The 69,254-nt window shown below is 55.5% G+C and overlaps 1 protein-coding gene and 1 long non-coding RNA gene across 5 annotated transcripts; one reads left to right on the forward strand and one right to left on the reverse strand.

Annotated features, from left to right (window-relative positions):
- The first annotated feature begins 5,488 nt into the window (after positions 1-5,488).
- FOXP4 (forkhead box P4) lies at positions 5,489-57,346 on the forward strand. 3 transcript variants are annotated; one of them, XM_032339905.1, is made up of 17 exons: positions 5,489-5,600; positions 24,619-24,865; positions 36,654-36,749; positions 42,912-43,034; positions 43,620-43,706; positions 45,219-45,366; positions 45,460-45,670; positions 45,949-46,053; positions 46,810-46,897; positions 47,977-48,060; positions 48,188-48,359; positions 48,445-48,521; positions 49,601-49,702; positions 53,171-53,292; positions 54,247-54,313; positions 54,788-54,957; positions 55,395-57,346. In XM_032339905.1, exons 2-17 carry the CDS (start codon positions 24,635-24,637, stop codon positions 55,540-55,542), a joined length of 2,031 nt encoding a protein of 676 aa, XP_032195796.1. In that variant the 5' UTR covers positions 5,489-5,600; positions 24,619-24,634; the 3' UTR covers positions 55,543-57,346. The 3 variants fall into 3 exon arrangements, with proteins under 3 accessions (XP_032195796.1, XP_032195798.1, XP_032195795.1); XM_032339907.1 differs by having other exon boundaries at positions 43,626-43,706; positions 45,457-45,670; XM_032339904.1 differs by having other exon boundaries at positions 5,490-5,600; positions 45,457-45,670.
- LOC116588606 lies at positions 38,405-44,957 on the reverse strand. Of its 2 annotated transcripts, none has more exons than XR_004285021.1 (4): positions 44,612-44,957; positions 42,953-43,124; positions 40,392-40,501; positions 38,405-38,438 (listed from the first exon to the last, which is right to left on the reverse strand). It is a non-coding gene; the product is annotated as an uncharacterized LOC116588606 (long non-coding RNA). The 2 variants fall into 2 exon arrangements; XR_004285022.1 differs by lacking the exon at positions 44,612-44,957 and adding an exon at positions 43,258-43,320.
- Positions 57,347-69,254: the final 11,908 nt, after the last annotated feature.

Genomic DNA, 69,254 nt, shown 5'->3' on the forward strand with positions numbered 1-69,254 from the left:
CTAGGGGAGGCAGAAGGGCACTGCCTTCCCCCCATCTTTAGGTGTGTCCTGCTATCTCCCGTCATGGAAATCCCTCCACAGAGAACTCTCACTGGACCCAAAGACGCTGTGTTCTAATTGATGGGAAATTGTTCATTGCTTCTCAAGTTATTGTTCATTTCCTGATCCTTAATGACTGATTTTCCCACCAACCAGCCTAGAGTCCCATGTCCACCACCCCATGGACCAAACCAGAGTCTCTGAGTCCCTAGAAATGACTGCAGGGGACCCTACAAATATCTCCCAGGACCCAGGCACTCAGCCAACTTGGCACCAAACAGGGCAACTGAGCCCCACCCCCAGTCCTGAGTGCCTTCTGCCCCATAGCCCCCTGGGACAGCTCCCCACAGTGCATGGTCCTCTACTTGGGGCAATATGGTAACCTGATAAGCTTCCCCCAGTGCTAAGAGCCTCCCTTAAAAGGGGGGCATCTAGAGAGCATCTTGAGGGTTCCTGGCACAGTTCATTAAGATATCAACCCTTAATGAAATATTTCTTTGTTTAGATCATCATTTATCTTGGGGAACAGGGGCCTTTGTGGCCAAGGAAAAGGCTGCCCCTTTACAATCCCTCCACCACCTCCACCCAACACAGCGCCCCCCCAGCCCAACCAGGGGTCTGTCAGAGTCTGAAAGACTGGGAAGTAGGGTGGGGACAAGCATTTGGGAAAAGGGGAGGGGAGAAGATTCCAGAGTGGAAGAATTACAGGGGGAAAGGGGGACAACTTGATTGAGCAGGAGGCAAAGGAGGAGAGAGAAACAGAGACCTGGGGTGGGAGGGGTGGGAAGGTGCACACAGAAGGAAGCCCACTACAGTGTGACCACAATAGCCAAAGTTCAGAAACAACCCAACTGTCCATCACAGGGAGGCTGGGCAAAGAAACCAGGGCACTCTGATACAGTACAATGCCCTCCACCAGCCTTTTCAATGATTGACCTAGAGATACATGTAGCAAGTCTAAGATAATCTCCCCAGCATGAAATAAACACCAAGAACAAAAAGTAAAAGCAAGGAGCAGAAAGATCCCTTCTATTTAAAATTTCAAGACACCCAAGTGACAACTTACTTGGAGGGCTACCTACCAGCTGCCAGAAACTGGCTGCCTCTGGCATGGGGATGTTGGAGAAAGTCGAAGGAATAGGGAGAGGTCCTCAACCATATCAGCAACAATGTTGATGCTCATACAGCAACTCAATTCATTTCACAAAGGGAACACACTCTTGCAACCAACTCCCAAATTCAAAACTCAGAACATTCCCAGACACCCCCAGGAGCCTCCACTTACTCTCTTTCAGTCATGGCCCCTAAGGTCCAATGCTAGAACCAGTTTTTTGTTTTGTTTTGTTTTGTTATTTTTGTTTTTTAATATTTAATTTTTTATTTGACAGAGAGAGATCAAAAGTAGGCAGGCGGGGGTGGGGTGGGGTGGGGTGGGGTGGGGGGGAAGCAGGGTCCCCGCTGAAGAGAGAGCCCCATGCAGGGTTCTATCCCAGGAACCTGAGATCATGACCTGAGCCCAGCAGAGGCTTAACTCACTGAGCCACCCAGGTTCCAGGTACCCCTGGAACCAGTTTTTGAATTTCAGAGAAATGGAATCTTTCTGGGTGCTTTCTCATGTTATGAGTTTATGCTCAACATTGCGTGTGTGAAATTTCTCCATGTTGCTGTGCATGGCAACAGTTGGTCCATTCTCACTGACAAGTACTAGCTCTTGTACACGAAGACCATGATTTGTTCCCTTCTTGCACTGCTCATGGCTATTCTGCATGGTGCTGTGGAGAACATTCCAGCGTATGTCTTCTGGTGAACACACATATGTCTGAGTTTTAGGACTGGAGCTGCTGTGTTATACTGGAAAGTTCTATTCCTTAATAAGGCCAAAACAAAGTTCTGAGAACAAAAAAGTAAGAGTCAAACAATCAGATGAATGGAAATATAAACCATCTGAACCTAGATGTATGGGATTGAGGAGATTAATGTTTTTGGACATGCCCCCATACCTCCCAGGCCTGGAAGGAGGCATAAGCTCACCCAGTAGCTCACTTCACCCCACCACAGGGCAGCAGCTGACCCTAGCGAGGAGCCTATGGAGCAGGAAGACCTGGGAGCGCTTCCTTGATACACCACCTCCAAGCTGTGTGATCTGGAGCGGGTTGCCTGACCTCTCTGAGCATCAGGTTCCCCATTACAAAATGAGAAGAGCGACCATGTCTAGGGCGATAAAGCTCAAAGACCCATGAGAGTCAAGTGCCTGGAGCAGAGCAAGCTGAGTAAGTATCGGCTGCATTTGTGTTTAGGGTCTGCATTTCTGTGAGGTCAGTTTTCCTCATTTTTAGGTAAGGAAACCAGGGTTTACAAAAGGGAATGGGAGCATGTCTGGAAAACTAGATGATTTGTCAGTGCTTTTTCCTGCCAGCCACCTAAGGAACCATTCTCCCAGTGTTGTGGAGGAGGAAAGTCAGGGTCAGACAGCATGTAACTTGCCCAGGTCACACTGCTGGTAAAGGTCAGAGGCTAAAGCTCAACCCAGGGCTGCCTCATGCCAGCCCCTGTGCAGTTGACAATGGCCTTCCCAGCAGGGCTAGGCCGTGGGCTCTCATTCTCACCATAGTTAATGCCCCAGCCCCTTTGAAGGGGACCCTCCTGCCAATTCCGGATCACCTCCACCTCGGGAGCCAAGGGCCACTCTTAAACCTTCTCACAAAGCCCTTGTACCAGAAGGAAGAGCTTCGGAGGGGCTGAGTTGATTTTGGGGTGTTTGTTCGGTACATTTCTTTGGTGAGGCCTTGTTTTCCTCACCAAAATGCTATTTTTAGGTGAGAATCAGGGTCTTTTGCCTCTCTTATACTCCCCCTCTGTGACTCACAGGGTGCTGGAAACTGAGCTGGCTTGAAGATGACCTGTAACCTGAAATGAAAGCCAAAGCATTTCCCAGGGAGCCCCCTTTGGGCAAGAGAGCCCCTGTGGGAGGTACAGAGGGCTGCTGCAGGAACGTGACAGGGAAAGGACTGGGGGTGGGTGTGTGCTGAGAGTCAGCCAGAAAATAGATGGAGGAGCCTGTTCCACCTCCCCTCTGCAAAAATCCCTTCTTTTGTACTGAAAGTCCACCCTGAGCCTCTGCAGGAAGGATGGGAAGGAGGCCTGAGGGGCATGGCCACGGCTCAGTTGGACTGACACAAGGACCGGCCAGCTCCAGGCCAGGCCCAGACCTGTCCACCCCGTCCGACTCCCATCAGAGCTGACTCTCCATGGAAGCTAAACTGGATCACGTGGCCAAGGGCCTCCTTTCTCCCAGACCGCACTCCTCCTCAGGTAAGCTACTAGCAGAGCTGCTTTAGAAACTTCCGTGATGTTCTTCCACCTCCTCACTGAAGTGGCTCTGGTCAGAATCCTGCTTCACCACTTACTAGCTCTGTAAGCCTGGGCAAGTGACTCAATCTTCCTGTGCCTCAGCTTTCTTTTCTGTGAAATGGACATAATGGTACTCTCCACCTCATCAGGTTCTTGTGAAGATGAAGTACGGCGTCTGCCTGGCCTGAACCTTAGCTTTGTTATTCCTTACTGCTACTCCTATTACTACCCTGGGAGGGACACTGTGGAGAGTCACATAAATGCCACTTAGAATCCGCCCTACAATTTCCCACCTAGGTACCTGAAGGGTTCCAGAAGGATCTAATTCTGCCTGTCATACCCACCTAGTAGGGCAAAAACAGAAGATCCAGACCGGGATGGGGTATCACTAACTGTACAACTCCTTTTGACTATTTGTGCCCGCAGAAAAGGGATGGAATAATTGATGAAAACTGACCCAAAAGGGAGCCTCCTCTCTTAGGTTCCTGTCCTTCCAAGCCCTATTGGAAAGACCTCTTCCAAAAGATCCTTCTCTCTCCAAGCAACATGCCTGACTCAAGCTAAGCACCCCCAGCTCACACTCCACGGGGGCACCACCGCGTCTGCCCCGCCTTCTCCTGCCTCAGGTGCTCTGGCCAGAAAAGCTTTCAGGATCCACTGCCTTCCTGCCCTCCTCCCACAGCAGGGCCCTCAGGGTATTCCTTTAAGATCTAGGGCGGGGGGGGGGGGTGTCTTTCACTTCTCCCCACCTGTAACACACGGAGACAGATGTTTTGGAAGTGGAGGTTTTATTCAGGTTTCCAGGGGTGTCTGAGTAGGGGCGTCTGCTACCAACATACCCCTCCGCCTTGGAACTCGGGCCTTTCCCCATCCGGACTCCCCCATCCGGACTCCCCCACCCCAGCCTCCGCCCCAACCCAACCCAAGCCACTGCCACTATCCCTCCCAGCCCCCAGGCAAAGACATTGAGTTTTGTTTGCTATCCGATTTGTCCGGATAATTGCCTCGACTTTGCACTTCGCTTTGCCCGCGTGTATCCGGCTTTGGGCCCCTTCTTCACCGGTTCGCAGAGCACTTTCTGGGAAATTCCCCTTCCGGTAAGGGAGTCAGCGCGCGCCCGGGGTGAGGGTTCACAATGCCCAGAAGAAGCCTCCCCACCTCCCCCACCCCCGATTCAGAAAGCTCACCCCCAGCCCCCACGCAGTGGGGATCAGAGGGAAGCAAGGAAGTACTCGGGCCCGACACCGGCTCCGGGATCAGGGCCCCCGGCCACTCCCCGCGCCGAGCGCAGCCCGCCGGGAACCAATGAACCGTGTGGGAGCAGGGCTCGGCCGTACCTCCAGACTCCGGGGAAAAGCAGGGGTTTGCAGAGCGCGCCACAGGATTCGCGAGGGCAGGGAGAATCCCTGGGGTCTTTCCACCTCCCCTTTCTCACGTCCGCAGCCCCGTGTCTTCTTCCCAAGCCCCCACTTTTCTTCCCCTAAAGTTCGGTCCACGTGGTCTTCTCTCGCTCTTCGCGGCGGCCTGGCCCGGTGAAAGCGGCTGCACCTGCTTTAGGCGAATTATGGTAGCGCTAGAAGTTGGTCTCCCCTCCCTCCACCGCTCGCTCGCTCGCTCGCTCGCTCCCTCCTCCCCGGCTCTCTCCGCGCGCTCCCTCCTTCCCCTTCCAGCCCGCGTCCCCCGCCCCCTCCCGCCCCGCCCGCGCGCCGCCCGCTCGCAGCCACTCGCATTCCGGGCTCAGTCGCAGCCCCTCGGAGTCCGGAGCCGGCCGCCCCTGCGGACCGGACAGCGCGACCGGCTGCCGGGACGGAGCCCCCAGCCCGCGAGGAGGGCGCGGCGCAGGCGGCGGCGGCGCGGCGGGGAGGAGCCCGGGCCGGAACCAGGGCTGGGCCGGGGGCGGGGACGCCGGGGTCCCGGAGCCCCGGAGCCGGAGCGAGCGAACAAGCGTCGCGGGAGCACCGGGAAGAAGGAGCACCGCCGCCGGAGCGAGCCGAGCTGCCCACAAAGTGCGATGCCCCGGCGGGGCTAGGGCGCGCGGCGGCCGGCGCGGCGCGGCGCGGAGGGAAGACGCCCGGGAGCTGCGCGGCGCCGGGAGGCGCGGAGGGGCAGCCCCAGCGGGCGGCGGCGGGCCCGGGCTGCGACCCGAGCGAGCCCCATGCCCCGCGCGGGCTGACGGGCCGGAGCCCGCACGGAGCGGCCGGGCCGGACAGGTAGGTGGCTGGCCGAGCCCGGGGACGCGAGTGGGGGCTGGGCCGGCGACCAGACCAACTCCCAAGCTCGCGCACTCTCTCGGCCGCTCGCTGGCTCACTTTGTGTTTGCAAACTGCCCGCCGGAGCCGCGCCGGGCGCCGGGAGGAGCCGGGCCCAGGCCGGCGCACTTTGTTCCAGCCGGGGCCGGCTGCGGCGCCCTGACCCCGCGCCGCCACCACACCCCGCCCCCGGCCTGGGCCCCCGTGGCCCACAGCCGCCTTGGGAACAGGTGGGGGCTACGGCGGGGCGGCGGGAGGTGGGGGCAGCCGGAGGTCGGCGGGGAGGGGGGGTTGGAAAGGCTACTAAGGCCCGCCCTTCCCCCAGAATCTGGGCCCCGCCCCCTCCCGGCCTGGCGGCAGGGAGTGGGGTGTAAGGGGGCGCGACCCCCCCACCCGGCCCCCGCCCGAGTCAAACAAAGAGTACTTCTCGGCCCGGACTTTCCTGAGCTGGGGAGGGAAGTGGTGGCTCGCGCTCCCCCAACCCAACCCCAGTCTGTCCAGGATTCCCCGAGACGCGCCGGAGGCAGATGGGGGGGGCAGCGGTCGCACCCGCCGCGTCGCCTCTGGTGAGAAGGGGACTTGTTTTGCTGGGCTCGCGCCCTGGAGGTTCCGGGGCCAGTCAGCCCGGTCCCCCCATGGCTCGGCCAGCTCGCAGATAGAGCGGAAAACTTCTTGGGGACTTAAGAGCGTCTGGAAGCGGCGCCTGTGCTGGAGGGCGGGGTACGGACCCGGCGGATACCTTTATTCTCCGCATTTGGGGAGAGCCACCCCCACCCCCAACCGCCTCACCATGTTGGGGGGAAAAGGGTGGGCAGCAGCAGGGTTCCGAGGCCCCCAGGGAAGAGGGTTCCCGAGTAACCAAGCAGGACGCCCCTCAGACTGCCGACCCCAGTGTCTCCTCTCGACGGCCCCCCACGGACACCTCTCTGACCGGCAGTCACCCCGGCGGCGCTCCTACCCCGCGCTCCGCGTCAACTCCAGACTAACTTGGGGCTGAGCCCGGGCAAAGCCTGTGGCGCTAGAATGTGGGGCATCCTGAGTGACCCGGAGTCCCGGCCTCCCCGGCAAAGGAACGTGTGATTTCGCGGGACGCGGATTCTGAGACAGAGGCCCTAACGGCTGCGGATGCCTTCCTACAACTGGGGCGACCTCGTGAACACGGCCGCGTCCCTCCCGGACCCTCTAGGTTGTAGGGAAGATGATACGGGAACAAGGAGACCCTGAGCCTATAGAGCGCCCGGCTCAAACCTTGGCAGTCCAGCTTCTCTTGTCAACCCCCGCCTGGCGGATTTCCTCGGTCCCTCCGCGCCTGGGGTTTAAGGCGTCTGGAGATCACCTTGTTTCTCGCACCCCAACACCGGATCTCCCTGCAGACTGGCCTCGGAGTCTGGAGCAGGGGTTCAGATGGGGGGATGAAAGAGCAAACCCGAGTCTGAAGCTGTCATCCCTGCAGTTCCTGAGAAAGCCCAGGAGCATTTTGGCCAATGCGGGTTTTTACAGCATCTTCATCCCCCTTTTCAAGCACCGCCTGGATTGTCCCAGGGCGAACTGTGTTGGGTCTGGGATTGAGGGCCCCGGGAGTAAAGCTTGAAGGATAGCAGGGGTTGTGTCAGAGACTGGCCAGGGTGTGCCCCCATCTCCCACGCAGAAAGAAGGTGCAACAGGACCGCTAAAAGGCCTGTAGAAGTGGGAGGGTCTGACCAGTCCCACCCGAGAGGGCAGTGGGTAACCCAGACTCGACACTGAGAATGTGAACCCAGAAACTCACTTTCAGCAGAGAACCAGGACTAAACGATTCTAGCGCCAGGCATTTTAAGCCCCTGACTTCTGGTGAGCCAGCGGGTGGTCACAGGGGCCGGAAAGGCAGGGATGGCCGCACCTCAGCTGCCCAAATGAGAGACACACTTGCTTCAGACAGCCCTTGCCTCAGACAGTCCCCACACAAATAGGCAGAAAATTGCTTCGGGGAATGGGAGGTCTGCAGGCTTGTTTTGTTTTGTTTTAAACTTGAGAAACTTTGTCTTGCCTGGGTTCTGGGGTTCTTTGTCACCTGGCAGGCTGGAGGAAGGGCCCAGGACTGCTTTAGGCACCTGGATGGCTGGCTTGCTCTGGCTGCTTTAGATCTGAGCCTCTCAAAAGCGGGGATGTGCCTCGGGAAGGGGGAGCGGGGAGCACTCCCTGTCTGGTGTTGCTCCCACTTTTGTCAGCCAGGCAAGGTAGCATGGGGAGGAGAGGGTGCTTTGGGGGCGCAGTCCCCCAAACATACCCAGGACCCCAGTAGGATGGGACTCTGCTCCCAGACCCTCAGCCTCCTACCTTACCCTGATCCCAACCTTAGCCCTGAGTTAGGGGAGACTATGGGAACCGTCCCTCTTGGCACTAAGCCATTGGGTGTCTGGGTGGGGTTTTCTATCCTTCTCCCAGTCCTGGGCAGGTTTCCCAGGAGTTATGGAGTTGGGGAACCCCTGAGCCCTGGGGAGAGAAAGGCCTGACACCAACGCTGGGGAATGCCAGGGGTAGGGCAGGTTGGGCCCTTTTCCAACCTAGACACTGATACCCCCACCCCCTTTCCCCTGCCTTTGGCCAGAAACTTCCTTTCTGGCTGCCAGCAGGTAGGTCCCTTCTTGCCAGGAATGTGCATATCCTGCTGGGCCCCTACTCCAAACACACTTCTTCCTTGGCCGGGGTGGGAGAGAAGGCAGCGGGACTTGGTGGTAGTGGTGGTGGTGGTGGTGGTGGGGCTTCCTTTGATCCAATAATTCCCCCAAGTGTTTGCCAAGCCCCCCCCACCCCCGCTTGTCTGTGTGGGCAGGTCCCCTGCTGGGCACTAGAGAGCCCTAGCAAGAGGCTCTGATCCTCTGTTGCCCAGGTAGGAGAGACAGACAAGATGTCACATCAGGGAGAAGAGAGTGGGAGCAGGGTGTCTGTTTCAGAGGGAGAAGTGTGAGCTGTGGTGGAAAGGACAGGTCATCTCTAGAAGGCCCTGGTGCTCTGCCACACCTGGCCTAGCCGTACCCTCTCTCCCAACATCCTAACCCTTCTCTGTGCCCCTGCCTCGGTAGTTTGCCTGTCTTTCCAGCTGAAATGCAACCCCCCCACGTCTATCCCCAGCGCAATGACTTTACTTTCCTGGTAGCACAAAGCACAAAGAAAAATAATTTCTTCTACCCACGGAGTTCCACACAGCGTCTCTTCATGATCTTTCTACTCTCCCAGCTTCCCCAGAACCCAGACCCGGCAGGTGCTACTTTTGACAGGATTTCACTGGCCAAAGTGGTTTCCTTGGACTTGGTTCCAGAACTCTGGAGCCCGGGGCAAGGAACTCGAGCCAGCCCAAGGCAGAACATGGGTTAGGGTGGAAAAGGCTTTGGACCCCACCAGCCATGATGGGACTCTGGGTGAACTTAATTAAGCTCTTGGAACCTCAGTTTTTCTCTGTGTAAAATGGGTCAATAATAACCACCTTAAAGAGTCCATTTGGGAGTTGAATGTAAGGTACCTAGCGCTGACCAAGGAGTGGTTTTTATGATGAGACTCTGAGCATTGCCAGGACGCACGCTGGACTGAATGTTGGAAATGCTTGCGCTTGAACTTCCATTTCACAAGCTGGGGGAAATGAAGCCCAGAGAGAAGAAGCAACTTGTCTGAGGTTACACAGCCAGTCAGTGGGAGAGCTGGGGCTAAAATGTGGGGCTCCTAACTCGAACTGGGCTTGAGCCTCTGCTGTGGGGCAGGGAGAAAGGAGGGGACAGAAGGGCTTCTCAGCTCCTGCCCTCGCTCCTTTACAGACTCAGGCCTGGGCTGCCCCCTCTGCACTCCCGGTGAGAAGGCTGTGTTTTCTCCTCCTGCCTTCCCTTTGCGGGGGGGGGGGGTCTAGGTTCAGAACCTGGCATTTCCCACCTCCACGTGACCTTGGAACGATGCAGTCATATGTTACCCCCCCAAACACACACACACACACACACACACACACACACACACACACACCACCCTTTTAAGATGCTCATGGAGACAAAAGAAAATGCAAGGGATAATTCCCCAGAGTGTAGAGAAGGAAAATGGCTGGCACCACCTCCAGAAAGGGAGACTTCTGGGGTTTGGAACCCCAGGCTACACAGTCTTATGGAAGAGAGAAGTTCAGCTGCCAGTCTTAGAGCAATTCGGGACCTACCTGTGGATGGATCATCTCAAAGAAGCAAAAAAATACTTGACTTCAGCCTATAAGTTCCTGGCTTTTTCAGCATTGCCTTCCTGGATTCTACAGGAATGGATCCCTTCACCCAGTCCCGCCATGGGTGATCGTGGAATGATAGCAGGAACCATTTACTTCCAAGCCCTATGGCTGCCCATACAGTGGTCTGGTGAGATGGCACCCAGTGGGCCCCTCATGGAGCCTGGACTCAGGGCACACCTGCCTGAGCTAGAAATGGAGAGCTCCCAGCAGGGAAAGTGCATGCATCAAAATGTCCTGTGCCCCAAGGGGACCATCCAGGCCTGAGCATGGCATCAAAATGTCCTGTGCCTCAAGGGGGAGGTCTGGGCATGGCAGATGTTCTTCCTTTCCTTGATCCCCATCCCAGGCCTCCTCCTTTCGGGTCTTTGCCAGGCTGTCCCTCACTCCAGTGCAGCCCCGCACCCTCTCCCCACCCTGGCCAGAGCCATGCAACCTGTGTCCAGAATCCTGGTAGCTCTGCTGACCTCATAGGTCCCAGTCCTCTACCTACTTGGAGCCTCCAGAGCTGGGGCCTGAGGCGCACTGGGCTCATTGGTAGTGCTGGATAGAGGTAGCTGGGGTTTTCTCCCACTCCCAGCTGATTCTAATGAAACCTGACCTGGGCTACCTTGCAAAATGGGGGCAGGGTGGATAGGGACGAGATGGTGGGTTTTCCTCACACATAAGAGTGGAATGTGTGGAGTAGCGACCCTTTGGCATTTGTTCAAGGTAGTCAGGGTCAGCAGGTGGAAGTTACCTAGAATTCTCACCAGCAGCAGAGGAGGGACAAAGGACAGCAACTTAAGGGCAGGGTGACTAGGAATGGAGACCAGGAGGGCTGCTGTCCAAGCCAAAAACATTGTGGAGCGCTTAGTGTGTGCTGTGGCAAACATGAGGGTTGGGGGAAGAGCTTTAATAAGAGGTGACTGGATTGCAACTTGGACAATCAGAAATGGAGCAAACACCCTAGGCTGATCTTTCAGATAGCCCTGGAGGCAGGGCTCTGGTGTGACGCTGGGGAGCCGTGTTAACCGGATGCCTCTGCTGGCCTGGGAGGGCCCTCAGGAGGTCTGTGCTGTGTGAAGGGAAACTGGGGGGCGGTGGGCGAGTGGGCTCCCGTTCTGGGCTCCTCAACCCGATGAGCTCCCTCGAATTGAGCTGCGCAGCTCTGGAGCCCACACTTCCGGGAGACCTAGGCTGAAAGAAATTGGTCCCAAAAAAGGGTAGTGGTGTACTTCCTGCTTTCCTTCAGGGGTTCCCGTGCCAGATGTGCATCTGCACCCTGCGAGGAAGGGTGTGCCGGCTGGGGAGAATTTTGGGTAGAGATTGAACGGCGGGATTTGTGGGAGACCCAGGGAGTGGCTGCAGCTGTAAGCGTTTAGGGAGCAAAGCGCTCAGCGTGGAGAAGCTCCCTATCTTTTCAAGGCTTCCCATATCACTGGATCAGAGCAGGAGGTGCTTGCGAAGGTCGGATCTTAAGGATGCAGAGTTCGGTCGACTTAGGGGAAGCCTCCAGAATCTACCCCCGGGGAGAGCCAGGGCTACTGGCCTTCCCTCCCAGCTCAGCGCACTTGCCCAGGGTTGCTTGCCTCGCCAGCATTGCCCGGAGCCTCTTCGAGCACATCCGTGCAAGTTGCAGGAAGCTCCTTAATCTCTGAGCTCCGGGATGCTGCACCAAGGCCAGAGCACCGGAGACACAACCTGGAACTCGGGACCCACTCCGCCCAGTGCCCCGGTGTCTAGGGAATGTTGAAAGAGGGGGCTGCTGGTCCTTTAGCCCCGGGAGGGCCGCCTCCTCCCCGAGGGCTGCACTCCTCTCACTTGGGGCTGACCTCGCAGGTCTGGGTGGTAAACAAGGTCTGGATTCACTGACCAGGGTCATCCGTACGCCCGCTGCTACCAACTTCCTAATCCCGTGTAAGACTTTAGCCATGGCCCACTTCTTTCTGGGCCAAGGTTTTCCTAACTGCACAACTGGGAACACAGGCAGTCTCTTCTCCCAGGCTTCCCTGGGCCGAAGCTCCGCGTTGGGCATCAGGCGAAAAGAGAACCGGAAGGTCTCCGCGCACTCTCTCTTTGTTCACCGCGGCGGGAGCCTCCTGCCTCCGCCGCTCCTTCCCGAAAGGGGCGCTGTGGAGTGCGGGGCAGGCGGCCCGCGGCCCAGGCAAGGTTCCTCCCTTCCCAATTAGGCAGCGGAGCCTGATTAAAAGGGGGTGCTGCCCGCCCCCTCCTGCCCCATCTACATCGACGAGATTTCCCTTCATCAGAATCTCACATCCTCCAGAAATTAATTTGATGCCTCTTGTTATCAATTAATTGAATCTCGTTGGGAGAGAGAGCTCAGCGAGGCGGGCGGCGGCTTGGCCCTGGTGTGCCGCTGGTCTGCCCTCCCCCTCACATCAGGACAGCCTCACCCCCTCCCCATTTCTCTTGTTTCTGCCTTGCTCATAATTCCACTTATTTTCTAAAATATAGCCACCGCTGTGAATCCTTTTGCCCAGTTTGGCTTGGATGGGTCCCCATGGATGGGGCACTGCCTGGGATTTACCCTTCCTGAGCTGAGGAGGGGGCCATGTGGGGGTTCCTCTCCCCTGGGCCCTCTTCCATCCCTCTGTAAATCAACAGAACCACAGCGTTGGGGAATTTGGCCCTGACCCTGACCCTGTGTACTCCAGGGGCTGCTGGTGAGAAACTTGGAGAGGAGGACTGGGGGAGGCAGAGCTAGGGACGGATGGCAAGGATCCTCCCCCACTAGACACACACACCCTAGTTGGAGGAGGCGATACTGGAGGGCCAGGCTAGGGGCCTGTCAGCCAGCAGGATTTTGTCCTTGTGAAAGTTTCATTTTTTTTAGAGGAGGTGATTCGGAGCTGTTGCCCCTGCCAGGGCTGATCTGCTCAGTGAAGGGGCAGTGGGCACAGATGTGTGGTACCTCCTAGCCGCCCAAGAGCAAAGTTGGGCATCTGCAGGAACAAGAAGGTAAATGAGAGATGAAGGAGGAAGGTTCTAGAAGACATCCCAATCTGGGAGGGGGATGTGGCCGATACAGGGTACAACTAAGTGGTTACCAGACCCTGACTTGGGAGCTGTGCTTTGCTGTTCCACATACCTTCCCTTGTCCTGCTCCTCAGGACAGCCCTGGGAGATTGTCCAGGTGATGATCTGTATTACTCTCAATTAATGGTGAGGGATCCAGGCCTGGAGAGGTCATGTAACTTGCCCTGGGTCACACAGCTAACTGAAACATGCTTCTCTGGAATGCTGGCCATAAGGGCTGAGGTCGCAAATTGACCAACTTCACCCTTTAGGCGTTTTGTTGATGCACACAAAGCTTATTACAAGGGTACGTACGTTTCACACAGATATCCCCACTTCGGCTTCTTTTGAAACACCCAGACCCCGTCACTCTCAGCCTGCATTTCTGCATGTGGTAAGGACACACTGGGATTGAGTGTCCCATGCTCCTCACCTGGCCTTCTAGGTGACGGGCCTAGCCCCCAAGGGCATTTTGGGTAGTAATTCTGTCTTGGAGATTTCACCTGTCCTCTGTACTCTCCAAGAAGGAACTGGGGAAAAGGGGGTGGCCTGAGAGACTCTTAAAGGCCTTTACTAGAGCTCAGAGAAGACCTTTAAGGACACTGTGACCCCACGTGAATTCCCACACAACTCTTCAAAACTGGTGTGGGGGGGATAATTGTCCCGTTTCTGACCACAGAGGGGATTATAGGGTTTTGTGTCCCTTGGAGCCTGTCCTAAACTGAAACCAGCCCATCCCTGCCCAGGTGAGCCTCTCTGTGAAAGTGGTCAGCCTCTTACCTGTCTCCCAAACTTACTTACTTTTTGTGGGGGAAGGGAGAGACTTTCTCCCAAGAATAAAACCTCAGTTGGCAACAAGAGAGGAACTGGGCAGAAATCACCTTTCTGAAACTCATTTTGGAACAGGGCAAGAGGGGAAAGGATGCTGATGCTTATATATTCAGATGTGGGTGTGTTCTGGATGCCCCTTGAGTTGGTCCCCAAGATCCCTGTAAATGCCACATGTGAACATCATCGGGGAGACAGAGAGAGGGCCCAGGGCTGGTCAGGCAGGTGGGGTGGGAGGCAGTCAGGGACCCCAGGAAGGGCCAGACCCCATGGTGTGTCCCAGGTTGGCTGAAGCCCCTCCTTTGCACACGGGAGCCCTCTGGTGCCAAGGGCACTACCAGAACCAGGCTCCAGATGGCCACTCAAGCCCTGGATCAGTCGCCCCCACCCCTTAACCAGCGCCCCCCCCCACATAACACGTCACTATTTAATTAGCCGTCTCTGATTAACCAAACTTGGCATTCGGCTTCTCTTGCCCTCATCTTTCCCAGCTCCGAATCAATGGCTTTGATATGCTAATTAGGGAGTAATTTAATTTCAAAAGGCCGCAATTAACAAGGGTGTTGTGGACATGCTGTAGTTAAGCGGAGTAATCTAATTTGCATTAGTAACAAGCAGGGACTAATTAGAAGCTTAATTAGACACTTAGATGGCTCTTATGTTTACTTTCTTAATGAGATGGAGTGGGATCTTTGGTTCTCTTTCCTTTTTCTTTCTTTCTTTCTTTTTTTTTTTTTTAATTGTTAATTCTTCTTGGTGTGGTTCTAGGAAGGAGTGTTGAGCGAGGCCACCTTGCTAGGGCCTGGTGGGAGCATTTTAGGGCCTGAGTGGGTGTAAAGGACACTGTGGGGGGCGGGCAGTGGTGAGGAAAGGTTCAGATTCCAGGGAGAGTCCAGAATGACTGCCCTCCGGGCCTTAATGACCTCTGAGGTGGGATTCAGGAGAAGAGCACTGATTTGGGAGTCAGGAGAGCTATAGGGTTTCTGTTGGGCTCAGCCTCCCAGCAGCCAGGTGACCTTGTCAAATCAGTAGGCATCCTCAAAGTGTCCTTCCCTCTTTATCTGTCAAATGAACACCAGGTTGTGTGCAGAAGAGTGGAGGGGACAGTGTATGGGAAAGGGCTTCAAGGAGAATGGTTGTTATTAAAATAAAATATAGTCACAAACTGTGTGCCCAGGTTTCTCTTCCTTGTGACTCAGCTTAGAAGTCACCTCCCACCAGAAGAGCCTTCCCAGAGTGTCCACATTCCCTCTAGGCACCCACAGCCAGCCCGCCAGTGTCAACGTAACATAGCATTTGTAAAGTTGTGCACCATAAAGAGTAGAGGCTCTCAACCCTGGCTGCAATTGAAGTGTAAGATTTTATTTTTTTATTTACTTGAGAGAGAGAGAGAGGGAAGGAGCACTAGTGGGAAGAAGAGCAGAAGCAGAGGGAGAAGATGACTGCCCACTGAACAGGAGCTCCCATGCAGGGCTCAATCCCAGGACCCTGAGATCATGACCTAAGCTGAAGGCAGACGCTTAACCTGCTGAGGCATCCAGGCACCGGCTGCAATTGACATTTAGAATACTTGGACAAGATTTTTAAATTATCTGTGCCTGGGTCCTACTCCCCAGAGTCCAATTTATTTGACGCAGGGTGCAGCCTAAGTATTGGGTATTTTTCTTAACACTGTGTTTGTCTGGGTGTCTGTCTTTCTCTTCCACCAACATGTAAGCCTCCCAACAGCAGGGGCTGTGTTTTGTTCCCTCTTTATGCCCAGAGCCCTGTGTTCAGTATTAGTTGCAGGCAGAGGCCCACGAGCCTGCTGTGTACCCTCTGGAGGGTGTGTAAACTCACCCAGGTTTGACAGCGTCTGCAGTGTTGCTTTTTGAAAGCCTTATGCAGGATCTGAGAATCTTCTGGAAACAGACCTGAGGAGAATGGAGGGAAAATGCTAAAAAGGTGAGGGGCTCATGAGTCCTCAAGGATGTGGGCACATTGCCGAATGGAGGATAAAATTGGTACAAATTTTATGGACATCAATTAGGGAATAAATGTATTAACAGCCTTAAAATTACACAGTTCTAAAAAAGAAAAAAAACACGGTTCTACCTAAACATGTATCTTTTTTTTTTTAAGATTTTATTTATTTATTTGACAGAGAGATCACAAGTAGGCAGAGAGACAGAGAAAGATGAGGAGAAGCAGGCTCCCTGCTGAGCAGAGAGCCCGATGCGGGCCTCGATCCCAGCCCCTGGGATCATGACCTGAGCCAAAGGCAGAGGCTTAAACCACTGAGCCACCCAGGCACCCTCTAAACATGTATCTTAAGCATATAGTTAGAAAGGTCGAGTATTGCTTTCCTATAAGGGTGTTTATTGCAGCATTGTAGTTAAAAAAAAAAAAAGGTATAGTCTGGATGTCCAACTCTAGGGGATTGGTTAAATAAATTCTGGAACGTGCAGCCCATTTGAGCAACTATGTGACCACTAAAAACTGTTGCTTAAAATATTTGATGTCATGTGGAAATGGTTATGATAGTAAGTGGTGAGTGGAAAAATAGGAAAGTTCAAACCATGTACAGATTATGACCCCAATTTCACTTTTTAAATGTTTATATGCCAAAGAGAGTGAAAATGAACTGACTGGAAGGGGGTGGATCCCAAAGGCTAGCTTTCTGGGTGGCACAATTATGGGTATTACTTTTTTTTCTTTATACTTTTTTTTTTTCTCTTCAAAATTTTCTGCCAAGGTGTCTGTTACTTTTAAGATTAAAAAATGGAGTTACTTGAAACTTGGGAGAGAACTTGAAGCAGCACAGAATGGTGGTTCACCTTCCAAGTCAGGGACTTGTTGTCGCCTTTTGTTTATTTATTTATTTTTAAATGATGTTATTTACTTATTTGAGAGACCGGAGAGCGCATGTGTTCCTGGGGACAGAGGGGCAGAGGGAGAAGCAGGCTCCCTGCTGAGCAAGGAGCCCCACACAGCTCCAACCCCAGACCCTGAGGTCATGACCTGAGCCGAAGGCAGACACTTAACTGACTGAGTCACCCAGGCATCCTTATTGCCACCTTTTAGAGAGGCGGGTCCTCACCCTGCCACTTGCCCTAAGTTCCTCAGGCCCTGAAATTTTGTGTGGCAAGGCCTTGAATGGTCCCTAACATCGGGGCGTGTGGCTGCTAATGTGTCATTTCGGGAGAATCTTGGGAGTACAGAGGGAAGCCTAGGTGCCTGCCTCTGACCCACACAAAGGAGAGTCCCAAAGTACAGGGACAACATGGGCTTAGAGAGGGATTAAGCTTTTTCTGGAACTCAAGAGAGCCCCATCTTCCTGGGGCAAGACACTGTAGGCGTAATCAGAAAGCCAGATACGATGTGACTCACATCACCCTGCTCTGGTTTAGGGACTCACTTGGGAGCTAGAAACATCCTAACCTATGGGTCCTGCCTCACTTTCTGCAAATGCTGAACCAAGGGCTGTGATGAGAGGATAATAGGATCACAAACCCTAGCCCACTCAGAGTTGAGGTATAGCAGGACTTTCTGGGCTCCCATAATCATAGTAACCGCCCTTCTCTGAATGGCTTTTTCATGCAGTGTATTCTGTTTGCTATCACAGCAGCCCTGTTTGCAATCACAGCAACCCTGAAAGGAAGGTTTATTGGTATTAGTCCCATAAGACAAATAAGGTCACCAAGGCTCAGCCTGGTGACCTCACTGCTCAGTGCTCTCCATACAGAGATAAGAGACCAGAAATTGGTCCACAGGTAGGATGGCAAATGAGTGTGGCTGGCTAAGGAGGGCCAAGGCCCAAAACGGCTGCTGCCCAAACCCTCATCTCTGCTGGTAGCCTGAGTCAGTGTTCCTTTGGGGCCTGAGGTGAACCAGGGAGGGGGGATCCCCACACCTTTGGAGGACAGGTTGGGAAGCATTCTTCTGTTACTTGTGATGTCGGTGCTTATTGCTCTGGAAAGCCCTCTGCTTTATGTCCCTGACACAGGTAAGATCTGATAGCAGGACAGCTAGAAAGATAGGGAAAGAAAATAGAAAGAAATAGAAAGAAAAAGAAAATGCATCTTCGTGCTCTGTTCTCTCTGGTACCCACATCTTTTTATGGAATCTAGCAATGTGTCCATTTCAGAGACTTTTAGCTCTGGAAAAGTCTGAAAGCAGCAACCTCTCATAAAATATGGGCCTTTGCCCGAGCTGTTTGCCCTGAATTCAGTGTACATTTTACCTGGCCAGCATCTAATCACCTTTCATCTCTGAATATAAATGCCATTTCCTTGAAGAGAAGGCCTTCCCTGCACTCCCACTCCCACCCCCCATTAAGTTAGAGTCCCCTGCTTATTCCCTGTACTCACATTTGATGGAACCTACTTTCTTTATGTGAGCTTATCTACTTATTTGGGTCCTTATTTATCATTTGCCTCCCCTCACGGGAACTGTGAGCTCCAGCACATTAGGGCCTGGGCCCTGTTCTGCTGGGGTCTGCCCACACACATAGCCTGACACACTGTACATGCTTAAGTTTCCGGGGGACCAGTGAATGGACGAGGGTCACTGCTGGTGCTATACGCTCTTGGCTGTCCACTGGAGGAGAGAGAAGCATGACTTTGTTCACGGCCAAAACTCTACTAGTGGCTAAATTTTCAAAAAGACAATGCCAGATTTACCCAGTGAAAAGGGGTTGAGGTGAACAGGACCCCCCCCCATTATTATAAATTACCCTCAAAGTATCTAGGGCACTGCTGCACTGGTTTGTTCAAGATTTGGATACCAGCAGAGGGTAGGGACCAAATTCCGGTGTCTTGCAGTCCTGCAAGATAGATCCTCAGGGTTTGTCTTTTTTTTTTTTTTCTTTTAAGATTTTATTTATTTATTTGACAGAGATCACAAGCAGACGGAGAGGCAGGCAGAGAGACAGGGGGAAGCAGGCTCCCTGCTGAGCAGAGAGCCTGATGCGGGGGCTCAATCCCAGGACCCCGAGATCATGGCCTAGGCCAAAGGCAGAGGCTTAACCCACTGAGCCACCCGGGCTCCCCCCCCCTTTTTTTAAAAGTAAGACTTGAATTCACCACCCTGAGATCAAGAGTTGCATGCTTTACCAACCAGTGAGACTTGAATTCACCACCCTGAGATCAAGAGTTGCATGCTTTACCAACCAGGCTAGCTAGGCGCCACCTCCCACCTCCCTGTTGTCTGTCTTAATCAGGCACTAAATCCATGTTGAATGAATAAATGGCCTTGGACATGGATCATCTCATTTTGGCCACGAGGCAGCTCATAAACTAAAGTCAGTGGTCATCACTGAGGAGACCTGTGGTCTTGGATGAGCAGCACTAACATCACTTGGGAACTTTTTAGAAAAGAGATTCTCAGACCTACTGAATCAGAAACTCCAGGCCTCAGGCCCAGCAGTCTGTGTTCCAACTAGCCCTCCAAGGGCATTCTGATGCATTCAAGTTTGAGATCCTCTGGCTTAAGGTTTCGGCTCATTTTGTTCTCCCTTTGACAGAAGCTTCATCTGTCTTTTTTTGCAGTTGGCTTCCTGAGCTTTCTTGGAAGTCGACAGGGCTATACTATTATACTATATATTATAATATATATGTGTATATATATTATAAATAGTATATATGTGTATATGTATATATACACATATATATTATAAATAGATAATCTAGTTTCCCCCATCATGCGGAGGAGAAAAAGGGGTAATGAACTTGGGCCCAAGTGCCCCGGCAAGTTGGTGACAGACCGGGGCCTAGATGCCACGTTTCCCAACTTTAAGGCTCAGTTTCTCGGCTCTCTCCCCGACCAAGATTGTGGGTTTGCGGAGGGCTGGAAACTGTGACTACTTGTTTCAACTTGAACCACCACCCTTGCTGCGGGTGTGGGTTACCTGTGGTCACGCCCCCACGGGCCTTGCTCTGGTTAGAGCTGGGGTGCAGCAGCTGTCCAGCTGCGGTGCGTGCACGTGTGCGCTAGGGGCTGCCCCGCCCCCGCCACCCCCTCCCCGCGGGTAAACTCCGGGCATCCATCAGTCTGTTAATTGCGCTAATTAGAGATCGCGGAGGTGTTAATTGGAAAACCCTGGTATTGTGCCTGTTTGGGGAAGAAAACGTCAATAAAAATTAATTGATGAGTTGGCAGGCCGGGCGGTGCGGGTTCACGGCGAGGCGCAGGGTGTCGTGGCAAATGTTACGGCTCAGATTAAGCGATTGTTAATTAAAAAGCTACGGTAATTAATACTCCCTACACCATATGTGCCCGCGGAAAAGGCACAAAGGTTTTTCGGCGTGTGGGGGTCCCCGCCCCTCTTCCTCTCACCCAAAACACCCTAGTCCTTGGGTTCTCCTTTTAGCCTCAAGATGGGTAGAACTCGTCACTTCTGCCCTGAGAGGGGACCAGACTGACCAGGAAAGTTACTAGGAGGGGTCCCCTGTGGCATGCCCACCAGGGTTCTTCGAAGGGCCAGGAGCCTCAGGGGAAGTGGGAGCCCCCGGTGGCCCCACAGCCTCCCCCAGAGCGGAAGAGGAGGCTGCGGCTTTGACCCAGCTTCCTTCCTTTCTTTCGAAGGTGTCTGTGGGACCTTTGGGTCCTGGAGCAAGGCTCTGAGGTGTCCTGACTCCCCAAGGGGTTCCCTGAGAGATGGGAGACTGGGGACCTGCCTAAAGATGGGACTAGAGCCCGAGAGAAATCCTTGACCACCTAAAACAATTCGGCCTCAGACACTTTCACTTGTCCCCAAGATGTGGTAGAAGAGGGGTCAGGAAAGGCTGGGGTGGGTGCGGGATGAGGGCCTCAGTTTTAGCGAATCCTAGAAAGACCTAATTCCCCCCTCCTGACATGCTGTATAAAGGAAGAAAAGCCAGCCAGGTGACTTGGGCAAGGGATAGTGACTTGCCCAAAGTCACACAGCTGGCCCTTGAAACCTGATAGTCTCTTTCCTGGAGCTCTCTTCTTCTCCAGGTGTCAGCTGCTCTTTTCTGGGGAAATGGGTGACTGGGGTAGGAGTGTGTGGTGAGAGGGGGAGGGGCAGGAGTGAAGGGAGGAGGAAGCTCTTGGAGGGTGCCCCTCCACCCCCGTCCCAGAGGAAGCAGCTAAGGTCCACATGAGGTGGATCCTTGGGGAAGGGACCACTGCCGTGACTCTGATGGGCCATCAGGGTCTCCAACCAGCCACTAGAACACTGTGGCTTCATGTGCACATGCTGGACTAGGGAGTTTTACTCCTGGAAATTTCCAAGACCGATAAGACTTCTAGGACCACCCCTTCATGTAGAGTTGGGGAAACTGAGGCCCAAAGCTCGAGGAAGATAGAGGATTCACAGCTGGTTGTGGCTGAGCCCAGGCCCTTGCCTTCTCCTAGCCAGGGTCCAGGTTCTCAGGGCACTGCTATCAAGGCCTGCCTCCAGCACCACTAACTCCCCCCCACCCCGGGCCTGCCTGCCCCAACCCCCAGAGTCTGCACACCCACAAGGCAGAGGACACCCCATTGCTATCGCAACACCCAGTGGAGAGATGGGCAGGAGGCGTGAGGCCGCTGGTGTGCTCATCCTCAGAGGGCAGATGTCCCAGGGCAGGGAAGGTGAGGGTGTGGAGATGCCTGGGAACACATGCAGGTTTGGGTGCGTGTTGGTGAGCGGGTGGGAGCAATGAAGGAGGTGAAAGCCCCAGGAGAGGGCAGAGCGTGCCACATGGGAATTAATGCCATTCATACACCCTGCGGAAATGACTTTTCAAATGCATATAATCTCAAGCATGCAAATGAGAGGCTTGCTTCACCCTGTTTAATATGAATGATCGGCCCTTGAATAGCTATTATTACACGCCACATTGCAGCAATTATGTTGTACACTGGGTGTCGCTCTGTACCCCCCCCATAAAAAGACAGAAAAGAAAGGGACACCTCTGTTTGCAGCCTCATTCCTTTCTTCTCCCTTTTTCCAAACTTGCTGTCTGATCTACAACTTTATGGTGTGTGTGTGAGTGTTGGAAGGGGAGGCACTCTCCCTTACCCCAGGGAAGGAACTGCTGGATTCTCTTTCCTTTCTCCTGTGCACACACAGGCACCCCTGAGGCTCTGGTCTTTGTCCCCTGGGGCCCAGGAGTTCTCAGATCTCAGAAAAGCTAGACTTGGAATCAAGGCAGGCAGCTGCTCTCCACCCCCAGCAGGGCCAGGGTTGGGGGAGAGGGAGCAGAGTGGGCCCCTGCTGTCTCCCCATCCCCCTTATGTGTAGCTGAGCCCCAGGCCTGAGTGGGGGAAGGTGCTCTGTAAGCTGCTGCAAGGGATCAGGGTGGGTGGCTTGGAGGAGGGGGCTGGGGCCCTGTGCTCTGACGGGTGGAGGATGGCGCCCACCCCATTCATCATTTGGCAGCCACTGGCCCTCGGGCTGACATGGCCATTAAGGCCTGCGCCCAAGTGCTCAATCTCTTCCGAACCATCACCCCCAACCTCACCCTAGCCCTGGCCCACCTCCTCTTGGATCTCAGGAGTGGGAGCAGCAGCTGGGGGGTGGGCGGTAGGGGGACAAGCCCTTGAAAACACACAGACACACACAAACATGGGAAACCCTAGGAGCATACAGTCACCCAGGAGGCCACACAGATCAATCCATTACGACCAAGATACCTAGAGTCACAGACGAAGAGGGGCACAGGAGCAGCGATGTGGCACATGTGACCGTTGGGCTCCCCATGGACCCTTAACACCTCTCCCCCTCATGTACCCCCAGACCCTCACACTCCTCCCAATAGAAGCAGCAAGTGGCCCAGCCAAGAGGGAGGGGGGAAGAGTTCTTCCCGGGTGAAGGGAGAGAATTTCCCTGGCAGGAGGGAGATGCTCTTGGGAGCGGCCACCTTGGGGAAGGAACTAGGGAAGTGATCCAGCCTCTCTGGTCTGCTCATCCACTGCCTATTGGGAGACCCTGCGATCCTGGGTCTGCCTAGGCCAAAAGGGGATCAGAAAGGGCAGAAAGAACGAACACTGGCTACCTTCCATAGGTCCCTTGATCTCTGCGTGATTTGGGCCAAGTCTTGGGCCTCCCAAAGCCTTAGAGTCCTCACCCTTACAAATAAGGCAGGTGGAGAAGGCATGGATCGGAGCTTACCTGCTGCAAGGTGGTTTTTACACGTGCTGTTTTACTTACTCCTCACAGGACTCCAAGAGGCTAAGATTAACTGCTTCTACTGACAAACTGAAGTTTGGGGAGGGTTTTTATTTTTGTTTTTTAAAGTTAATATATTTAAGTAATCTCTGCACCCAACACAGGGCTCATACTCATGACCCAGAGATCAAAAGTCACATGCTCTTCTGACTGAGCCAGCCAGATGCCCTGAGGTTTAGGGAGTTTAAGACTCTGTCAAAGATCAGTGGTGCGGGGCGCCTGGGTGGCTCGGTGGGTTAAGCTGCTGCCTTCGGCTCGGGTCATGATCTCAGGGTCCTGGGATCGAGTCCCGCATCGGGCTCTCTGCTCAGCGGGGAGCCTGCTTCCCTTCCTCTCTCTCTGCCTGCCTCTCTGCCTGCTTGTGATCTCTCTCTGTCAAATAAATAAATTAAAAAATCTTAAAAAAAAAAAAAAAAGATCAGTGGTGGGTATCAGCCAGGTCCCTTTTGACTGCGATGCATGTTCCTCTCAAGGGGCTGTGGCTTCGGGGATAGCTGGGAAATGGGGGCACTCCAGACTTGGAGAGCAGCTGGGTATACTAAAGGCCCCTATTTGCATCACAGTATGTGTGTGTGTGTGTGTGTGTGTGTGTGTGGCCTGCAAGCGTGTGCACGCGCGCGCACACACATACACACTCATCCCCCCTGTCCCCCCAGCAGATGTTGGACCCTCCTTGAGTGATAGAAGGAATCTCTGGCCTTCTCCTGGCTACCTTTGACCGTTGCAAACAGACCCTCTCTTTCCGGGAATGCTTCCACCCCTGGAGAAGCAGCTGGGGAGGGAGGGGAGAGCACAAGATTCAGGCCTTGACCCTTTGCCCTGAACTGTCTGGACCCTCAGTTTTTCCATCTGTAAAATCAGGATGATAATAACTATCTCTCACCATCTTTGTGAGAAGGAATCATGGTGCTAATAGAAATAGTAAATGTTATGGAGTGTCTGCTTTTGGCCATGGCTTTTTGGCAGGTCAGAGAAGTGGAACCACTGACTGCCTTCACCACCCAGCTCCAGCCCAGTTGAGTGGCACCCAGTAGGTGCTGGGCAAAGGACAATCACATTTGTGGTACAAGTGTGGATTAGAGCCTTTCTGGGTCCTAGGGGAGGAGACCCTATAAGGAGGCCCTGTCCTGGGGAAGTCTCTGTCTGTGGGGAACACACACAGAGGTCATTACTGGTGGGGGTGGGGCTCAGCAATATGGTTGGTCCCAGTGAATAGCTCCTCCGAGTTTTGATATCCTAGCGGGATGATATCCTAGCCGCAGGCTAGCTTCCCCAACGTCCTAGCCTGGAGGGAGAGGCCAACACCAGGCTGGGGGGCGGGTGGATGGGATTCTCTACCTTACCCTCCCCAGGAGCAAGGGTGAAGACATCACCTCCTCCCCTTCCCGGCCAAAGTCTCCTGGAAGTCCGGAAAATGTGGGGGAGGAAGGCAGTGGGGCGGTCTCAGCTTCACTGAGCTGCCCCTCAGTGGAGCTGCCCCTTCCCCAGCCTAGGGAGAGGATGGTCGGGAGGGGGCCCGCACCCCGAAAGGGGTTGTAGGAGCCCCTCGAGGAAATTAAGGAGGAAGAGATGCCCTAGGATTGGGGGGCAGGGGGCTGTTAAGCTGTGGAGGTGTGTTGTTTGGGGGTCGAGGGGCTTCGGTGGCTGCCCCCCCCCCCCCCCCCCCCCCCCCCCCCCCCCCCCCCCACGGTAGCCCGCGTCCTGGTTTGAGCCTCAGTCCCTCCCCCGTGTCTCTCCTCCCCCTCCAGGTCCCGCTAGAGCGACATGATGGTGGAATCCGCCTCGGAGACAATCAGGTCGGCTCCCTCTGGCCAGAACGGCGTGGGCGGTATCTCCGGGCAGGCCGATGGCGGCGGCGGCGGCGGCGGCGGCGGCGGCGGTGGGGCCGGGGCGGCGGGCGCTGGCGGAGGCGGCCCGGGCAGGGACTCCGCGGCGGGCCCAGACAGCAACGGCGAGATGAGCCCGGCAGAGCTGCTGCACTTCCAGCAGCAACAGGTAGGAGCGGGCGCCCCTCCCTGGCAACCGGGAGGAGCAGAGGGGCTCGGCCGGGCCACTTCCCACTCTCTTTCTGGCGACATAGGTCCCAGGCTTCTGCCAAGCAGCCTCACTTGTAACCCTCTTGAAAAGATCCAGCCTCCAGGGACTCCCTCTGCGCCCTCCCACACCAATGGCCATCCAAAGGCAGGGGGAGAGCAGGGCTTCCAGGAGAGAGAAGTGGGACCCAGGAGGCCCAGAGGTCAGGAAGCTTGGACCTGTTTCAGAAAGAGACAAAGACAGAGAGACTCCTGGAGAAGAGCGTGAGAATGTGCGTTTGTGCTCTCCTCCTGCACATTGGCTAAGTGAACAGAGTTGCAGAGGGAGACCCCTCTCTAGGGTACATGTTCCTTGGAGAAAGGGGTTGTGTATACAGGGGTATCTTCACTTTCTTTGTACTGTAAAATCTCCCCCACTGCCTTCGCTGCCTGGGCCCCTAATCCAGGCTGTGAAGAAATTAAGCTTCCAGGCACCAGAGTCCAAAGCAGCTAGGAAAAGGCCAAAGGTAGGAGGCAATGGCAGGCCTCCATTTTTAGGGGTCAGTCTGGGAATCCCTATCTGCCTCCCCCTTCCGTTTCTCCCCCCTCCACCATTCCACCCTAAACGGCAGAGTTCAGGAGTTCAAGACCAGCCGCTAAAGTTTGAGAGGCCCTGGGGTGGGGAGCCTGGTTGGTGATGACAGAGCAGGGGCCCCAGGTCCTGGCCCCACAGCCCCACCCCTGGAAAAAGGGAGAATCATGCTTGACAAGTTCAGGAGAACCGGCCCAGCCAGCCTTGGCCTTGGGATTCTCCTCCTCTTATTTGATTGCTCCTCCGAGCTCACTGCTGGCACTGCCCCTTGGGGGCTCTGCTGGGAAAAGTCATGTCCCCACCCACATCCCCACCCCTGCCTCAAGTGCACACAGATGTATATTCCCACCTTGCCCTGGTGTTCTCTCCCAGGCTCAACGTGGGGCTCCTCCCCCAACTCCATAAGCCCCTCAGGGGTCCTTTCCCACCACTCTCTGTGGAATGGAGGTCAGACTGGGAGCTGCACCATCCGAAGCCGGCACCCTGCCTGGAGCTGGTCAGCCACCATTAACACAGAAACTGAACCAACCTGGGTTAAGTCCCAGCCAGTCCCTTAACCAGCTGTGCAACTTTGGCCAAGTCCTGGACCCCACCTTGAGCCCTGGCCTCCTGGATGCCTAAAGCATAGGATTTTTAGGATCAGGTGCGATTTGAGCTCTGCACACACCGAGTGGCCCATGTAGATGCTCACAGAATTGAGGACTTCAGAAATCACTTCCTCTTACAGACCATGGAGACCCGTCACCTTCCCCTGGGGAGATAGCCCTTGGGAGTTTGCTGGCATCTCCCAGGCTTGCTAACAAGCAGGATCTCTGGGGAAGAGACCAGAGTTTGTGACATCTACTGGGGACAGAAGGTCAAAGGGCCAAATCTGACCCTTATGAAAATAATAACAAGACACACCCCACCAGAAATCTCTAAGGCCACCCATTTTTTATAACCACCTCTTCCCTACCCCCACCTCTGTGCACACAGGGCTAGGAAAGGTTTTGAATGTGGTGGGGGATGGGACGGATTCGGGAACTACGGACGCTGGAAAGTGTCTTTTAAACAATTATTTTTCAACTGCAGGGTGAACACAGATTATCTGTAAACTGGGGTCATGTGTGGGCTGGGGAGAGACAGAACTTTCTGTACTGGTCAGGTTTCTTCGCTCTGCATCACACACAAGCCATGTTGTGCCATCTATATTTCACGTTCAGGTTATTCCTGTTTGTTTTGGGGAGTATCCCAAAGTCCTGGAAAATCCTATATCTGTTTCACAAATAAACTGGGGTGGAGATTTGGAGGCAGGCGGAGGGCTGTTTTAGCCTTTTGGGCTCACTATGGGCCTGGGGCCTGGGGCCAAAGGAAATAGACTTAAAAAAGTTCTGTTGGCTCCGAACTCTGAAAGAACCCCACAAAACTAAAATGATAAGTTTTTTCAATTAACAGGAAAGGGCCCGTCCTTCTAGCCCCAGTCTATGAGCCAGGCTTTGGGGGAAGTTTCAGGGGTAATGCTTTCTGGTACCCCCCAACAACAAATGTTCCTGACTATTGGTGGGGTAGATTAACTGTAGAAAAGAAAGCCTGGCCCAGTGGGTTCCTCCTTCCTCTGCTGGGCCTCACCAGGAAGTCCTTTGAGGACAAACAAACCAATAACCTTCCCTCCCTTTGGTGCTTTGGGTCTTTCTCATACATGGGCCACTTAATCACCATGCCGGCCCTAGGATGTGGGTGTTATGATTCCCATTCTGCAGATCAGGGGACACTGACTGGGCTTGGTGACACGGGGACAGCTGCAGCTAGAGCTCAGCACAGCCTCCTTTTGGCTGATCCCCCATCACACAGTCCCCTATCGGAAATGGAAGGAGTGAGGCCTGGAACATAGTAGGTGCTAAATAAACGTCCGTTGCTGAGTGCCTGACATCATTCCATCCCCAGCCCTGAAAGCTCTTAGACAAATGAAAACAACACAGCCTCCAGGCCCTAAGTAGCCACTCCAGAGGAGGGAGGTCGAGGGCAGGTGTGGAGGCTGTGCACTGTTCCCATTCCTCCTCCTCAGGCCTCCTTGGGCCTCCAAGCCCCTCTCCCTCTTTCCATCTGCTGGTCTCTGTGCCTCCACTCTGGATAAATAAGCCCTGGAAATGCAGGCTTGGCCTTTGGGAGTAATGAGTTGACAGAGGGGAGGGAGATAAACAGGGCGAGTCAGAAGTCAGGCCAGTGACAGGACTGGAGGCTGCGACAAACAGTGCTGAAGAGGGCAGCCTCATCACTTTGGAACAAGAGCAGGCACCGTTTCCATGCAACAGCAGGCCGGGAGCTTGTTCAAACAGAGGCTGGGGATGGGGGTGGGGGGGTTACATGGCTGGGCTGCCAGGCCCTGTCTGACTAGAGAGAGGGTCCCCACCTGGCTGCCCCCTTCTCCCAGCAGCCAAGGCCCCCGCCTCCCCCTCTCAAGCCCCTGTCTGCTCAGTGGCAGAGCCCCACCACCTCCACGCTGTCCTTAGGGCTTGGACCAGCTCTCCAGTCTCACCCCCTTACGGGGAACCGACTGTGAGAAGGCTCTCGGTGCAGGAGGCCTGGGAGTGTGCATTCATTCCGCAAACATGCCTGGAGCCTTATTTACACCAGGCTCCCTGCTGGCCAGCTGGAGCTGATGACCCCAGCTGCTATTCAAGAATACCCTGGACCCAGTAGACATGCCAGCTGTGCACCCATCCCCTTGCTTCACCCAGCAAAGTCTCCTTCCTCATTGCTCCTTCTGCCCCTGTTTTCCCTCTGAGGGTTTTTTTCTTTGAAGGTTGTTCTTGCATCTTACCCTAATCTGATTTCACCTGGATGAAATGTCCCCAGGACGGGGGTGGGGTGGGGGTTCCCCAGGGACAGCACAGAAACCCTTTGGGCTCTGATGGGGAGCAATGAGGGTTGGGACAAGTGTGGGAGGTGGTGGGCCTCAAGAGGCTTTGGGGCCATGGCCTGGCCGCCCTGGCCCAGGGGGGGCTGGGAGGGCTGGGCCGGCGGGGAGGGGGCTGCCAGAGCTGCTGGCGGCCGCGCTGAAAGGCGTCCTGGGCCTCTGGAGCCTGCACTTCCATTGTCCTCTGGTTTCGGGGGTGACAGGTCAGTGAGGGTCACAGGAGGGTTGCCTAGCGTCTGGGAACTCCCACTGCAGTTGCTGTGACAACCGGGGCCAAATCCCACCCTGTTCACATCCTGTGAGGACATTCAAAGGGGTTGGGGGGCTCTGCACATTAATGGGCTTTTAACTCACCCCCTCCTAAGAGATGGGGGGGATGTCAGGGCACGGAGGAAGAGAAGAATGGAAGACATTTTTGTTCCCCTCCTGCGTCTGGCCCTCCTCTGCCCAAGCTACCTAGGGGGACGGGATGGGAAGGGGAGGCTTATGGGGTGAATTAGCACACATACCCCCACATCACACACACTGTCAACAGTGGTCTTAGTCCTCAGGTCAGGGGCCCATTTCTCCTTGGGACTCATGCCCCCAGACCCTACTTACTCCTCCTCTCCAGTCTCACACCTTGTATACTCTGCTCTTTTCTCTTAATTAGGATGACACCCTCCCCAGGAGGGGCTGGGGACCTGGAGGGAGAATGGGGGCCCCAACTCCCTGGAGGGGAGACTTAGGAACCTGACTTAGCCCCTGACTCCCAACAGCTGCAGCGTAGAGCGGACTTGCCTCCACCAGGACGTAGAGGGCTGGGAAGAAAGGCCGCCACCCAGGTCATTGGGGTCGTAGGGGGAGAGGTCCTTAACTCCCCACATCTTGTTCCAGTCCTGGGTTGCTAAGCCGAAGGCCACCCTTGTTTTATGTGTCTGCCTCAGGGCAGAGGCGGGTGAGAAAGGCAGAGGAGAGGCTCCGGGCCAGGAAAAGGAACCCCCAGGGTCCTGCTTTGCTGGGACTAGGAGGGAGCCAGCCCACCTTACCCCCAGCCTCCCCTTCTGGTATGGAATTCTGACACTCTCTCTGTCTCTCTCCCACCCCTATTTTATGCCAGGGTTCTTGTGGGTACTGATCAACCGGGAGCTTGGGGACAGGGAAGAATTTGGGGGAGGGGTGCCTGAATGTTTCCTCTTCTGAGTGTGAAAGGTTAAAGTGGGGGAGGGCCACTCCTCCTCAGCGGGTCAGTGGAACGCCTTGATTCTGAGCAGCCCCAGGGGGATTCCTTGGGAAGGGACTTGCCTGCCCCCACATGCACTACTCTGTGTCCCACACTTGAGTCTCCTGTGGAAGCACTAGCGTCAGGGTCGTGGCTGGGCTCACGGTGGCTCTGGACCTGGAAAGAGACGTGCTTCTGGAGAGCCCATAGCTTCTGGAGAGCTGGCTGGCGGGCAGCTGAGGCAGGTCTGGGAGGTGCCCAAGCAAGCAGGGGGTGAGCAGGGGGACAGGCCGCACTACTAACACCCTGCTCTGTTTCCCTGCTTCCAGATCCAGGGAGGGAACCAGGGAGCCAGAGAGGAGTTCCTTTCCTGGCTTCGGAGCCTCTGGGTCACTTGTTCATTCTCATCTCCTGGGGCAGGGAAGCCCTTGGTGGCCTTGGTGGGGAAGGGGGCCTGAAACACGGCTGTGTACCCGGGCTCTGAGTCTCCCACCCACGTGGGCCTGCCTGTATCAGCGCGTTGCTGGTTTTCATTTTAATGGTTCTAATTTGAGAATGCGCCGATGTCATTTTTATGAGGTTGGTGTAAAAAAAATTTACAGCCTTTCCAAAAAGCTTTTTTTTTTTTTTTTCCAAGGGAAAAAGGTGTAGAATCACTTCGGGGGTTTTATGGTCTCCTCTCCCCCAATCCTCCTAGCCCCCCTTTTCTGTGTCGTGTCGTTTTTCCTGCCTCTGCTAGAGGACAAAGCCTAGCTAGTCAAGAACCTGGATCTCCCCAAGTCAGTACCTTTACTGGTTGGGTCCACTGACCTCTGACCTTTCTCCCTGGGCCCCTTCCCTCTGCTCTCTGGCTTCAGAGGAGTTGCATTTCCAGCTGTGGACAGAGAAGTGTTTCCCGTTTAATTCCAATCAACAAGTATTTATTAGGCACCTACTGTTTACTAGCAGTGGGTTAGGTATCTGCCCTTAGGTATCTGGGTTAGGAGTTGCATTTCCAGCTGTGGACAGAGAAGTGTTTCCTGTTTAATTCCAATCAACAAGTATTTATTAGGCACCTACTGTTTACTAGCAGTGGGTTAGGTATCTGCCCTCAGAGATTATATCACTGCATTTCTTCCTCAAGCATAGAGTGCAATCAAAAACCCTTGTCCCTGTATGATCTAGCTACTGCTCACCTCTGGGTCTTCCTCCCAGGCAGACTCCTTAGCTTGGCCAACTCAGGCCTTGGTAGTTCATGATGCTTCAAGCTTAGTCCTGCCTCAGGGCTCTTGCACCAGTGCTTTTGTCCCCCAGGAATACTGTCCCCTGAATGAGTTCTCTCCTAAAACTTAATGTCTCTTCAGAGAGGCCTTCCCTGGCCATGCAGCTTAAGTAGGCAGCCAGCCATCCTGCATGGAACGCTCCTGGAACACTAACCACCATCTCTTCTTAGCCTCCTTCTCTTTGTTTTCACCATCTGGTTCATCACCTTAGAACGGGATCCCTGTAAAAGCCAAGACCCGGAATCCCCTGGAGGCTGGGATGGTGGATGCGCCCTGTGGGGCTTCACACATCCTCGCTAGAGTACTGACAAATGAATAGGGAGTCGCTAGAGTACTGACAAATGAATAGGGAGTCGTAGTATGGCTGAGGGTAAGGGAGGCTGGGGACAGGTCATGGGCTTTCCTGGGGCTCTTTTCAGGTTTGGGATAGGCTAACCACCACCTCCCCAAGTGCCCTCCTGTGCCCCTTCCCCTAAATCTAGACAGCCCCGGTGGAAATTAATTATCAAGACAATTTCTATCTCGGTTTTGCCAGAATTAGCTAGATGCAGACAAAAGAAGTTTGGATTTTATTTTGGCTGCCCCTCCCCACAATCCAAGTTAAACCAGAATTTGCCAGAAGGTCCTCCATCTTGACCGGCACCTCGTGGCTCTGCTTCCCTGTGCAAAGCCTATGTGAGGCCCAGGGGATTCAGTTTCTGCCTCTGCTACTATGTGACTTTGGGCACGTCACTGTCCCTCTCTGTGTCATTTCCACATCTCCAAAGTGAACTACAGCTGTGGTTCATAAACCATTTAGCTTAAGATCCAGCCTAAAAGATACATTTTCTTGGAGCCCTAGCACAGTTTCCTGAAACAATGCTTCTGCTTACCTAATACTTCTGATGCTTCCTTATATGTGTGTGTATTTTCCCATTTTTTTGACCTACTAAATTGCTGTTATGACCCACCACTAGATCATGACCAGCAATTCAGAAAACATGAGACTAGATGCCCTCCAACACTTGGAGCTCACTGGGTTCTGTGGGGTTCTGCTGCTCTACTCTCCAAGGTCAGCCCTTTCAAGCTGGCCCCTGAGCACCACATCCCTGCCCTCCCAATCCTCAGGCCACAGAAAGCACCAGTAAGCAGCCCTGCACCTGGCCTCCATTGAGAGGATGCCAGTCTCTACCCCCGAATTCTCAGAGACAGAAATGAGGGTGTGGTCTCACCCCACGGACAAGAGACCCTCCTGCCCAAGATTTGTTTTTCTCCTCATAGCAGCCCTTGTTGCCCTCCAAGCTCTGGCTTCATTCCCCTCCATCCTGACCACCCTCCCTGGATGCCATCCGTTATAAGCCATTTGTTCCTAATTGTGGAGATCCTGCTAATGACTTCTGATGCTGGGGCGGGGGGGGGGGGGGGTGGCCGGGAGGTGGGGGGTTGGTGAAGGGGAGAGTTCGCCTTCATTAGCAAGACAGTTCTGGAGGGGGGAGAGGTGGGGCGCAGAGGCTGAGGGAGGTTTTGGTGAGTGGGTCCTGCCAGGTAGCACTAACAAATGACAAGAAGGTGGCAGGTGAGCAGTAAAGACAAAAGTTGGTGTCCATTCTGGACCCACTGGGTGCCTGGCACTATGCTAAGTACTCTGCCTTGTGTACTCTTCATAGCAGCCCTGGGTACTAAGGGCAGGGTTATGCCTATTTTGCAGAGGAAGAAACTGAAGGTCAGAGAGGTAAAGTGACTTACCTAGGTCACACAATGTATGGTGGAGCCAGGATTTGGATCCAGATCCTGACCAGGGTCTGTAAACTGAATGGCCTAGTACTGCTTCCTTTGAAGGAAAACTGGACCTTATCCCCTAAACCACAGAGCTGAGGATGAGGCTTTGAGTCCAAGGGGTGGAGAGAGGGGATTGAAGAGGCCAGATGACTCCCAGTGTTCCATTCTGCCCTGAGCACACACCCCGCCCCAGGGTTTGCATGATGGCTTCTCCTTGGTGTGGGATTCTAAACGCCTTTCCCACCCCAGGCTGTATTTGGGTATCTCTGGCCCTCAGGGAAGGGACATGGGGCCAGCCTTCTGAAGATTCCTGTGTTGGTTCTTGTCTACCTGCCTGCACCAGCCTTATTTCCCCTTCACCCCTAGACAGCTGGAAGCACCCAGGCTCAGGGGAGAGCAGACTCATAGGCTTTAAGGGACCATGCACAAGCTCCTGAAGGCCTTGCAGGGGTCAGAGGCACTGGGCAGCCAGAGGTGTGCGGACTCCATTTCCTGCCCATGGAAACTTGGGTCTCAGTTTCCTTCCTTGTCTGGAAGATGGAGACCGTGACACAAGTCCTGCCTCGCTCAAGGTGATGAGGCTTCAATCAGATGTAGTCCTCTACAAACGCCAGCTCTTGAACTCTGTCCCCTCGGCCTGCTGCCCCTGTTCAGCCTGGACCAAAGTGAATTGCACAGATGTGTCCACCGTCTGCTGCTGGCCGGGAGGGGGTTCACAGGTGCATTTGACAACATCTGTGTTTTCAAGGGGGCTGTAACCTGGTCGGAGAAAGTGGAGCTGGCTGTACTGGGGTGGGGGGCCCTCATCCTCCACATCTCTCAGCAGCGCGCAGCGTGGCCCCAGGACCAGCAGCCAGCGTAGATGAGGCCTGGCGTGTTGGAAGTGCTGGATGGATGGGACTTCGGTGGGGCTTCAGGAAGTCTCCAACCTACCTGCTCCCTTGGGTGACCGCCCTGGAGGAGGGCATCCTGGGCCAGAGGGACCCCCTCACTCCCAGAGTGCTGTCCCCAGCTGTGGACAGTGGTGTGGCATGGGGCATGGAGCAGCACTGGAGTACGTCGAGTGGACAGGGTCCTGTCCAGGCCATCTGGAGAAGGGATCTTGGACCCCAGGTCCAGGGTCTGCCCATTACCCTTGCCCTGGGCACCCATGGTGTGATTTTTCAGTGGTACCCAAACCATTCTAAATTGGGTCAGGCCTGAGCACTAAGCAAATGACACGAAATGACCTTGGGTTATCCACCATCACCTCTCTGTCACCTCTAAGCGCAGGGCCTGTGCATGGTGGGCAGTCATGCATATGAGTAAGTAAATGAATGAAGGAATGAATGAATGAATGAAGTGGGACTGGGACTGGGACTCCTCCAGCCTCTCCCGCTGCCCAGGAATGGTTTCAGGGTCCCTGGACTTGCTGGGCGATTTCACTCCTCTGCACAGTGGGGGTCACTGTGCCAGGAACACACTTCAGCTTCCTGTTCCAGCTGAGAACCTCGCCCCTCAGGAGTCCGGTCAGGGCAGCGAGTGCCGCCACCTTCTCTGGGCTCTAGGGCCCAGTGCTCACCTCCACCCCGGCTCTGATGGATGACTGTCCTTGCAGCTCTGCAGCTGTAAGTCCTAGGGCAGGCCAGGTTCTGTATGTCCGTGTCTTGGCACCCAGCATAGCCCCTCGAGTACAGCAGGGGCTCAGTAACCTGAAGGAGGATGTGAGTGGAGGCAATCCCAGGAGGGTCCAGCCTTGGCTGGGCAGCTTGTCTCTTGGCCTGCAGGGGAGGAAAGGCCCGGAGTGGGAGGAGGGCAGGAGGGTTAGTGAAGGGTCCATCGCAGATGAAGACTGTAAGGCCTGTCCTTGTTTCCTGCAAATCTTGTAATTTCGTGCTCCAGGGGACCACAAAGTAAGAGAGTCTATGGGGAGTGAACCCAGCTCCCCGGCCACCCCCCCCAACTTCCTCTGGAAACCCCTCCCCTGTTTCCCCTCTGGGTCACCTAGGCCAGCCAGCTTCTCCAAGGCTTTCTCTTCCCCCAGCTCGCCCCCTGACCTCTGGCCCCCTACCTCTCTACCCCACCTCCACCTTTTTGACAGAGAGCATGTGTCTGACTCATTAGACCTGGAGGGGATCACTCAGGCACCAAGAGGCGGGGCTCCTTCCCAATGACCACGTGGCCACCTCCCTTCCTTCCTGCACCGCTGCCCCCCACCCCCACCCCCTTTCCATAGCTTCTCAGAGCCTTTTGACTCCAAGAGGTCAAAGTTCTGCTTTCTGAAGTGAATCATGCTGAAGAAACCCCAGGCCACTTGTCCAGGGGAAGAGAGGGGCTGGGGAAGGCCTGGGATCTGGGGGGCTGGTGAGGGGCGCACTCATGTGAGCTCCAGGTATGCTGGAGGCCACACGCCCACAGATAACACCAGTGAGTGTTTAGAGACCATGCTAAGAGAAGCTAGGTTCAAGGCTGGGGACAGCTCAGCTGTTCAGTGGCCGTAAGGAAGGGGCTTCAAAGGGTGTGTGTGAACATGCAGTGGGCACTCGGGAGTGTTTGCCAGGTGGTGAGTGTGTATGAGTGTGTCACATAAGGTTTTGCCTTGTTGGTGCGCGTGATGAGGTCAGAGAGTAGGAGTCCACATGAGGACAAACATGAGTGTGTGTGCGTGGACAGAGGTGAGGGGCCGCAGTGAGCACGTGTTGTTACGCAGGCATGCTGGGCAGGAGGCCATGCTGGCTGCTGGCTCACTGAGCCAAGGGGGACAACCCACATTCCTTAGAAGGGAAGGGAACAGACCCTTCACTACACCGCCTTGGTGCCCAGCTTGGGTCCTTTTGTCCCACTGGTGTTTCAGAGATGGATGGTATCCCGGGTTTGCAGAAGACTGAAGCACAAAGACAGTGTAACGTGCCCACATCAGTCATACTGCTGGTCAGTGGCACAGCTGGGATTCAAACCCAGGCCTGTCTGATGCCAGAATCCCTGTCAGAGGCCTGGACATAACTGTCTGGGGAACGTGAGGGAAGACAGGTGTTGTGCTCCTGGAATGTGGATTCAGGACAGGTCCCCATGTCCCCTGCCTCTGAACCCTGCACTGATCCAGAGTGGGGTGATGAAGGGCTTGACCATCCTTACAGAGAACTTCCTGGACCTCCCTCTCTGAGCCTCCCACTCTCCCACCAGACCTCTCACTGCTCACCTTCCAGGCTCAGGGATGGGCCAGAGCTGCTCCCTCTGCAAAGTCCCTGCATCTCCACTGCTATGACCCTGCCAGCTCCCAGTTCAGTCCAAGCCACGAGGGCCTCTGAGCCCGGACCACCACAGTGAGGTCAGAGCTACTTGCTGGAAGTTCAGACACACCCTTGAGAACTTGACCAAATTCCCCCATACCACCAGGCCTTGCACCCAGATCCCTGGACTCAGAAGGTCACACCATGCTCAGAACCTGAGACTCCACCCTGATCCCCCTCAACTGGGTGCAGTGACCCCAAGTGAGTGCTACTCCCTTTGAGTCCAGACTGGCCACCTGGCTGAGGCTTCCTGAGTGCAGATCCTCACTCTGTGATCCTGGGCAGATTGTTCATCTCCTGGAGACTGTTTCCTTAGCTGTCGAATGGAACTGATAATCCCTACCTCACAGCCTCACAGGAAGGATTCAGTGAGATCTTGCAGGTAAAGGGCCTGACACGGAGTAGAGGCTCAGCAAGTAGTACCTAGTATTAGTACCTGGAGTCCCTCTATTGTGCTTTCCGCTAGGATCCTTTTGTGGCCACTGTCCCTTCTGTTTGCTGCCCCCATTGAGGCCCAACAAAACCTCTCAGGTCCCAGAGTGAGGCCCCTATAAGCTCTGATCCCCACACCCTGGCAGCTTCTCTCAGGGACTCCTACTTATAGGCTTAAGGGCAAGTCCAAGTGCCCCTGTGACCCTCTCACCACCCTCAGCACCTTCCACCTTAGCCTGGCTTCCTCCTCCTTACTGCCCCATTCTCCCTGAACCTTCGATCCCGCCCCCTCCAGGCCCTTCAGGCCTTTGTTGGAGCAGGTAGGCCCTGTCCTGACAGCCAACTGTCCCCTCTCCTGCAGGCTCTCCAGGTGGCCAGGCAGTTCCTGCTGCAGCAGGCCTCGGGCCTGAGCTCCCCGGGCAACAATGACAGCAAGCAGTCGGCCTCTTCCGTGCAGGTGAGGAGGAAGGCAGGGGAGGCGGGTGGAGAGGGTAAATTGGCCCTCGAGGGATGGGCAGGACCAGCTGGAGGATGGCTCTGGCCAGTCCCCAGTGCCACAAAGTAGGCAACTTTCCAGAAGCAAATACAGTCAGTGCAGGGGTGGGGTGAAGAAACGACTTTTTCTTGTCTCCACCCCCATGGCCCAGGCCTTGCTCTGCTCCGTGTCTTTGTGTGTGTGGCTCAGAGTTTGTGTCTGCAGTCAGCTCTTGCCTTCTCCGGGTACCTCCTGCTTGCTTCCTTTCCCTGGCTCTGCCCTCTGGGTCCCCGTCCCTTCTCAGGTTTCTGTTTCTCCATCCCCATGGGTCACTTGGCCTGTCCCTCTCTCCCTGGCTCTCTTAGCTGCTGAGGTCACCACGTGCCTCCTCCCCATCTCTCACCCGCCAGCTCTCTCTCTCTCTCTCTCTCTCTCTCTCTCTCCCCCAGTTTCCTGTCTCTCGGTGTCTCTCTGTCTCTTTTGTTTTCCTTTGCACAATCTGCCCTTTTTTCCCCCTTTCCCTTCCCCCAGCTTGCCGGCCCATCTGGCTGGCTGGGGGAGGGGAGTTCTGTTGGAGGTTGGGGGGGGGGTGGGGGGAAGCCAGGCCTTCTGTTTACCTTTTGTGTCACAAAGAACTTGGGAGAATTGCGGTCTGAGTCGGGTGGGTCACGATTCGGGCAGCCAGTTCCCCTCCCCCTGGGCCCTGCAGCCTTGCTTCCTCGCTCCTCCACCGCCCCCCTTCCCCACAGCAGCAGGGGAGGCTCGGAATTGGGGAGAGGATTAAGCCGGGCTTTGAAAGGAAGTTTATCTAGGGGAGGAAGGGTAAGCACGACCCTGAGCTCGGAGCTCTGGAGTTTGTGAGGGTGGGGTGGGAACGGAAGGAGGGAGGTGAGGACGGCAGGGAGGAGAAGGACCCAGGACAAGGCTTTGTCCCAGGATGGGGACTGCAGGGCTCTGAGGAGTATCTGAGTCTTAAGTCATACAAGCTTATATTTGGAAAATGGTTTGAACAAGTTCAAGGTGGCCGACGGGTGTGGGGCCTGAGCAGTGGTCCTCTTTTAGAAGTCTTGAACCTAATGAGACAGCCCTCAAGAGGGAGGAGTTGGGCCAGGATAGGTGGTGGTCTGGATGGGGAGGTGAGAACAGATCTGGAAGGTAAATAATGGGAAGAAGAGCAAGTTCTCACACCAGAATGATATAGAAGGTTCTCTTACCCTTACCGCGTCAGGACTGGGCCCCTTTGAATTAGGGATCTCCCAAAGGCCCCCCCACCACCCGCAAAACACACACACATTTCCCGGGTCTGAAATGGCTACTGCTCTGCGTTGTCCTCACCCTGGGCCGGGCCTCACACCTTCTTCTAAGAACAGGGAAGGGTGGGCTGGGGTAACAGGAATGTTCCCCTAGCCAGAGAGGGTCTGCTGACCCAAGGCAGGAGGGAAGGAGTTTGATGGTAGTTGGAGGGACTGAGGTCAGGCATCAAGAAGGACTTTATTACAGGGGCACCTGGGTGGCTCAGTTGTTGAGCATCTGCCCTTGGCTCAGGTCATGATCTCAGGGTCCTGGGATGGAGCCCCGCATCGAGCCCCGCATCGGGCTCCCTACTCAGCAGAGAGCCTGCTTTTCCTTCTCCTACTCCTCTGTTTGTGTTTCCTCTCTCGCTGTGTCTCTCTGTCAAATAAATAAATAAATTTTTTTTAAAAAAGGACTTTACGGCTGGCTATGAGGTATAGGAGATCTGAAATAATTGAGAGGGGAAGGGAGGCTAATGGAATCTGCCTCAGGAGAGCCCCTTCCCCAACACAAGAGCAGCCCTGGAATGGCTTAGAGTAAGAGGTGGAGGTTTGGTCAGAGAGACAGAGCAAATGATCCTTTTCTCAGGCCTCCGCTCTCCTTGCCTCCTCCTCCAAATCATTGACTGATTCATCCATTCGTCAAATACTTGCTCAGGACTAATGAAACTAACAGCATTTACAGACTGCTGACCATGGGGCAGATACTAAGTGCTTTACATGTGTCATTTGTCTCCCCTTATCCTCACAATCCTGTGGGGTCTAGAGATGCTGTTATGAGCAGATAAGGAGACCTTAGCCCAGATAGGTTGTCACTTGTCCAGAGTCACACAGCTAATAAGGGACAGAGCCGGAATATGACCCCAAACAACTGGCCCCAGAATTTAGACTCTAATGTCTGCGCTGTGATGTCATGTGTGCTCAGCACAGCAGCGAACGCCAGCAGTCCCCAGGTGCAGAGTCCCAGCCAGATGAGTCTCTGGGTTCAGGGAGATGGGGTTCATGGGCCATGTCTGAACTTCCCCAGGGGCCTGGAGATCCAGCTGTGGACCCTCTTCTAACCTGGATACCTTCCTTGCCTCTCATTCCCACCCTTAGGTTCATAGTTTCTAAGGAGGTGGAGCTTTGTCCCTCAGTGGGGCCCAGGGCCTTCAAATAACTTCTCTGTGAGTGAAGTGGTTAAAGAAAAAAGATAGATGGCCACCCGTTTCCGGTGGCCTCCACATGACAATGCTCTGCTCCCCAGGGCGAGGCAGGATTGGCTGCCTCACCTCCCCTCTCCCAGAGCCAGCTTCTGAAGTTTCTAGAACCATGTTAGTCTCCAGCTCCAGCCTGGAGATGGCCTAGTTTGTGCCCAGGCCTGGGCCCCAGGCAGGGAGAAGTCAGTTACAGAAGGCAGCAAAGTTAGCTGGGAGTTTTGAGGTGCAGAGCGGACGGCGACTAGGGCCAGGCCCCTTAGCCCTGCCCAGCCTCCATGCAGCTTGTCATTGCCCCTAACGCTGACCCTCCAGAATTTCTGGAAATTGATCTTGGTGCCCCACCGCTTCTTGCCGCAGCCCCAACCCAGAACTAGTCTGAGGACTTCCTTCTGGTCATCTGCAAGGGAGTTTAACCTAAACCGAGCTTCGGCCTGGTGTCTCCACTTGAGCCAGTGACCCTAGACCACACTTTAGGGGTTGAGTTTGGGTCCTTGATTCTAACACCAAATTGCATCCGTGGGGTGCTCAACCTCCCCACGGACAAGCATCCTCTCTGTAAGCCACCAGCCAGACCAGCACACTATACATACCGTGGGTGGAGAGGACCCAGGGGCCTGGGCCGGGGCCCTGCGGGAGGGACTGGCGGCAGCTGTGGGCATTTAGCCCACGGCTCACACTGCCAGGCCTTTAGTAAGCATTTAGCCGCCCTGGCCACTCTCCAGACAGTGACTCATGGGCCTTGCTGAGCTGACAAGCTGACAGTGTCTATCCTGACCCATCCCAGCCTAGTGAGGGGTCAGCGGGGACACCAGGGGAGCTCCAGCTCTGTCCTCAAAACCCTGAGGGGTGTTGGGGGGGGGTGGTGTCAGCCAGTCCAGGAGCTCAGCAAGCACTCGGCAGCCCACTCTCTGACCTCTCTTGACCCCTGGGCCCCGGCAGACTAGTACACACAAGGCAATCCAGGCGTCTCTGCAGCCGCCTCTCCGGCCAGCTGTGCGGCCAGCTGTTCGGCCAATTGGCAGGGACGGCGGGGGCCGGGGAGGCCTTCCAAGGTCATCTCTTCCATTCCCCTGCGTCCAAGTAGGAAAGCCCCAAGGAAGGAAATGCCACATCCTTTCTTGTATGCCACTCACCATGACTCACAGCCCTATGGTGTCTGGGCTGTCTCCCTGCCTGGGCCATGTCCATCTCCAGTTCAGTCCTCCCAGGATGAGGAGGTCAGGCCCTGGCCATGCAGTGCCTTCTGGGGTTGGAGAAGTCATGGAGAAAGGAGAGTGAAAGGAGGAGAAGAGGAAAACCCAAATGTTTTACAAAGTAGTTTTCTCTACGTTTGCGTAGAATTTAATGGGCTACAAATAACTTTCACTTGCCCCTATTCCCACTGTCCCTTTGGGGACAGGCCAGGTTCTTTAAGTTCTCTAGGTCTCAGTTTTCTCATCTGTAAAGTGGTAGTGATGATTAGACACCCTACCTCCCCCGCTCCCATTTGCTGTGAAGATTTAGCCGAGTGCCTAAAGGCACCTAATTAGCAATTAGCGGTCTGGGTGGAAAAGGTGAGGTGAGGTGATTTCAAAGAATAGTTAGCCTCAGGAACAAGAGCCTAGGTCACCTGAATCAGAAGTCCAGGACTCTGAGCTCCCTGCCACCATGGTGGGCACCCCCGAAGGAGGAGGAAAGAAAAGGACGGCTGAGCGGCCTCCCAGCCTCAAGGGCACCCAGCAAGGGACACAGGCTGCCTCCGCAAAGGGTGTGGGTCTGTGCCACTGTCTGCCCCCTCACCCCGGCCCCTCTGAGAGTGAGTACCAGAAGACCCCCCACGGCCTGGCTTTCTAGGGTCTCCTCCAGGTACAGTTGTAAGAAGGGAGGTTGGCCTTTGGCTCTCCAGCCTCCTCGACCCCTCCGCTCTCTGGATAATTCAGTTTCCACCCACACTTCCTAACCTTCCTCAAGATCTGCTCCAAGGTAGGGAAAGCAGTGTGGACACGGGGAAACACCAGGAGCCATGGAGTTCACAGACCCGGGCTTGAATCCCAGCCCTGCCATTTAAGGCTCCTCTGTAGAGGCCCGGGGGGCCTTCCTTCACCCACAGAATTCCCCAATAAAGAGCCAGGGTGTGTCCCTCCCAGGGCTGTTGGCACAGAGATGGCTGAGATAAAGAAGAAGAGCCCAGGGCTGGGGCTCAGCCACCAGTTATTGGGGTGAGGTGTAAGAAGAATTGGGAGCCCTGGGACTTCCCCCATGTCCCTGGATCCACTACACCTCCTGTGCCACTCCTCTTCCTGGGGATTCCCTAATTGGTGATTTGAGGCTGAGTCCTTCTCCCCCTCCCCCCTACCAGCTCCGCCTCCCCTGCCCTACCCATGAGGCTGGGGTGGGGGGAGGTGACAGGGGTCACCAGTCCCTTGAGGATATAACCTGTCACATCCTGCCCAGACAAGTCCGGCAGGATACTCCCTGCCTGGGCTGCCCGGACCCCTCCCTCCCCACCCTTGGGCTGCCAAAGGGGCCTCTGAGCTGCTGGAGTAGGTTTTTCAGTTCAGGGGAGTAAATGCTCAGTGAGTGCCTGCTGTGTGTGGGAAGTGGTTGGGGTTAGGGGTGCTTTGAGAGCTTGGCAGCAGGAGGGGAGATGAGACCCGCTGGGCTCTGAGCCCCATCATGGCACCCGTCTTGCCAGAACGGTGCGACTAAGACAGCCTTGCCACTTGGGCCTCCCTGGCGATGACTACCCCAAAGCCCGGGGATTTCAGGAAGGTGGGGCAGAGGAAAGAATGATGTTAGTGCTTTTCCAGGAACCTGTTAGCTGATAGCTAGGTTCTCTGAGCCTCCTCCAGAGGGCCTAAGCCAGGCCAGGGCATGGAGAGCTCCTCCACTCTGAGAATCCTGCCTGTTCCTGCCGGAAGGCATCATCTGCACTGGTTCAGTTCCCGGTTTAGCGTTTGAGGAAACTAACACCCCAGAAGTGGCTGCAAGGGACTTGCCTGGAGGGCACACAGCAAATTCCTCCCAGAGCTAGAAGTAGCAGCCCACGCCTGGCTCCCTGCTTGGTGTTCTTTCCAGCCCATTTTGACTTGACAACACCTACGTACGCCGTGGCCGGCCCTCCCTGGGTCAGCTCTGGCTATGGGTGTGCCCTGCCGATGGCCATGCCAGGGTATGTGACATGTGTGCGATCGGAACCAGAATCCAGGTCCTCATGCTGTGGGGGCCGCAGACTGCTCTCCAGCCAGGCCCACTGTGGACATTGCGCTCTCGGGACATACTGAGCTATTTACCGGGAATGGCTAGGTGTTGCCCATCCTCATCCCTAAGGGAGAAAGCCTGCCAAGCTTGGATATGGGTTCTACGACTGGTGTCACTGGACATAGTGCCTCTTGCGATAACAGCCCCCCCCTTCCGGGGCGCCTCCTGCGTGCCAGGCTGTGTTTGAAATTTCAGCTCACTAATCTTCATGAGAGCCCTAAGAAGTGGGCACTGTTTTTACTTGCCCTTCAGAAACAAGAGTATGGAGAACAGGGAGGTAAATCACTTGTCCAAAGACACACAGCACGTAGGTGGCAGAGCCAGAATTTGAACCCAGCGGTCTCCCTCCGGTCCTCATAGCCATACTGGGGGTGGGAGTGAGAGGAGCAGGCTAATGGGGCCCAATCCCACAGGTGCCTGTGTCAGTGGCCATGATGTCGCCGCAGATGCTTACCCCCCAACAGATGCAGCAGATCCTGTCGCCCCCACAGCTGCAGGCCTTGCTCCAGCAGCAACAGGCGCTCATGCTGCAGCAGGTGAGTCTGGCCCCAGGGCAGCTGGGAGGTGGGAGAGAGGAGGGTGGGACGGTGGCCTCCCATCTCGCACCCTGTTTACTGCCAACATCACTGCTGGCCAAAGCCGGGGAAGAAACCAGAGAGACTGCTAAGGCTGGATGGATCTGCATTCCTCCAGGGCAGCTGGGGAGAGGTCATGGGTCAAGCCTCTCCTGCAGTGGCACCCCCATGCTCCCTGTCTCACCTGCCCGCCTCTGTATCCAGAACCCCAGGGAAGGGCAGAGTACTGGAACATCCCGGCACCTCGCTGTGATGGATTCAGGAGACCCGGAGAGAGGCAGGGCGGGCTCAGAGCTATGGGGTGAAGCCCCCCCAACCCCATCCCTGCTCCGCTCCCTCCCCACCCAGGCCCTGCTGAGGATCCTCAGAGCAGACTGAGGAGAGCAGGCATCTCCCTGCGGGGTGTCTCTTTCACCACCCCAGTGAGACTCCGTACTTCTGCCTCCAGGAGCCCCATCACAACAGGGCCAGGGCTGTTCTGGGGTCCGCAGTCCCCGGCCCGTGGTAACCCACTCGCACCCCTGCCCCCCTCCACCTCCCACCCAGCTGCAGGAGTACTACAAGAAGCAGCAAGAACAGCTCCACTTACAGCTTCTCACCCAACAGCAGGCTGGGAAGCAGCAACCCAAAGAGGTAAGGGGCCTGAGGTGCCCCCTCAAAGGACCGCTGCCCCTCCTGGCCGGAGGCTGGGAGCCGCACAGTGGCTAGGAGAGAACTGCCTTGAGGGCATAGGAGACCGATCAGGAAGCACCGGGAGGGAATTATGGGGCAGAGGGGAATGGGAACTGGGGGTGCACAGTTCTCCAGCTGCCCTTGTCCCCACTCCGTCCTTTCCTCCTTGCCTCGTGTTGTCGGATTAGTGAGGACAGGCCCCGGTGTCCCTTGCTCATGACCAGCTGCCTTGTCAGGTCCTTTCCTACCCACTTGTCTCTTAATGACTTAGCACCTCAGCCCGCCACACACCCTCCCCCACCCCCAGGTTCTGGTCCCTCAGAACCCTCAGAACTTGGCGCTGCTCCCTCCAACCCTGCCCCAACCTCTGCCACTTCTTGTAATATCAGGCCCTTCCCCTCCAGAGAATTCCCCGGCCTCACCTGGGCCACAGTGCCCCCTGAGCTTCCATACCAGGCCCCTGGGCTCCCCCTCCATGTCCCAGACCTGTGCCTCCCTCCTGCTGGCCTAACCACAGCCAAGTCCTGGGTGGCTTCTTCCCAGAAGGCTGCCCTGCTGACTCCCAGTCATTTCCCAGTGCCCTCAGCCTCCCCCTCAAGGTCTCATCCTTGTTGCCTTCCCTGCATTTTCTCTAGGCTGGCTTTACTGAATAGCTAGCCCCCCACTGCAGCCCCAGGGCAGGGGGCCAGGCAGAGACGTCCCTGCCTCCCGAGCACCCAGCACAAGCTTGGCTCCCGGGGCTCAGAAAAGACCTGCAGATGGGCTGACTTGTTGGTGCCTGTGTGAAGAACTGACTGGCTGGGAGGCTGGGGGGAGGGGGGCGCTGGCAGGAGACAGGGAGGGAGAGAGCGGAACTCCAGACCTACAGTGAGCAAGCGAGCAAGTGTGCGCCTGAGCAGTAGAGATGCGACTCTTCCCCAGGCCTGGGTCCCGATGACCAGCTGATGCGGATCTTTCAAAGTCCCGTCAGACTCTTTGATTCCCTGTATCTAAGAAGCAGGAGAGGAGAGGAGCTGGAGGGGGTAGGCCCCCTCCTCGGCGCAGGAGGGGGGCACCCGCGCATGTGGGAAGGGTGCCCGCCAGGCGGGAGTGGCCCCCGGAGCCTGACAAGCTCATCGATCATTGTGATGAGAGCCCCCCCCCCCCTTTCCAGGCGAGCACAGCTGCGGTGCGGGGAGCCGAGGCGGAAGGAGGGGGGCGGGAGCAGGGAGGGCGTCGTGCTGAGCGTCTGGGTCTGCTGTGTGTGTTTGCGCGCGTGCGTACGTGGTGCGTGCGTGCGTGTGTTTACTGCGAGGAGGCATGCAGCCCTATGGAAGCTGGGCCGGGAGCAGAGAGGCTGCAGCGGCGGACGCCACTACGACAGCTCCAGGGGCTGAGAGGCCCTGGGAGGGGGTGGCCGCGGGGTGGGGGCCGGAGGGCGTGCCCGAGGCTGATGGTACCCCTCTCGGCCCGCCCCCTCGGGCCCCCCACCAGGCCCTGGGGAACAAGCAGCTGGCCTTCCAGCAGCAGCTCCTGCAAATGCAACAGTTGCAGCAGCAGCATCTGCTCAACCTGCAGAGACAGGGGCTGGTCAGCCTGCAGCCCGGCCAAGCCTCAGGGCCCCTCCAGACCCTCCCGCAAGGTGAGTGCCCCCCAGACCCCCCCCCCCCCGCCCCACCCCATTCCATTGGCGCCTGGGGCCCTGCTAGCCTCCCACCTCTCTCTCCCGCAGCAGCCGTGTGCCCTACGGACCTGCCCCAGCTGTGGAAGGGCGAGGGTGCCCCCGGGCAGCCCGCCGAGGACAGCGTCAAGCAGGAGGGGCTGGACCTCACCGGCTCAGCCACCACCGCTACCTCGTTTGCCGCCCCCCCCAAAGTCTCACCCTCCCTCTCCCACCACACCCTGCCCAACGGACAGCCCACTGTGCTCACACCTCGGAGAGACAGGTGCGGGGGCCCAGGCCGGGAGAGGGCGCTGCACACCTGCCTGGCGGCAGCCCTGCTCCCTGAGGGATGGCACCCCTGGGTGAGGGACAGGGAGGGGGGAGGCGGAGCTCGTGGACCCGGAAGTTTACCCCTCTCGCAGGGCACACAGCATTGTTCTCAGCCTCTGGGAAACCCATATGAGGGACAGAAACTTCACCAGCAGGGGTCCTGGCCAAGCTGGACCCAGGCCCTTGTGGTTTCCAGCGTCCCTGACTGCTGCCTCTCTCTTGCTCTCCTAGCTCCTCCCACGAGGAGACGCCAGGCTCCCACCCCCTCTACGGACACGGAGAGTGTAAGTGGCCAGGCTGTGAGACCCTGTGTGAAGACCTGGGCCAGTTTATCAAGTAGGTGTCACCGCAACCCTCCATTCGCCCCGCCCCGCCAACAGCAGACTTTCCACAGGGCCCTTCATCCCGCCCCCACAGCCGGCCACCTAGCTTGCCCCTCTTTGGACCTTAGCCACCAGCTGTCCTGCTGTCCTCCCCTCCGGGGCATCTAGCCTAGCTCCTTCCCTGCCCCCACCAGCCTCCCATCTGTATTTGCAGGGGCCTGCAGCCTCAGTAAACCCCATACCCAGGCTCTCAGAGCCCCTCAGTACGGGGGTGTGAGGAGGAGAGGACACCCCCGCCCCCGTAGCCCTTCCCTGCTTCCCCCAGACTCAGCCCAAGAGACTGACAGCCTAGTGACAGGCCGGAAGGCCGGTGGACAGGCAGGGCGGGAGGCGACCAGCTGCCACTGCCGTGCCAGGCTCTGTCACTGACTGATTAACTCCGCTGTCTCCCAGACCCTTGCAGCATCAGGGTCAAACAAATTGTTTTCACGCTTCGTCAGAGGTTTACTTAATTAGTTCATTTGCAATTAGATCTCTCTGTAGCTGGGATTTTAGCAAAGACATCAAAGGAGGCTGACGAGAAGGCGGCTTCCTTGGTTGCCCTGTTGCCCCGTTTTTTTTTTTTTTTCCTTCCCACCTCTTTCCCTTTGTATCTCTTGGTCTGTCTGCTTTCCAGGCTGTGGGCGGGCTGGGAGCACAGGATGGGAGGGTGGTGGCCACAGGCAAAGCAGGGCCAACTGTGTCTTCTCTGCCCCCTCCTGCCCCAAAGACACCTCAACACAGAGCACGCCCTGGATGACCGGAGCACAGCCCAGTGCCGGGTGCAGATGCAGGTGGTCCAGCAGCTGGAGATCCAGGTGCAGCTCTGAGGATGCTCAGTGACGGGGGTGGGGGGGGGTGGTGCAGGGGATGCCAGGCCTGGCCCCACCCTCAGCACTGACATCCCAAGAGGGCTTTGGAGGGCCTTGCGGACAGGGGTCATCTTAAGCTTTCTTGCTCCTAAGTGCCAAGACCATGAGGTGATTGTAGTTAGAGACTCAGGAGCAAGCCAAGGTGGGGGGTGAGAGTTGCGGTGTGTCTGCCGGGAGTCCCAGAAGAGGAGTGTCCATATAAAAACCATAAAAATGCCAACAGCTAACATAAGGATCCCTTACTTGGTGCTGACTTAAATGCTTTACCTGTTGAACTCCGGGAATCCTCTAAACAGCCGTATAAGGCAGCTGCTATTCTCATCCCCACTTTATAGATATGGAAAACCGAGGCCCAGAGAGGTGAAGTGACTTGTTGCTCTGGTCACTAACCCCAGCAGGTGGCCGAGTTGGGTCAGAAGCACGGCGGTCTGACCCCCGAGTCTAGCATGTAGACCCCGAGGTCTAGCATGTAGTACCTGACAGTCCAGCAGGCAGAGTGAGGGACATTTACCCATTTCCCTCTGGCACCTAGCAGAGCGCCCTGCCCTGAGAGGGTAGTTGTGAAAGACCTATTGAATTTATGAATGGGGGTGAATGAATCATTCATCCATTCCTGTGTTTCCATTCATGGCGCGAGGTCCCTCTCACACACAAGTGCCACTGAACTTGGGTGTTGTTCAACCACAGCCTCTGCCTTGGAGGAGGAGAAAAAGCATGTGTTGTTGTTAGCGAGGGGGCCCCTGACCTGTAGCTTGAGCCTGGGACTCACGGTCTGGAGGAGAAGTGACGAGGCCTTCATCGGGCCGGCAGCCCCAGGCCCTGGCCTCGAGGGTAGCAGGGGACCGGAGCAGAGCCGAGGCCTTCTAGGAGCAGGGGACAGAGGGAGCCAGAGGCTGATATGTGAAGAAGAGTGGTGGGAGAGGGCTTTTCTCGGGTGTCTGGTTGGGGAGAGGTGGCATGTGGAGGAGGAAGAGGACTGGACCCTTTGGGGGCTCAGCCCCAGCTCACCTCCCGCCTCTCCACAGCTCGCCAAGGAGAGCGAGAGGCTGCAGGCCATGATGGCCCACCTGCACATGCGGCCCTCCGAGCCCAAGCCCTTCAACCAGCCCGTGAGTGACTCTCCCCTTCCTGCGACCCTCCCAGGACCCCTGGCACCCCCACCCTGGGGACTGGGCTCAGCACCCTCCCCATTGCTCACAGCTGAACCCAGTCCCCAGCTCTTCCTCATTCTCCAAGGTGACCGTCTCCGCAGCAGACTCGTTCCCAGATGGTCTCGTGCACCCCCCGACCTCGGCTGCTGCCCCCGTCACCCCTCTACGGCCCCCCGGCCTCAGCTCTGCCTCCCTGCACAGTGGGGGCCCCGCCCGCCGGAGGAGCAGTGACAAGTTCTGCTCCCCCATCTCCTCAGGTAAGGACTGACAGGAGGGTCATTTCCCCCCGCCCCGAGCTGGATCCCTCAACCGGCTACCCCACCCTCTGCCTCTCTTCCCCAGAGCTGGCCCAGAATCACGAGTTCTACAAGAACGCCGATGTCAGGCCCCCCTTCACCTACGCTTCCCTCATCCGTCAGGTGAGCATGGAAGTAGATGGGGGGGCACCCAGGCTGAACCCCCATCTCGGAGTCTCAGCCTCCATGAGAGTCAGAAGAGAGATAGCCCCTCCTGCACCTGACCTCTCTCTCTCGGGCTTCTTCCTGGCTGTACGGCCTCTCACCCAGGCTCCATCGGAGTCTGTGCCGCTCGTGTGGGCGTCTCTCTGGGTTTTTGCTGCTTATACCCACTGTGCTGTTCATTCTCTCATTCCCATGTACACACGCTCCTAGGAGACTGTTTTCTTTCTTTCTTTCTTTAAAGATTTTATTTATTTGACAGAGATCACAAGTAGAGAGAGAGAGAGAGGAGGAAGCAGGCTCCTTGCCCAGCAGAGAGCCCGATGCGGGACTCATCCCAGGACCCCGAGATCATGACCCGAGCTGAAGGCAGAGGCTTAACCCACTGAGCCACCCAGGCAGCCCCAGGAGACTGTTTTCTGATAGACTCAGGGTCACTTTCAGTTGGTTGCCACCTGCCTGCCTGCCTCTCCCTCACCCTCCCTCCCCACCAACCCTCTCTCTCTCTCTCTGTCACATACACAGACACCCCTCTGTTTACTCACGTCCTTGATGCTCACGTAATATTCTTTTATGAATAGACATTTGCACAGATGTCCTCTTGCTGTGACCCCCCCAGCAGGCACACGCATCCTCACAGGTACCCTCATATATGCACCCCCCCCACCTCAGGCTTAGGGAGCCCTTTGCCAAAATCAGGATAAATTGTAAACAGCCCCCAGCCTGTGACTCTCTCTCTCCCAAGAATATTACTTCATTTTCATTCCAGAGTGGGGGCCCTTGACACCAGTTGCCCTCCAGAAGGAATTCATGTGCTCCTTGCACAAATGCATAGCCCTCACAGCTCATGATTCCTAGCCCGGAAACAGCCTGCCCCACTCAGGGGATGGACGACACCCACCAGTCCTGTCCACGAGCCTCTGTAGCGGGTGTCCTCTGTTCTCAGGGTGGGAGTCGGGCCAGGCAGGAGGGAGAGAACACAGGCCTGTGACCCTTGAAGGCTCAGACTGAGGGTCCCTCTGCTTCTCTCTGGCCCACAGGCCATTCTGGAAACCCCTGACAGGCAGCTGACCCTGAATGAGATCTATAACTGGTTCACCAGAATGTTCGCCTATTTCCGGAGAAACACTGCCACCTGGAAGGTGAGGCATGCTCCCTCCTCCTTGCCAAGGGCCCCAGTCACCCTCGAACATCTCCTCATCCCCTTGACACCAAGGCCGCATCACATTTCGTCCCCTCAGAGGGTCAGTTCTTCAGAAATGCCCCCAGCTGGGTCTGGGCCACACCATAGGTCCCTCCACCCCCACCTCAGCATGGGCTGTGGAATATTCTCTAACTGCCCCTTAATAGCCCCTTCTTTCCAGCCTTGTGCTGCCTGCTTTCTGTCAAGAAATCCTCCTCTTCCCTGGAGTGCCCCCCAATAGGCCCCACAAAGTAGGGCCTCCAGGAGTTAATAGTGCCCCAGCCTGTTGGGGAGGCTTGGGGTGACACTCTCCAGAGACCCTAAGGGTGTGGGTACCTTGGCTAAAGGTGCCTGTTCTGGAGCCAGGGGTGGGGTGGGCCGTGTGCAGGCACAGACACAGGGACAGCCGAACGAGACCTGTGGACTGCGCACTGGGACATAACCACAGGCACCCCCGTACTCTCCCCAGCTCTGCCATGGCGGCAGGAAGATAATTGTCTCCATCCAATTAGTCATTTCAGCACCTTCAGCCATAGAGTTTTCTCAGGGGACTGGAGGCAGGGAAGGAAGGGACCCTAAAAAATGGGACACGGAGATGTGGACTGGGGCACTCAGCCATTCATTTTCCCATAGCCAAGATGGGAGGGGTGTGTGTCTGTCTGTCTGTCTGTTGGGTGAGAATATTAGTGTCTGTGCAGCAGAGTGGAAAGTGATATCTAAATTGGGAGGGGGTGGAGGGAAGGAGAAGGGAGTGTTGGCGCCCTGCGGGGAAGGTTAGAGGCGGGGAAGGAGTCCTTAGCTCACAAGCTTAATTGGATCCTTGGCTCTTGAGTCCCCCTGCTGGCCAGCTCAGAAGCTGCAGCCAGAGAGGCTACCTCCGCACCAGCGGCCCCTTTCAACAAGTGTCAGGGAGGCCCCCTCCCCACCAATGCCCAACTGGGTCCGGTCTGCATAGGGCCCAGTCTCCTCTAACCCCAAAATGTGCTAACCGCAGCAGGAGAGACTGCTCTGTGACCTTCCATATCCCTGCGTGCCCAATTCTCAAAGCTGGGGAAAGAGGCTTGGAGGCTGGGATGGCGGCTCTGATTGGCTCTGAGTGATGTCATTTCCTGCCAACCACAGTCCTGCCCTCTCTCTGAGCTGGCAGGGCCTTGTTGGGACCACCAGGTCCAGTCTCCAGCCTCTGGGACAGTTTGGATATCAGGTTTTAGAAGATAGAGTCCTGTACAGACATAAAGGGTCGTTAATGATTGTTATCTAATGTTTATGTTCATAATGCAGGTTAATCTTTTACCTGTAGGGGTGAGAGTAGAGAACCTCATTTCCATTAGACAGCCCAGGGGCACGGTGTCCCTCACCCCCCTACTCTCCTTTCCTGTTCTCTCCTTTCTCTGGGATCAGGAGAAGCTGGTTTGGGTGACTTCCTTAAACCCCTCGGGGACCGTCTTGAAACCCCTCCCATTTAGCCGAGCTCCTTTAGGCCTTCCATGCCCCCTTCCATGGTCGCCCAGCCAGGATCATCCCAGTGGTCTCGCAACCCGGAGTCTTCACCTCCTCGTCCCGTCACCTCATAATAGGTCCCAGCACAACACCAGCGCTGAACAAGCAGGCGACCTTTCTAGTGAGCAGTGCTCGGCTGCTGTTTCTGCCACTTCGGGCACTGCCTGTGTCCTCCCCTCCCTGTGGCACAGCAGAATCTCTCTTAGCTTGAGGTCCACTTTGACCTTCAGGACTTTTGCAGCCAAGCTTCATTCATGTTCCTGGGGAAATGTACCCTGTCTACACCTAACTGTTCGACTTCCACCCGCCAGCCATATATCTGGCCCTTGAAGTCCCTCTTCTCCTCAACTCCTCCTCCTCTTGCATTCTCCCTCTTGCACTCTCTCTGGCCCCCACCCCGAGATGCTGTCCACTTCGGACCGGGGCAGAAGGGTCGGGAGCCAGCGTGGGCCAGGCCAGCTGCCGTTCATCCGGGGACAGAGCTGCCATCTGCCAAGCTGATGCCCCCCCCCAGCCCTCCCCCTGTGTCCATCCCCTCCCAGGGCCCATGTTGTGGGCCCGTCCTTTTGTTTACGCAGCCCCCGCCAGACCCCTTAAATTGCCGTTAATGTTTCAGCGTAACGAATTAGTCTCTCATCACGAATCAGGCTTCGAAATGAGGGAAAAAAGCCCCGGTGAGGCCATCCTCGGAAATTGGGGTCATTCTCATTTGCAAAGCGGAGGATCGGAGCCCCGTAATGCGGGCAAATTTATTCCGAGGCAGGAGCCCCGGCGTGATTAGGCCCTTTGTAATTATCGCTCCAAGAGATTCCACTCCAGCCGCCCGCCTCCCTCGTGGATTAGCAAGCGAGTCGGAAAAATACACAGGATTTAATTAGAGGCAAATTAAAATTGGTAATGAAATCGGGCCAGTTGCAAGTGGCAAGAGTTGGAAGGGAGAGAGGGAGAGGGGATCTCCAGGGGCGCGGGCTGCCCGCCCTGCCGGCTTTCTTCCCCGTTTAGAAATGTAAAGAGGAGACAAGGATGGGGACAAGGCGGGGTGGGGGGGTGGCGGCTGAGGGAGGACAGGTAACAGGGACAGGGATGGGTGGGGGCCGGTGGTGAAGCTGAGAGAGGAGAGGACAGGGACAGGACTGAGGGACATGGAGTGAGTGGGCTCGGGCCCTCATCTTGGCCCCCCGGGGGGGCGGTTGGGGCCAAGCCACCCCCTCTCACCCAAGTGTCCTACAATTCAGATGGCCTCAATTCCTGAAGTCACCCCGCCAGGAGGAGGTGGGAGCGACAAGGTGACTTTTCCTCTTTTCTCTCCTCTCCCTGCCTCGCAGCTACCAAATACCGTGCTCTTTCTTCGGTTTATTTCAACAAGTATGTATGTGAGGCCTGCGGTATGCCTCCTGCTCTTAAACTGTTCTCAAAGCCCTGGCTCCCACACTCCTAGAGGCTGGAGAAGGTTGCAGCGAGGGTTCCTGATTTATTTCCCAAACTTGTAAAGCCTCTTGGGAAGGCTGCATGCACCTAAGCAAACAGGCCCCAGGCTCGATGACAGGCCAGGGCCCGAGTGCAGGCCCACAGCGACCGGGGCCCCCCCGATTGACAGCTGCGTGTGCCTGATCAGTGCTGCTGGGAAAACAAATGATTTCTACCCGGGTAGTGTTCAGTTGGTAGACAGAGTTTTCCGAAACACGGCAGGGAGAAGGGGAGCCAATCATAGAATGGGCTGTCTGCAGTGAAGACATTGGCAGTCCCTGGGTCAAGGGCAGTTGAGAGGCAGAGGGACTCCTCCCCCTCGGCAGCCTGAGTGGCCCGGGCCTGGGGAGGTGGGAAGTGGTGGGGCTGCGGTGGGGCGGGGACATCCCCGTGTGCTTGCCAGTGCAGGGAAGGGGCTGGGCAGGCTGCCTCTGAGCCCATGTCATCATTGCACCCCCAGAATGCTGTGCGACACAACCTCAGCCTGCACAAGTGCTTCGTGCGTGTGGAGAATGTCAAGGGTGCCGTGTGGACTGTGGACGAGCGCGAGTATCAGAAGCGGAGGCCGCCAAAGATGACAGGGTACGTAGGCCCAGCCCTGAGCAGAGGCAGCCACCTGCAGCATGGACCGGGGCACCTCCCCCATTCTCTCCAGGACTCGCCTGTGTACCCAGTCCTTCCTCCTTTGGAGGCGGAGTGGGGAGAAGAGGGATGGAGGAGCACAGGGGAGCCCAGAATCCAGAAGTGACATGAAGGGGCAGGTGATCTGTCCCTATTTCTGACTGAGGAAAGGAGCCTGGGGGCCTGGGACCAGAGAAAGAGACCCAAAGTACCTGTGGCCAGAGTTGGGACATGGGCAGATGCCACCTAGAAGCTCTGGCTTCCCGTGCACCTCTGCTTCTCACTGGCTGTGTGACCTTGGTCTATCGCCCTCGACGCACAAGGACGCCATTGGGCCAGTTCCTTGACCTCTCTTGGATGCTCTATAAATGGGGAAAGGGGATTCATCATTATGGTAGAGGGACAGCTTTGAGCCACTGCTTTACCTGACCCAACTCCTGGACACATTTCCTGGGCAGAAAAGTCTTTGGTGTGGAGCGCACAGGGACCAGCAGCACGCATGGCTATTAGATGTCCCAGAATTCAGGATGGCAAAATAATGTGGGTATTATAGATGTGGGCCTATCCCGGCTCTAGCTTCGACCTGTTGGCCCCCGGAAACAGCAGAGAAACCCCGCTGGGGTGGCATGATGTGAAGACCAGCATGGGGAAGGATCCGTGTTCCCCCTTGCCAGCTCCAAGACGCTGTACCTGCCCCAGAGCCCCAGAGAGCCTCGACCTGGGAGCTGTGAAGGGGGCTGTCCCTCCACGCTGCGTCCCATCAGCCTGAGGCTTGAATAGGCCTTAGAGGTGGTGCTGACCCTACTCTGGCCTCCTAGGTTCAGGAATGGAATGGTCCCTGGGCCTTGCACGGCTGCACTGGGAAGGGGGAGTAAGTGAGTGAAGGAACCAAACAGTGCCTTCTCTGTCTTCCAGGAGCCCCACCCTGGTCAAGAACATGATCTCAGGCCTCAGTTACGGAGCACTTAACGCCAGCTATCAGGTGAGTGCTCCCTGGGCCTTGACCCCTGGCTGTCGGGCCCCTCCCCCACGCGCTGACCCTCCCCCCACTCTCCCCTGCCAAGAACCCATCTGTCCAAGGAGGGGCTGGAGGGTGAAGACCACTCTGGGTGACCTGAATCCCACCCCTCTGCCCCGGCCCCACTCGGGGCTCAGCCCCCACCTCTGCTGTCAAGGCTGGGTTCGGGCACAGCAGAGAGCAAGGAGGGAGGTTGGCATAACCAGTGGGGCCCTGTTCCCTGGTTTGCCATTCTTGGCGGGGGAGGGGTTCTTTGCCCTCCCCCTAAGGGATCGGTTAGGCCCAGGCTCCCAGGGAGGCTGGGAGGCAGCAGGTCAGGGTCATGATCTGGCCTCCAGAGGTCAGGGCAGAAAGACTCCAGGAGGCTGGCTGGGGGTGGGGCAGGGACCCACTGGGCCAAGTGGAGCTGGCTTACTGGACCAACCCTGTGCCCTCCAGGCTGCCCTGGCCGAGAGCAGCTTCCCCCTCCTCAATAGCCCTGGCATGCTGAACCCGGGCTCTGCCAGCAGCCTCCTGCCCCTCAGCCACGAAGACGTGGGCGCCCCCGTGGAGCCGCTGCCCAGCAACGGCAGCAGCAGCCCCCCTCGCCTCTCCCCACCCCAGTACAGGTGAGTATGCAGCATGGAGCCCCCACCCCAGTGCCCCCCAAATCCCCCTGCAGGTTGGATCCCCATCTTATCACACCCTGCCCACGTACACACACCTGTCTTCCCAGGACGAGTGACCTCGCTCTCTCTCCTTATTCTCCTCCCTCTCCCCCCTTTTTATTCCCCTCCTTCCTGTGACTTTCTTCCTCTTCTCCTTCCTCCTCTCTTCTGTTTCATCTCCCCTCTTGCCTACGGACACCACCTCTGTCCTTCCCAACCTCCCCCTTCCTCAGAGGAGAGCTCCTGTGGAGATCAGACTGGAGACATCAGGCCCCAGGGGCTCAGGGATGATACGGTCCTGGGGAGGCGACCTGGGAATACCCCCACTGCACCCCCAAATTCTGGATATTTGAGGGGCAGGGGAAGGCCCCTGAGGTGCCCATACAATCCCTTCACAGCCACCAGGTGCAGGTGAAAGAGGAGCCAGCGGAGGCAGAGGAAGACAGGCGGCCGGGCCCTCCCCTGGGTCCTCCCAACCCCAGCACCGCGGGGCCGCCAGAAGACAGGGACCTGGAGGAGGAGCTGCCAGGAGAGGAACTGTCCTAAGGGCCTCTAGGGGCAGGCTGGGCAGGGGTGAGACCCCTCCCTCCGGAACCCAGGCCCCACCTTCCCCCACTCCTCAGCCCCGCCCAAACCTCAAGGCACTTCCAGGACTCAGATGGGGGGGCTGGGCCAGCAACTCCCCGTGTGACCTGACTGACAGACGCTCGGGGGCAGGGACGGTCCCGCCCCCGAGGGGACACAGAACCCCTGGTCTGGGACCGGTAGAGGACTCGGAGGGCCCAGACCCTTCCTCACCCTCCCCTACATCTGAATACCGCCTCCCCCCAACCACCAGCAGCAGCAGGGCCCTCCTCCCCCACCAGCTTTCCCCTACAGGGCCCCTCAGCGCCGTGGAGACCCGCAGGCGGGGCTAAGCCACCCCTCTCAAACCCAGGGCCCCTAGCACCTGGCTCTGGCAGTGTTTTCTGGCCGGAGGCCCCCCACTTTCCCAATTTGTGCTCCCTTCCACCTTCTTTTCCGTACTGTGAAGTCTCCCCACTGCCCCCCAACTCCTGCCCCTGCCCTGGCCTAGGGCATTGGGGGAGGGTGCTGAAGTTTCAGACCATCCCCAGAAGAAACCAGCTGCCTCTGCTGTGCCTACTCCAAGGCCACAGCTGAGGCGGGACAAGTTGTGTGCGCTTTGGGGGTCGGCGGGAGCAAGACTGCCCGGGCCGGACCCTGCCCTCGACCTGAGACAGAACCCAAGCTGAACTGGGCCTCTGCCCCCTTCAGGGGGTGCTCCTCAGCTTCCGCCATCCCCCCGCAACAGAGGAAGAGGCCCAGCACTGGCCTACTGACAGGGTCTGTGCTGGGTATACTAATGGAGGGGGAGCTGCCAAAAGGAGCTGCGCGGCCCTTGAGGCTGGAGTTGGGCTCAGAGGGGCTGCCAGAGCCATCAGAAACATCCTGCCTCTGTCCTAGGAGAGGCCGGGCTGAAACTAGGCTTGAGGGGCAGGTGGCTGCTGTGACCCCGATGGGTCACCCCCAGCCTACAGGTCCCCCATTGTAGTCCTTCCTCACCCTCCCTCCGCACCCCTCCCTGACCCCCCCCCCACTCCCCCCCAGTTAAACCGATGACCAAAGACCTTTCTTATGCCGGAAGCAAAAACCAAAACTTTTTGTTGGCTTTTTCCTTTGTCGCCTCCTGCACCCCCTACTCCTCCTTGCTCCTCGACCTTGGCCCCAGGCTGGAAGCCCTCCCTCCACTTAAGTTATTGTTTTAAACCAAAGTTTACAGTGTCTGTTGGTGGCCCAGACCCTCTCTCCACCCTTCCTCCACCCCACCCCGAGGACCCTGGGACTCAGTAGAGGCTGGGGGCCCTGCTCACCCCGACTCTACCCTTGGCCAGCCCGGAGGAAGGCAAGAGGGCGGAAGGAAGGAGGTGCACTGCCCTCAGCACCGCAAGGGGTTCCCCTGTCCTCAGGCAGTGGACCTCAAGCCCTAGTGCCCACCCTGGGCTTCTTCCTGGGGGCTCTCCCCTCGCAAGGACCAAGTCCCCCATCACGCTGGGAGTGTGGATTCCAGCAGAGGAGCTGGGAAAAAAAAAAGTGAGACTCCACAGACCCCCTATGGGGGACCCCAACTTGGGCCAAGGACTGGGTGTGTTGGATGCTTATGATACCCCAGGCCAGGCCCCTTTGCTGAGAAGACTCCTTGGACTATTTCCCAAGAACCCCCCCCCACATACACCCCTTCACAAGCCACCCCTCCTGAGAGGCAGGGGGCCCTCCGCCCCCTCCCCATGTACTCCCCACCTGTGTTCTGTTTGACCAGCACAGAAATATTAAACGTCCTCTATTCACCGGGCCCTGCGTGTGTCACCAAGGTGAGGGGGGGAAGGACACGAAAGTGGAAAGATTGTTCTGGGGTCTGAGGGCAGCAGGCCCTGGCAGACGGCAAGAGCCCCCCGGGGGGTGCTTTCTGGGAGTGCATGAATGCGCCAGGTTTGGGGGGGTTGGCCCTCTCTGTTCCTCCTGCCCCCCACTTCCACTGTCACCCACGTTCTCTGGTGTTTTCTCTCAAAGCAGGTCTCTGGGTCATTCTGCTTTCTCCCAAGATCACAATTCCTTCTTGCGTGTCCTGCCCCTTCCTCCAAAAGTGTATTCAGGGCGTAGATTTCCTTCAGGGCTGGAGAGGGTTCCTGCCACAGGTCCACCACCTCTGAAGACGGGAAGTCTGTACCCCTGCAGGCCCAGGTGCCCTTCTGGGCCCATCACCCCATCTTTGCAGGGGCTACCTGGCTAGGGGCGTGTGTGCGCACATGCGTGTGGGGCTGCGGTTGTAAGGGGGTGCGTGCGAGCCACCTGGTGTGGGGCTGGTGTCCTGCTGGGGGGCTCAGGGTCAGAAAAGGGGTTACTCTAATGCACAGGTAGGGGCACCCTGGACAATTAGGGGAGGAAAGGAAGGAAGGAAGCAAGCCTAAGCTGTTAAACCAAAGGTGTGTTGTGACAGGTCCCTCAGCCTTGCCGTTCCCTGCAGCAGGAGAGACCCTTCCACCTCAGCATCCAGAGCCCATCACCCACCCGTCGGATCTACCAGTTCCTTCTTCAGCACCTCCCAAACACTTCCTCCTCAAGGGCATGGCCCCCAGACCTCTATGCTGGGGCAGGGGCCCCAAGAAAGAATGTGTGTCCTTGAAGGGAAGCAGGAAAGTAGAAGGGCGGGTATGGAGAAAGCAACCCATTTGGAATCAGTCACCCTTCCCCCAAACCACCAAACTGCTGGAACTTTCCAAAAGCCAGACTTGGGGATGGGGAGACCCGGGGAGGTGGGGTGGGAAAGGGGGATCTGGAAATGGGAGTCTTCGCTGACTTCTGTCTCAGAACTGTCTTGTCCTTTCCTACAGCTTTCCATCTGATCTGTTATCTTCTGCATCTCTCCCATTTCTCTGCCTCACCCCTGCCCACACCACCTCCTCGCCCTGGCCCTAATCCTCCAGACACTTGCATGGGCCTGGGGTGAATTCCCCACCCATTCCTCCTCAGGGCATCTCAGAGGGCCTGGCCACGTCAGGCCAGGGGAGCTTGGCCTGGAATCTGAGTACGCTCTAAGCCTCCACCCACAGGCTGGCCCTCCCTGCCCTCTGTGGACGTTGCTGGCCCTTCCCGGAGAACTAGCTGCTCTGTCATCTGCGTCGACAGCAGCTTCCCCTGGAACATAATAAAACAATTACCTACGATTTCATGCCACCACTTCCCCTTGGGGGACCCATCAGCCCCCTCCAAAGCCCCAAATCCATCTCCCTTAGTCTACCTTGGGAGAAGGTGGTCTCTGGTTTACAGACTACCCCCACAGACGTCCTTCCTGCATCAGAGATGACACCCAGCCTCACTCCCACGACAGTCCTTCCAACAGTCCAAGTTCAGTTTCTCCTGCTTCAACTAGAGTTTTGTTTTGGGTCTTTGTTTTTAATTCCTTCCCCAGAGGTAGAGCAAATGTCTGGTCAGTGCACTTGGACATGGAGTGAGGATCTATCTCTGGCTTTGACTGAGAAGGAGAGGGGTCTTGTAATATAAGCAGCAGGAAACTGCTGTGGGCCACAACCTTCTGAGTGTGCCAGGCTTACAACTCCATAACTCATTTTCTTACTGATCTCACAGGTTCCAGGGGGCCCACTCCCATGAACTTCTTCTAAATAAGAACCAACCCTCCTAAGCCCCCTCAGGTTCTTCTGTCAGGAAGTTCTGCCTACTGTCTCGTCTCTCCTTCCTGCTGCTGTTCTGGGTGATGGGGGCAGGTGGCTAGTGCTGGCTGTGCCGTAATCTTGGTCTTAGCATTCTTCCCTGACCGGGAGAGGGGAGCTCTCCGCTGAACCTGTTCTCAGGCTGGCAAAAAAGGAGGGCTCCTCCAGGTCGAAAATTTGGGGGGTTAGAAGGAAGCACAGTGGGCTCTGCAGGGGGCAGAAGACCCCCTTCCCCTCATAATGGGAAAGCTCCTTCCTCCCTCTACCATTAACTGTTCACCCCTGCCCAAGGTCTTTTGCCAATGGCCGGCAGAGGGCGCTTTAGACAAAGCGGACCTTGGGCTTCCCTGGGCACACTTGCAGATCAGAGGAGGAAGGGAGGAGGGTGTGGGGAGGAGGGGCTGAACCTCCTAGGAGAACTACAACCCTTCAACTGCTCTGGCCCAGGGCACGAAAGGGCCCTCTGCTGTCTGTGGACTTCCCCGGACCTCTCCGACTCAGTGACCTGTGAAGTCTGAACAGCAATGGGAGAAGGCAGGGGAAATGCTGAGAGTGATCTGGAACAAAGTAGTCTCTGAAGACCAGTACACCAGGAAGACAGGCTCAATAAAGATGTTTGATGGTAACAATTACTAACATTTAATGACCTCTTGTTGTGTACCAGACACAGTTCTAGGGACTTTATCTTTCTTGTCATCCTCACAACTCTGAGTCAGATGCCATCATTATCCCCATTTTACAGATGAGGAAAATGAGGCACAGGAATTGAAGAGGTGAACAGATAAAGCATTAAGAATGAGGAAACAGGCTTGGTGACAGTCTCAGCATTGTAGCGATGCTATTTACTTTGGCTTTCCCACACCCCCCCCCCTTCCTGGAGACTCCCAGTGGGGAAACTGAGGTAAGAGCACCTCAGAGCCAGGGGCTACTTCCTCAGCAGCCATCCTGCTTTCGGCAGAATGAGGTAAGTCGGGGCTTGGAACTGTTGCTGTGGGACAGAGGGAACTGGAGAAAGTTGGAACACCCTATAAAAATAAGCAACTGGGGGCCTTCTGATGGGGCAGCGCGTCAGAGCAGCAAAGACAAAGAGGCCCTTGTCTGAGGTGGGGAATTCACAGCAACCACACACGCGCGCACACCTGAGCATGTGTGCAGACGCACACGGGCACGCACACGTGCTGCCCGCTACGCAGGCTGTTTACACCCAGAGGTCTCTTCCATCTTGGAAGCCTGCGGTTAGCCTGTGGACACCTGGGGCTGGGACACAGGGCACGCTGTCGTCACAGAGACATCCCATCACACAGGCCCAGGACCTCTCCATACCTGTAGCCGGCCTCCACCTCAGGATCAAAAGTGTAGAAAAACAGCTCCTCCCAAGAAGGTGGTCATTCCTGGTGGTGGCTGGGGCTGAAAGGCGCTCAGTCCTCGCCAGGAGGGGTCAGGACCAGGGCGCGGCGGGGGGGGGGAGAATTAATGGAGGAGGGTGTGCAGAGGTGGGATGGGCACCCTGGAGCTTCCTGCCCAGACTAGGAGGCTTCTATCCCCTCTAGAGGTCAGTGCCCCTCCTGCTCTCAAACCTGGAGCTCAGACTGTCTACATTAGGCAGACACAGCCTGGGCTTAGGAAGGGACCGAGCGCAGGCATGGGGAGGGGCAGGTGGACACCAGAGAATGACAGGACATGACTCTCAAAGAGCTGGTTTTCTGGCTGAGAAATGGTTGGAGATGGGCCGAGTGTCCAGAACTACGAGGAAGAAAACTCAGGCCCTGCGGGAGTCAGCCCAACGAGGGTCCAAGTCCTCCTTTTGCTCCTTGCTAGCTCTGGGGCTCTGGGAAACGTCTTTACCTCTCTGGGCTTCCGTTTCCTCATCTGTGGATGAGGGTGAGATGATCCTCTCTGGCTTGTTGAGAAGAATAATGATATATTTAAAAATTGGCCCATATTAGGGTCATAACACATAATAGCTGTTAATAAAATGTAGTCTTGGGTGTACAAGACCAGTGACCCTAGGGCGTGTAGGGAACCAGAGCACTCCTGGAGGACTTCCCGGAGGAGAGGCTGGAGCTAGGGAAGGGAAATGTTGTGGGGAGGGGAGAGATATTTCAGGCCTGTAGAGGAGCCTCCGCGGGTCTGGGAAAAGGTTCCTGTGGCAGGGGACGGAGTGCTGAATCAGGGCAGGAGACACAGAGGCAGGGAGTCTCTTGGGCCCACAGCTGTGCCTGCCACTGTTATTGTCAAGCCCATTCACATCCCCTGGCACAGGACAAGGCCTCAGGGAAGGAAACCGCAGTGGGTTTCCTTATCTCTAACAGGGCATTGAGGAGCCCTGACCAGGCAGGAGATGAAGGGGAGATTTAGAGGAACAGAGGATAGGAAGCATGAACCCCAGATTGATGCCCTGTAGGACCCCATAAATGCCGAGCTCCTGAGACTGCCGGGAAGGCTTCCAGGCACCACCCATGTCCTTGAGGAGTTCCCATCAGAGGGGGACAGACTTGCATTCAGATAAACACAGTGGGCTTGGCCTCCAAGTGGTTCCAACACCACATGCTTGGCCCTTGGAGGTGTTCAGAGCAGGCCTCGTGGAGACGATGAGGCTGACAAGGAGCCTGGAGGAAAAGATGAGCTAGCAGGAGAGCTCGCCATTGGGGCAGTAAGGGAGTGGAGGCATGGGGGGGACTGGCTAGGATGTTCGTGGGTGGGAGGACCCTGAGGGGCCGAGATACTGGAAGATGATGCTGGGGAGGCGGGAGCCAGGCTATTCGGGGGCCCACAGACCAAGTACGTGGGGTCCAAGCCAGGGGCATGGGGCAGCGAGCCCAGGAGGTGAGAGCAAGGCAATGACCGATGGATGTCAGGTTTAAAGGGAAAGTAGATGTGGGAGAACAGCCTGAGTGAAATGCCAGGGCGGTGGGCGCCGGCCGGGCGGCGGCCTGTGTTATTCAGTGGCAGGTGACCAACTCCAAGATGGGGAGGGTGCTTTGCAGAATGATGTCACGGGGCTCATTGAATAACCACAGAGTAGAAGACGGGACTGGGTGGCTGCGTGAGAGGAGAGAGGCCCAGAATGGCCTCCCCAGGGTGTATGCAAAGGTCTGTTCCAAGTGTGGCACATTTTCACATGGGAACATTATCCTGCCCAGAAAGGGAATACGTAAGAGCGGCTTGTATCTGAGGGTACTTGTGAGGGAAAAAAAAGTAAGTGGAAGAAAAAGTATTGCCATTTACATAATGCTTGCAAACAGGCATAATAATGCCATATTTCAGGTATAGCAAACGTGCAGCAAACATTTAAACAATTTGGAGGACTGAGAGGGCACAAACTCAGGTCACTGCCTCTCTGGAATTTGGAGGACTGAGAGGGCACAAACTCAGGTCACTGCCTCTCTGGGGCGGGGAGGGGACTGAAGGGCGTGGGGCACTCAAGGGGCTTCCAGTATATTGAGGATAATTCATTCTTGAGCTCAGAGTGGGGGCACAAGAGTTCATCCTCTTTCTCCCTGTACCTTTTGTTAGGCTGGAAGAGTTCATTTAAAAACAAACCCAAAAAAGAATGGCTGCAAGGTCTGGGTCCTATACCGTAGACCTCTCATCCTCACAACCCCTCTGGGCTTAAGATAAGGCCAAGGAAGAGGTCAAGTATTCCACGGGGCCTGCTGGGCTGGGCAGGACATCATGTTGCCCCAGGGCAGAGGGGCTGGAGAGAAGGAGAGAGAGAACTTCCTTGAGGGGCACATCTGAGCTCACATCAGGCACTAGGGCAAAAGACATAGCTGTGAAGGAAGGTGGCCGTGATCAGCAGGCAAGGAGGAGGAAGAGCCAGGAAGGAGGGCAGTCCTGAGGCAGTGATGGGGCTGTGGGGTCCATGGGCTTCAGGGCCGGAAGAGCCTCCCACCAACACCACCATGGGACTAGGCAATAGGAAGCCTCTGGCACCCTAAGACAGCAGTCTCCAAGGATAGGGATGAGATCAGGAGTCTGTGTGTGGAAAAGAGATGGGGGCAGAGGTGGGGGTCTCTCTTTCCATGAGTATAGTAGCAAGGGGAGAGGAGAGAGCAGACCCCTGGAGGCAGTGGGGAGGGGGACACAGCATGGAATGCTGCAAAGATTTTCTTTTTTTCTTTTTCTCTTTCCTCCTTCTCCTTCTCCTCCTCCTCCTCCTCCTCCTCCTCCTGCTCCTCCTCCTCCTCCTCCTTCTTCTTCTTTTAAGATTTTAGATTTATTGACAGAGAGAGCAAAAGTAGGCAGAGCAGCAGGCAGAGGGAGAGGGAGAAGCAGGTTCCCTTCTGAGCCTGGAGCCTGATGCAGAGCTCGATCCCAGGACCCTGAGATCATGACCTGAGCCAAAGTCAGATGTTTAACCAACTGAGCCACCCAGGTGCCCCAAGGAAAGGTTTTCTTATTGATGTTCTCAACTGTAATGATTTTGTGTACTATTGAGTATTTTTAAGCTGGGGAGAGAGCAGAGGAGAACCAAACTGCATACTTCAGTGAGTATTTGTGTGAGAACCCACCCTCCCTCCTCCATCAGACAAGGCAATTCTCTCTCTCCTTCTTCCTCATTACACATTAGCTCCCCCAGGACTCAGGCCCAGCTGCTCAGGAAGAGGGGAGTCTGGAAACAGTCGCGGGACTCATGTCCGGGGGAAGCGGGGGTTGGGAATCCCATCCTATCCCATCCTGGAGCACAGGCGTGGGCCCGTCCGCGGCCCCGATGACACTATGGGGGAGAAGGGAAGACCGGGCACACTGGGGACCAGGGTGGCTCTCACACACATACTCTGTGGTGAAAGCCCTCAAGTGAACTGGAGGCGGGGAGTGGGAGGGAGGGCTGGGCAGCCACTGGGGTGAGGCCCTCCCACCTACTTCAGCCTCCCCACATTGCACTTGCCACCCCCACCCAACCGCTATCCATCCCCCTTTCTATCTCTCACCATCTAACACTGTCCTCATCTGCCATTGCTTCCAGCTTCTCAAAGAACACGGGGATGTGATTGGCTTTTCCCAGAGGCCCTCTCCCAGCAGCTGCTCTGGTCCTCAATGTCACATGCCCCTCCCCCCTCAGGTCTGACCCAGGCCCAGCTGGGCTACCTGATTTTGCCTCCATACCAGAAAGTACCCCCAAACTGGCCCATTTATCTTCCCGTACTGGAGCCCACCCAGGCCAGCAACAAATCTTTACTGAGCACCCCTACGCCTAGTGCTGGGTGCTGACAGTAATAGCGAGGCACAGGCCCTGCTCAGGGGCACTGACACAGAGAAGGTCCTTCTTAAGACACTTTCAACGAGTTCAATTATTTAAAAGACCTTCTTGGGGCGCCTGGATGGCTCAGTGGGTGAAGCATTTACCTTTGGCTCAGGTCATGATCTCAGGGTCCTGGGATCAAGTCCCACATCCGTCTCCCTGCTCCGTGGGAAGCCTGCTTCTCCCTCCCCCTGCTGCTCCCCCTGCTTGTGAGTCATAAATAAAATCTTAAAAAAAAAAAAATAAGTGTGCCTGGGTGGCTCAGTGGGTTAAAGCCTCTGCATTCAGCTCAGGTCATGATTCCAGGGTCCTGGGATGAAGCCCCGCATCAGGCTCTCCGCTCAGCAGGGAGCCTGATTCCCTTCCCCTCTCTCTGCCTGCCTCTCCTACTACTTGTGATCTCTGTCAAATAAATAAATAAAATCTTTAAAATAAATAAATAAATAAATAGATCTTATAAAATTGTGATTAATGTGGTGACAACAAAGCCAGTGGCGTAGACAGATGATAAAGCCTCGCTACAGTCAATCATTCAGACACAGGATGTTTATTGAGAACTTATTACATACAAGGCACCAAGCTGGGCCCTGGAAGTACAAGATGGCCAAGACACAGTCCCTCCCCCTAAGGACCCAAAGAGAGGCAGATATGTAAACAGACACAACATTCTGTTGGAGTTTTGGGACCCAGAGCAGATGTCCACAACTTCCCTGGGGTAAAGAGTTGCTGTGCATCGGAGGCCATAATTTGAGCCAAGGCCAGAATGAGGGTCGTCAAAGGAGGACATTGGTATGTTCAGAGTGACAGCGCCCAGAAGAAGTGGCAGGAGAATGAGGCCCAGAGAGGCAGGTTGGAGTCCGATAGTGGACACTTACCTGCCCAACTCAGAAATCTGGACTTTTTACTCCCTGGGTGTGAGAAGGCAGATTGAGGTAGTGGCCGGGAAGAGAGAGGGAAGGAATGGGGAAGACTGCCAGAGAGGAAGTAGGGAGAAGGGGAGATGCTCCACAGATAGGCAGCAGGAGACAAAGGTGAGAAGGGGGCCCTGTGGTCTCCCCCTAAGGTAACAGAGAGTGGCAGAAGCTTGCACGGAAGTCAGGAGAGATGGAAGAGGAGTTTCTCCAGGTAAGAAGTGAGGGTTCAGTGGGGGTTGGGTTGAATTTGAGGTAACAACCAATAATCCAGTGGAAGTGATTTGTAATCAAAGATGGTAGATGGAGCTCATGCATTTCTCTTCAAACCCACTGGAAGCCCTGCTATACGACAGTAGAGGGACTTCTATTATTTTTTATTTTTTATTTTTTAGATGTGGACATTTAGAATCAAAGAGAACAAGGCAGAAGAGGACAGCAAGTTTTGGAGTTTGGAGAGGGGATGGCAGAAGAATCTGAGTCCTGAGCCAGCAACGAGGGGAGGGCAGCTGAAAGGCACCCAGCCCACATTATGGGCCTCCCACTCAGGCGCAGGGATCCATGGCTAACACGGTTACCTATAGAAGTAGGGGTAGGAAATGGATTTTTAAAAAGTAAACAAGTAAGTGGCTCCCGGGGGTAGGGAGGAAGATGAGATAAGCGAGCAGAGCTCACAGGATTTTTAAGGCAGTGAAACTACTGATGAAGGATAGTTGGAAGGCAGGAAGGCAGGGACAAGGGCCCCCCTACCTCCACTCCCTGCCCCCGCCCTAATTGGAAACCACCTATAAAAGGACTTTACACAGCCCTGGAAGGAGCCCTCTGCCCTTCCCCATGCTATAGATAGGTGATTAAAAACCTGATTGGATGACAGGCGCAGGTGGGCGGTTCATGAGATGAAAACAGCCTGCCTACAAGCCCATAAAATCCCCAGGACTTAGAAACTCTGTGACAACCCTCTCAGGTCCCCCTCTCTTCGGGAGATTTGTGCAATGACTCTGCTATCCCTCAATACACCTTGCTTCGCTTCCCGCACCTCTGTCTGGTTTACCTCTTCATTCTTGGAAGGGAGTGACCAAGAACCATGGGCACGGGCGGAGAAAAAATCCCTGTAACACTAACCTGTATGAGATGATGGTGGTTGATACATGTTTCCACAACTGTCCAAACCCATAGAATGTACAACAGCAATAGAGGGAGCACTAATGTAAACTACGGATTTGGAGTGACTATGATATGACCATATATGTTCATCTGTTGTAACAAATGAATCACTCTCTTGGGAGATGTTGATGGTGGGGTCATTGTGTGTCTGTGGGGGAGCAGGGGGTATATGGGAATTCTCTGTATTTTCCCCTCAGTTTTGCTGTGAAGATAAAACTCTAAAAACTAAAATCTGTTATTAAAAACCAAACAATAACAATAAAACAAGCCAGCAAACAACAGAGCAAACCGGGAGAAAGTCAGTTTAAGGAGCAGTTAGTCCTCCAGAACCCCTCCCCCACCATGAGCAGGCAGGTCCCTTCCCTGCCCAGTCCCATCAGAGACCAGGAGAGATGCATATTCTGGAGAGGGTAAGACAGAAGGTCTCTGGGCTGGGGGACACTGATATAGTTAAGGCAGGGACACCACAGGGGAATTAAGTGTAAGACTCTGACATCGCAGTTTCTAAAGACCAGGGCAGCAAAGAAAGGCCTACCCACCTGCACAGAACTTTGAGAATCCCATTCTTTAATAGAAATTCAGGGATCGGTAGACATTTGAGGAAAGTAATATGAAAAAAGAAAGAGAGAGAGAGAGATCAAAGCAAATAGAGAGAAGCTCCTTGGAGAACTCTCCTACGCAAAGAGAAGAAAAAAAATTTCAAGTCATTTATTTGAAGAGAAATACGATATTGCACCTATGCAATAAGAAAACATGAAAGGAAGGAAGGAAGGAAGGAAGGAAGGAAAGGTTAAAAAAAGACAACATGCTATAAAATTAAACATTTGGAGAAGAAAATGAAAATTAAAAATAAAACAGAAATGAAAACAAAATGGAAAGCTGGAAAGTTAAAGATACCCTCACCAAACTACTGCAAACAAAAAAAAGCAGGGAAACAAGAAAAAAAAAAATGAAACTAGAGGACCAGTTCAGGGAGACCAACATCTAACTAAAAGGAAATCTAGAAAGAGAGAAACCGGCGGAGAGAAAATCTTTGAAAAGGGAAGTGAAGAGAGCATTTCCCAGGGTGGAATGACATGAGTTTCAAACTGAATCAGCCAAAGAGTGCATAAAAACGTACCCTCCCCAGAGCACATCCTCATGGAATGTCAGAACACCAGAGACAAAGAGAAGATCCTACAAACTTTTAGAGAAAAAAAAACAAGTCATGTTAGAGGACCAAGACTCAAATAGCATTGGGTATTCAACAGCGCTATTGGAGAAGATAATGGAGCATCTGTTGCCTTTGAAGTTCTAAGAGAAAATTATTTCCAAGCTAAAATTCCATACCCTGCCAGACTGCTAATTAAGCGTAAGATAAAAATGCGTCAAGACATGCAAATGACCCAAAAGCCGCAACTCCGGTTTACCACTTGCCACAGTGGGAGGGGAAACAGTGGGTCCACCCAAAACAAGAAAAGGGAATAGGAAGGCAGCAGCCAGCTTTTAGGGGCCCATACAAGGAATAGACCCAGCTGGGTCTGCTGGGGGGAGTCAAAGATCTCTGGGAGGGATTTCTTCAAGAAGATAAAATGCAGAAATATAATTAATTAATTAAAAATGCAGAAGATACCTAAAATTTGATGAAAACCTACGGCACTGGGAAAGATTTGGGGGAGTGGGATGAATCACTAATGTGTATAAAGAAAACTAAGCAAATAAAAAAGGACCATTAACTGCAGAGGGAAGAAAATGTTGAAAAAAGGCAAATAATGTATATGATTTAGTTAGAAATAACATTTTGCCATAATAATGAAAACACTGAACCCTGATCCAACTAAGAGGATTATATAACCATAATTCATCCTGCGAAGGTGGGGAGACAAGCAGGGTTTTGGGGCACAGTTATATGGGGAGAGAGCCTGAAAGAGAATTTCATCTACACCTTATAGATGGTGTATAGGGGGAGACCATAATGGGTACCCCAAATTGAAAAATCCAGAAGCAGCAATGCACGTCTCTTTTCTACAGATATGATGCCCAAACTCAAAGGAATCATCTAAAAGAACTGAGAGTGGTGGTGCCCGGCGAGTGGGAAGGTGAGGCCGGGAGGCCAGGAGACCTTGGCTTTTCTTACCAAGGCTTCTAGAACTAGGTGATGCTTTCAACCACAGCCCGTAGCCCTCTGTGTTCTAATTCCATGCCTCTCCATCTGCCTGCCTTCTGGGAAGTGAGTTCTACAAGGACAAGGGCCAGGCCCCACTCATCTCTGTTGCCCCAGCACCTGGCCCATTACCTGTCCGACTACAAGCCCTCAATTACATGTTTGTGGAATGAATCACGGTAGGCTCAAGCTGGGAGGGAACTTTCGTTTCGAGTCTCTCATTTTATAGGGTGGAAAACAGGAGCCCACAGAGAAGAAATGATGTGACCCCCAGTACCATGTTGTCAACTTCTGGATTCTCTGTCCACCGCTCCTGCAACTCCCGGGGCTGCCTTCTCATGGGCACAGAAGCGACAGCTCCGGGAGCTGACAGCTCTCTCGGGGAGAAGCTTTAGAAGGAGAGGAGCAGCAATTTGAAGGGGGAAGACAAGCCACCCAGGAGAAGGAGAGGTGAGCGGAGCCAGCTTCTCAACAGCCAGGATGCTACAGAAAGGTGCCTGGAACAGTGTTGCAGAAAAAATGGCACATTCCCACCACCTTATCTGTGGGCAAAGGCGCCCACAAAGAGC

This window comes from Mustela erminea, chromosome 4 (assembly GCF_009829155.1).
Source record: "Mustela erminea isolate mMusErm1 chromosome 4, mMusErm1.Pri, whole genome shotgun sequence".
NCBI lineage: Eukaryota > Metazoa > Chordata > Mammalia > Carnivora > Mustelidae > Mustela > Mustela erminea.

Excerpts from the sequence above, each read along its gene's own strand:
- FOXP4 (XM_032339904.1), top strand. The coding sequence starts at position 24,635 with ATGATGGTGGAATCCGCCTCGGAGACAATCAGGTCGGCTCCCTCTGGC. Across the intron at positions 46,054-46,809 it reads GACCTGGGCCAGTTTATCAA|ACACCTCAACACAGAGCACG; the intron begins GTAGGTGTCACC and ends CCTGCCCCAAAG. Across the intron at positions 48,522-49,600 it reads ACGCTTCCCTCATCCGTCAG|GCCATTCTGGAAACCCCTGA; the intron begins GTGAGCATGGAA and ends TCTGGCCCACAG.